The sequence below is a fragment of the Pipistrellus hanaki genome (assembly GCF_964339955.1).
Source record: "Pipistrellus hanaki genome assembly, chromosome: 4".
NCBI classification, from domain to species: Eukaryota; Metazoa; Chordata; class Mammalia; order Chiroptera; family Vespertilionidae; genus Pipistrellus; species Pipistrellus hanaki.
The window spans coordinates 3,485,001-3,539,493 of NC_140506.1; the positions used below are offsets into that span (position 1 = coordinate 3,485,001).

The following is a 54,493-nucleotide window of genomic DNA, read 5'->3' on the forward strand; positions in this document are numbered from 1 at the left end:
TATGTCAGATGGCCATTTCTGCTACATCCATTCAACTAACAACCACCAGAACATTTGCTGCCAGCTTTTTATGTGCCAGGCACTGAGGTAAATGTCAAGAATGAGAAAATAGCTGAAACCGGTTTGGCTTGGTGGATAGAGCGTCGGCCTGCGGACTGAAGGGTCCCGGGTTCGATTCTGGTCAAGGGCATATACCTTGGTTGTGGGCATATCCCCAGTGGGGTGTGTGCAAGAGGCAGCTGATCGATGATTCTCTCTCATCGATGTTTCTAACTATCTCTCTCCCTTCTTCTCTGTAAAAAAATCAATAAAATATATATATTTTTAAAAAAGATAAATTTAAAAGAAAAAGGATGGGGAATGTGCCGAGGCCACCCTGCCCTCAGGGAGTTCCCTCACCACACTGTAAGGAAAATACAGGCGAGTCAGCAAACAAGACAGACGTGAAATAACTTCACACGAAGACTCCACATCACATACAGGGGACCAATGAGGAAGCTCTGGACTCAAGGGGTTGTGGAATGTGCTGTAGAGCCACCAGAAATGAGCAGGGATTCTCAGAGGGCAAGACAAGGGAAGGCATAAGGACAATAAAACTGCATGCATTTGAACATATCAATTCACCTTTTCATTCTTTTTAGTTATTAAAATATGGCCCCCAAATTCTGTCTGCTCCAACATCCCAAACTTGCCTGTTTTTCATTCTGAGTTTGTGATGCTTTAGAAAAGAGAAACCAGCATATAACGCTCCCCTATGTGTAAAGCGCTGAGCCAGGCATTCTTGACTTTATTTAACCCTTAGAAATCCTCTGCAAGGAGGAGCCATTCTCTTCACTTCACAGATGGAAACGATGAGCGGGGCCAGGTTAGGTTCCCCGGGGCAGGCAGCTGCTGGGAGTAGGAGCCAGTGAGCGCAGAGACTAACAGGTGGCAATACCTGTTCCGTTTCTTGGGAGAAACGGAAGTTTCAGTTAAGCGTATGGCTCCCACGTCATGGCTACAGTCTCCATGCTGTGGCCACTGACTAGGTTCTGGTCAACAGCACGTCAGCAGAAGTGATGACTGCACCTTTTGAGTTGTGTCCCTTTCTCCCTCCCTGCTGGCAGCAATGTGGACGTAATGATAACAGAAGCCATCTTGGACCTCGAGATGAAAGCTCCATGTTCAAAATGCAAGCAACAAAACAGAAGGGTCCATGTCGAAACCGGTTTGGCTCAGTGGATAGAGCGTCGGCCTGCGGACTGAAGGGTCCCAGGTTCGATCCCGGTCAAGGGCATGTACTTTGGTTGCGGGCACATTCCCCATTGGGGGGTGTGCAAGAGGCAGCTGATCGATGATTCTCTCATCAATGTTTCTAGCTCTCTATCCCTCTCTTTTTCTCTCTGTAAAAAAATCAATAAAATATTTTTTAAAAAAACACAAGAAAAAATAAAAACCAAGCAGAAGGGTTCAGGTCCCTGGTGGAATCAGTGGGGCAGCCCAATGCATCCAGCTGGGCCTTTATAAGAGAGAGAAGCGAACTTACCTATTGGACAACTTAACCAGGGTCTCCCATACCCTGACTCACTCCGGAGCCCAAACGGACACCCTAACCTGATGGTCCCAGAGCTCCAGCCCCAGCAGGAGAAGGTGAGCTCCTGGAGGAGAGGAGACTCACGGAGCGTGCTTGGAAATTCTGTGCGAGGGCAGATCTAGTCTGTTCCCTACTTGTGCTGAGGGCACTCAGCATCCTACCAGGCTCATAATGTTATTATACAGCAGCGATACCTAACACCTCACTCTGTGGCAGGAACCATTCCCAGTAACTGGGCATGGGTAAGCTCATGCTATCTGCACAAAACCTTTGTATAAGGTGACCAGACGTCCTGCTTTTGGCGGGACAGGTCTGATTTTTAACAATTTGTCCCGTGTCCTGCAGCATTTTAAAAAAAAGTCCAAAAGATTTAAAAGAATCTTTCCAAAAATTGGGACTTTTTAAAAATGCCGCAGGAGGCAGGACAAATGGTTAAAATTTTGGACTGTCCCCCCAAAAGCGGGACGTCTGGTCACCTTACCCCTGTAGGTAGGTGAAAGTCCTCTCTCACTTCACCTACATGTAAGTGCCCACGGTCAGACCTTCCAGAGATGGAAGAGGCAGGCTTTGAACACACATGCTCCCCATCATTAGGCACCCACAGCAAGAGCTGGCATTCTTTTCTGAATGGAGGGCACCCATCAGCCGCTGCAGGAGCCAGGTTTATAGTGAGGTCTTCCACAGCCTCTTTGCCAGTAAGGAGCCCTTTGTGCTCTGTCCCGGAGGCGTTGTGTGGGGAGCAGCTACATGTTTGGACAGGTTCGAGCCTCAGACTGGTGAGAGGGCACAGTCCTCTCATGGCCACGTGCAAATCCAGCGTGGAGGGCAGGGCCTTCCAGCACCGTGATAGCCAGCAACTTAGTTGTGAGCTTGAACCTGTGGTCTGAACACATGGCACCACGTGCCTGAGTGATGTGGGCTTGATAGAGGTCAGGTGCATGTAGGTGAGTAGGATTGAAACCCAGGAGAATGTTGTAAACATCTTGATCACGCCCTTACTTTGCCTCGTGGCATCTGCTATAAAATAAAGACACGGCATGTGGGCGTTGTCGCCTTCTCTCAGGAAGCAGCATCCCACCAAGACCCAGCTTTCCTTCTCTTGTCTGTTTTTTCTAAGCCTTTTAGCCGCCCCTACTCAGGGTCACCCTTGGCTGTGCTGGCGCGGCAGTGTTGGTATTCGAACTCAGCTTGCGGGAGGATACAGAGCTTGGGAAGTGATGGACATGTTCTATATCAGCAGTATTCTCTACAGTAGCTGCTAGCTCCATGGGCCTACTGAGCGTTCGAAATGTGGCTAATGCAACTAACGAATGGAAGCTTTCACTTTATCATCTCATTGTAATGAATTTTAACGTAAATAGCCTCATGGACCACCAGCTACTCTAGTTGGTCAGCATAGGTCTGGTCTCTTCATTAGTCAACAGAGCAAAATATTGACAGTACAACGAATGAAATTTCTTTGGAGAGCCACATTTTTTAAACTTAAACTTCTTCTAATTTCACTTCTTCCAAATAAACTTGCCCAGGCTGTGGTATTTTGTGGAAGAGCCACACTCAAGGGGCCAAAGAGCCACATGTGGCTCATGAGCCACAGTTTGCCGACCACTGCCCTTGACCATTTTTTCTGTCTTAACCTGGTTCCATTTTTCTGGAATTTTATAGTTTTCTTTGGAAATATTAAGCTAATTAATTCATTGAGCCGTTCACTGGGAGTGGACTAACAGGAATACCTAATCAGCTCATGAAATACAAATTTAACAGTTACCAACCCTGGACACTGTAATTGCAGAAACATATTGACAACCCTAATGTACGAACTGAAGATGCTTCTGTGGCCTCATATGCACGGCCTGGCACTTTGCACCTGGCTTCGTCTTCCCTGGTTAGGTGTTCTGCGGAGAGAAAAACGCGCACACTTTGCTTTGCAGTCCCAAGTTTCAGTTCTGAGGGATAATAGCTACGGAGGGCTTGGGGATCCAATTACACTTCACAAAACCCTTCACTTCAGACAAAACAAAGACAAAGCATAATCAAAAAATAAAAATAAAAACAATGAGACTGGTGGGAATGACAATATGTTTCCTCAGGTAAAGAAAGAAGAATTTGCATGGTTACCTGGTCAGCAGGGCTTTTGGGTTTTTCTCCCTGCACCGTCAGCGCTGAGTGCACATCACCGTTTCCAACCTTCTCAATAGAGCCGTACTCATACGTTTTGTCCGATGGCGGTGGAGGGCCCTGGGGGGCTGGCTTCGGGAGGACCTCCTTTTCAGCATCTCTCAGGGGGGCCTCGGGGATGCTGCACAGGTGGATGGTGAAGCACAGCGTGAGGACCAAGGCGGAGAAGAAGAACATGACCTGGAACTCTGAGCCCAGCAGTCTGCCCAGTTTCAGGTGGGCCCAGTCGATGGCACCCAGGAGGTAACCCAGGGCACCTCCAAAACCTGGAAAGCAAGGGAGAGCTGTGTTAGTGTATTTAGCAGACCCGCTTCCCTTTCTCTGGTGCCTGGGCCCTGCCCTTGGGGGAGGGGAGGGGAGAGCTCCCTGAGGCCAGCACAGGCGCCTGGTTATGACTGCAGAGGTCACAGGGAGAGGCCAAGCCACCTGCGACCGGGAAGGGTGGGTGGGCTCCGGGCTCTGCTCTGGCATGTACATGCTGTGACCTTGGGCTTCTTCACTCAGAATACAGGGATAAGAATGAAAGAATAACCTACCAGTAGAATCATTACTAGGAAACGGTGCAGATTTCGCCAAGTGCATAGTAAATATTGGCACTATCAGAATCCTTGTGGCCTTTCCAAACTATATTCTTACCCTAAAAATGGAAATACCTGGCCTGAAAGAGCCCCCAAAAAACTGCTTTCTGACAGCAATAAACACAATTATTTCCATTATCATCTACCTGCTAAGTAGTTTTCTAAGGTGATGGAAGTTTGCAGAGATCAAAGAATGGTGGGAGAGTGGACAAGTCTGGCCACTTCACATTCTGGTTAGTTGCAATTTGCCATAGGGGATATTTACAGATGACCAACTGCTTAACCACCGAATTACAGACATAAAGTATCATTGCCATGCCCTGAGTACCAAAGTGTATGAATGTGGAATTATGGAAAACTGTGGCCAATGGTGGGCAATGCAGTAAAACATACATTCTCTGCTAACGGGAGCATATGATACAGTTATTGCTGATGGGCATATACATAACACATAAATGACACATATGGCTGTTGTGGGTGGTTGGTGCCCAGGATCTGAGAGGAAGGGGAGGTCCTTGAGATAGCCTGATTCAGAGGGCAGTTCTGAGATTTGTGGTGCCTCTAGGTCATCATGAAACAATAGCTCTCTTTACCCAACTGTGGGTATGCCAGAGTGTCAGAGGTCATATGATAAGCCAAGCAGTCAACCAAAAATGCATTAAGTGCAAAGCAGTATTCAAGAGTCTATCTAATTGGGGTTTCATAGTCTCGGCACTCCTGACGTTTGCTGCTGGATCATTCTGCTGGACGGGGCTGCGGTGTGCGTTCTAAGATGTTAGCAGCCTCCTGGCCTCTCCCCACCATCTGTCAGCAACAACCTCTCCAACCCTCCCCACCAGTTATGACAATCACAAATGTCTTCAGACATGATCTGGTGTCCCCTACGGGCAAAATAACCCCCAGGTGAGAACCTCTGTCCTTAATCAACGCTACAAAAAATGTACACATCCCTTTTTTCAAACTATTTCTCATGTGCAACCATTGATCAGTGGTTGTTATAATGTCACTTAATCCCTTGATTCTTCTTTTCTCCTTAAAATGTATTGTTCCACTGGGCAGAATAGAAGACACCTGCCCATTTGAAAGAATTGATATGTAAAACAAATCATCCACTGTTCAATGGAATGGTGATTAGTTCATGAGTATAAATATGCAGATATAAATATAATGATGGATTTGTATTAGGCCAGTTGAGTTCTTTAATTGGAGGATTCACTAGTCCAGTTTTGTGTCCACTGGTTGTGTATGGTTCAGTTAACATTTACAAAAACAAAAACAAACAAAAAAGCCATTTACTGAGCACTAAAATATATGTAAGGGATTCTAATAGTTTCTGAGGATATGACCATAAATAAGAAGGCAATTCTAAGTAAGAGAAGCAGATAAGTAAACAACTATTTTTAAAAAAAACCTATGATAAATTAGAACTTAGAACTGTTAGCTGGGGACTTAAATAGTATAGAGAAGTTCTGAAAAGTTTATTTTTGGTGCTTAATTCATAGTAACAAGATGATGTTGACTATTAATAATTTGATTTTTATTATTGACTTTTTTACAGAGAGGAAGGGAGAAGGAGAGGGAGAGGGATAGAGAGTTAGAAACATTGATCAGCTGCCTCCCCACACACTCCCCATTGGGGATATGCCCACAACCAAGGTACATGCGCTTGACCAGAATTGAACCCAGGACCCTTCAGTCCACAGGCCGACACTCTAACCACTGAGCCAAACCAGTCAGGGTGCAAGATTTCTCTTAATTAGCAATGAAGTTCATAAAAGTTCAACATATCAATGAGTCCAAAAGCTCTAGTGGTAGAAGGCTGTCTGGAGCTCAGGAAGTTGAATTAGATGAAAAAGCCACAGGCCACAGTGGTTAAGTGATGGGTGACAGCTGAAAAGAAGGGGTTTGGAATTTTGCCTGGTTTCCATTCCCACCTGTGTGCTTTCTCATCATGTGATGACGGCATCCTGCTGGGAGGAAGAGGGTGGTGGTCCTGCTTGTCTGAGTTTCCTGACAGTTAGCATGATAATACCATAAAACACCAGCACATACAGTGGCAGAATCAATACCAAAACCCGGTGAGCAGCTGACTTCCTACAGAAACCCTAACTCTGAGCCTCACCCAGAAGCAAAAGAGAATGAAGATGTTCCTTGACTTACAATGAAGTTATCTCCCAGTAATCCATCATGGATCGGAAATGTAGTAAGTTGATATTATATTGATCATAGCCTAGCCTCACCTAATTAAAATGTGCTCAGAACACTTTCTTTCATCTACAGTTGGGCAAAATCACCTAACACACACACACACACACACACACACACACACACACACACACACACAGTGCAGGAACTTGGGAAAAGTGTTCTTTCTGTCTTCCCTATTGGTTCACTCATTAAGCAGTTAAATAAAACCTGGCACATGCTACAGATAACTCAGAATTCCCATCCTCGGTTCTCTTTGGGGCCGGAGTGGGTAAGTGGGGGTGGGGTGGGAAGACAAAAGAGGCAACCCCGTGTTTGTTTGTCCCAAAGCTACTGCGGGATATAGCTCAGAGTTCCAACAGAACATCCCCTGAAGGACTAGTGGATGATTGGGGAAATTACCCAAATACTTAAGCTTTATTCACACTGCCAGACATGATAAAAGCCGGTAGGGGGCTTTGGGGATTAATTGGAGGCTTTCCTGTTTGCTTCCGCTCCTTAAACTGAGGATTTTATCTTCAAAGATAGTCTTTATAAAAATCCCAGCCATTTTAGCCCCAACAAAGGCTAACACCAACTCTCACATCTCTGTCCCAGAGTTTATCTCTATTGACAACATCAGCCTCCGAGGGGCCCTGGAACCGATCACCAGGCCATCAGCTGGAGCAGCCACGTTAGATAACGGCCTTTACAAAGGAGGGGCCACAGGGGTCCAGCCGTGAAACCCAGACCAGAGCCAACCTCATGCCTGCACTAAAGTACTGAGAAACAGAAAAGTCCAAAGAGGCCGAGCCTCACCAATCACCCATCCTACTTCCAAAGGTGTTTATGGGGCCAGTTCCTCACCGAATCACACACACACACACACACACACACACACACTGGAAACTACCAGTAATACTGCTGCAAGCCTGGTGGGCTGGAGGGAACGAAATACTTAGGAACATTTGGCATTGAATCCTTTTAAATGCTTCCTTGCTCCAGGCCTAAGATCCTTTGCCAGAATATTAACAACTACCATTGTGTGGCATTCTATTATGACAGCCGAACAGACCACATGGGCCCCAAGAGGAGGTGAATCGGGCATGTCTGAGCGGAATTGTTAGAACCGTCACCTCCACCTTCTTTTCCTGTGAGCCATCTGCCTTGTGTACCTTTGTGTTCATCCACTTGATAAACCTCCATCCTTTGTTATTTGGTGGGTGAAGTCCCTGACCAAGTTAGAAATTGAGTTTGCCCCAAATTTAGGAGAGGGGGGGGCCTTCTCCCAGTAGGGGGTGAAAGTGTCCAAGCGGCTTTCATGGCCATTGGCAGGACAGGGGGAAGGGAGTTTCCGTGTGAGTGAAAACCCAGGAGCGGAAAGGGAAAGGGCAGACTGCGCTTTATTTTGAGCGCCAGTGCTCTGCCGGGCGGTGCTGGGGGCGGTGCTGGGAGCGGGAGGGACACGGCAGGTAAAGCAGACGTGGCCTGCGCCCCAGGAGCAGGTCGGGGAACTGTCTAGAGCACAGAGTGTGGACGGAGTGGTGGGGAGCAAAGCGTGAAGAGCAGGGTGGCAACAGGCCGGGGAGCTTTGAACCTGCCTAGGAACTGGGTGGTTATGCAGGAGGTGAGTGATATTATGCAGGAGCGACCCCTGGGCAGGTCGTTGAGCCGTCAGGTATGTCTTTTAGGAAGATGAATCTGGAAGCTATGTATGGGTTCAACCAAAGTAGGAGGGAGTGAGAGGCTGGAAAACAGTTAAGGGATAAATACAAAGCTCAGATAAGATGTAGTAAGATCCCAAACCAAGGTAGTATATCAAAATTATACGTATTTGCCGAGACTACACCTTATGCTAATAGCAGAAAACCTCCAAATATTGTCTCAAACTCATAGGAACGCTATCATGTGTTAGCCTTGAAAAAGTAATAAAAATATAAAGGCTCAATCTTTGAATATCAGAGGCAGCAAAGCATTGGTTGTTTGGCTTAGACCCGTGGTCGGCAAACTGAGGCTCGCAATCTCTTTGGCCCCTTGAGTGTGGCTCTTCCACAAAATGTCACGGCCTGGGAGAGTCTGTTTTGAAGAAGTGGCATTGGAAGAAGTTTAAGTTTAAAAAATGTGGCTCTCCAAAGAAATTTCAATCGTTGTGCTGTTGATATTTGGCTCTGTGGGCTAATGAGTTTGCCGACCACTGGCCTAGGCTAACACTGTCCTAACCTGGGAAGTGGTAGTCACATTGCCAAATATTAGAGCAATGTCATTCTCACTGTGTCCTGTTCAAAAGCCAGAAAGTCCCCCATGGCTGTGCTGTAATTGACTCCAGTGCGTTAAGATAGAGCCGAAGGGATTATAGGATTTAAGCCAGGAGTAGGCAGTTGAATCTCTATGCTGCAGAGAGGATGGTCAGGGCCGGGCCAGACAGGACTGGACCCCTGCTCCCCCTCCTCCCTGAAGTGAGAGGAACTGCACTCTATCCTGGGCAGCCCCAGTCCTGCCGTGTCTGCCATTCAAACACGTGCCCCGACCACAAATAGTGACCCAGTGGCTTCCATCTGCGGGCACTGCTCTTGGCAATGGAGACGTAATCAACAGAACACGAGGTCCTGCTTCTCACTGGGATCTACCTGCCCATAGAGGAGAGGGAATGCAGCAACATGAGAAAGAAATGGATTGGCCGGGCTAGGACGCTGATCAAATAAGGTAGACTGGCAGAGTGTCCCCGCCCCTCGGTATAAAAATGCTCCTGGGCCAGGAGGGCGCTGTGGCCTCAGGAGAACCCCAGCCCTCGAGCAGCCCTACAGGTGCCTGCTGAATGCAAGCAGCACAGCTCTGCGTGCGTGGCCAACAGCAGCCGCAGAGGCCCGCCACAGCCCGAGAACAGCCCCACGTCCTCCTGCCATGGCTTCTCTCAGACCAGGAGGCCGAGGAAATGCCAGTCTTTATAGGACTAAGCAATCTCCTAGGCCAGTGGTCGGCAAACTCATCAGCCCACAGAGCCAAATATCAACAGCACAACGAGTGAAATTTCTTTGGAGAGCCACATTTTTAAACTTAAACTTCTTCTAATGCCACTTCTTCAAAGTAGACTCACCCAGGCAGTGGTATTTTGTGGAAGAGCCACACTCAAGGGGCCAAAGAGCCGCATGTGGCTTGGCGAGCCGCAGTTTGCCGACCACGGTGCTAGGGTGTTTTGTTTTTATTTGCTTGGTTTGTTTCTATTTCTGTTTTTTAAACGTGGTTCTTGGGATACTTGCCACAGAATCATCTGGGGGACTCATAAAAAAATGCACCTTTTGGGTGCACCTACCCCAAAACCTACCCCAAAAAATGCACCTTTTGGATGCACCTACCCCCAAAAAAATGCACCTACCCCAAACCCATGGAATCAAAGTAAAGGAGGGTGGGGGTGGGGGGGGGAGAGGGCAGGAAGCTGCATTTTAACAAGCTTCTAAAGTAATGCTGATGCTACATTACTGATTTTTTTTTTTTTTTAAGCAACCAAAACGTAAGGTGCACAAGGCCTCTTTTCATTTCGGTTGTAAAGCCTCCACAGATGGCTCTTCAGAAAGCTCTTATGTAAACTTCCTTTGCCAAACTCCGCAGCCTGGTCACAAGCTGACTTTGTTTAGAGAAATGCACTGGGAGCAGAGCCCCGCGTGATGGGGGCATTCCATCAAGTGATCCATTCATTCATTCAAAAAAAAAAAAACTCAACGGGATGGCTTCAGTGGAAGGGGCTCTCTGTCTGGGAGCTGGAGAAGAGGCTTTCCGGAATATTCTACCTGTGAAGAGGGCGTGGTAGTGGAGGCCCCTCTCCTTGTCCTGGTGGGAGCAGACATCGAACAAGTAGGCTTTGATGGGCCCGTCGATGAAGTCCGCGGCGAAGTCAAAGAGAACCACGCCCATCATGGTGACGGTGATGGCCCAGACCAGCTTCCTCCGCGGCTCAGCGATCAGCGCTACAAGAGCAATGAACGGGGGCACCTCAGTCCGGGTGTGAAATGACCCGCATTGGTATTCCCGCCCAACCTTCTTGTGATCTCCCTTTGTTTTCATTTCATTTTGTTTTCCACATAAAAACGTTTCTATTTCGTTTAGATTTTAACAATTATTCTGGGAGAGGCAAATGGATAGAGACAGGAAGCTGATGAGTGGTTGCCTTTACCTGTGGGGAGGAGAGAATGGAGTGTGACTGCTAATGCTTACCGGGTTTCCTTGTGGGGGACGATGAAAATGTTGTGGGATTAGCTGAAACCGGTTTGGCTCAGTAGATAGAGCGTCGGTCTGTGGACTGAAGGGTCCCAAGTTTGATTCCGGTCAAGGGTATGTACCTTGATTGCGGGCACATCCCCAGTAGGGGGTGTGCAAGAGGCAGCTGATTGATGATTCTCTCTCATTGATGTTTCTAACTCTCTATCACTCTCTCTTCCTCTCTGTGAAAAATCAATAAAATATATATTTTTTTAAATGTGGGATTAGATAGAGTGATGGTTGCACAGCCTGGCCAATATACTAAAAAGCACTTCATTGTACACTTTAAAATGGTGACTTCTACGGTATGTGAATCATAGCTCTTTAGACCGGTTTTAAAAACTGTGCATGCTTATTATAAACCATTTCAACAATATAGAAAATCTGGGGAAATATTTCAGGTCCTAGCACCAGTGATGGCCCTCCTTCACACGTCCCTTTATGCACTTACAGGCACACAGAGAAAGGTGTACATTTGTGCCTTAATGCAGTGCTTTTCAAGCTTTAGCACACTTGACCAGTGCTTGGATGACCTGTTAACGGATTGGAAGGTTGGACTCCATCTCCCATGATTCTCCATGGTTCTATGATTCCTCAGAAGGTTTGAGGTAGAGCCTGGGGATTTGCATCTCAAGAGCCCCAGTGATGCTGCAGCTGGAGGACCGGGCTTTGAAAAGCACTGGCTCACAGGACCATGTGCACATGCCCGTTTATAACCAACTCTCTCCCGGTCTTTGCATTCCAATTAATGAAGATCAATTTCACAATTTTTAACAGCCAAATAATATTCATTCTATGGATATGCCACACTTCATCCATCCAATCTTAGTTTGTCTTGCTTTTAGTTAGTTTTTTGAGACTAATACGTAATATCTGCACATGTTTTTTAAATGATGGCGTGAAAGTAAGCCCATCCTCCACCTCTCACCGCCAGTCCTTCCATACCCCTCCTGGAGGCAGCAGTCTTACCGGGTTTTCTTGAGATTCTTCCAGAAATACCCTACAATTATGTACTTACGCTCTCTTTTAACTATCTATGAAAGATAACTAATTATCCTGCCTCATTATCAGACATTCTGCTTGCCTGGGAGTTAAAGGCCTAAACATGTGTGCTATTTTTTACATTTAAGATCCTCTTTTCAGTGCAACGTTTTATCCACTTCCACCAATTACTGATTAATTACTGATTAATTGGTGGTTGATTAATGTCTAGAAAAAGTGCTCACCGTCACGTCCGTTTTGTCCAGAATTTGCCAAAATGTCCCCTGGAGCTGCAGACAGATGCCCTGCACCCACTAAGCAGCTCCGCACAAAGCTCTGTCCAGGGTTAACCCTTATTTGGACACACGGGTAATTTATTGCAAATACTTACAGCTGGTTAATTTGACAACGTACTAAACAACATGGAATGCGCTCAAAAGACATGGCAATTAATAAATTGTGAAATTACTAAGCTTGATAAAGTAGACAAAAATTTAATTCTATTTTAAAACACACACACACACACCACACACACACACACACAAACCCCAAGCCAACAACAATGCACCCTCATGTTTCTGAAAGTAAAATCGCCCAAACACAGACCTTGGGTCATTCCAAGTTGGAAGTTCCTGGAAACCTAGGAGAGATGAACCACTGTTAAGTGTCCCATGGAGAAATCCAAACACTCCTGGGAGTGGCCCAGTAGGACCCTTTTCCGCCCGCCCGCCTGCGCGGCGCACTCACCTGACACCACGGTGTCCCCGTTGAGGTACAGGGCCATGCCCAGCAGCATCATGACGCCCAGGGCCAGGATGTAGGGCCTGCGGCGGCCCCAGCCGGCCCGGCAGTAGTCGCTGGCCGAGCCCACCACGGGCTGCAGCAGGAAGCCCAGCACGGGGCTCAGCAGCCACACCACGCTGTACAGGCTCTTGGGCAGGCCCACGCTGAGCAGCACGGGGGTCACGTAGGCCGCCTCCACCGCGTAGCAGAACTCCCGGCCGAACATGGCCATGCTGTGCATGACCAGCCGGCCCGTGGGTCTTCTGGGCGGCTCCCCAGCGGCCCGGGGGCCATCCTCGGCCAGCGATGTGTAAGCGTGCACGCCCGGCTGTCCATTGTTACCGCCCATGGCCACCGGGTGAGGAACCTGCCTGCACGCCCGCCACCTCCTGCGTGGCCCCTCCGATTCCTGAGCTGGTTTTCACTGGGAGCCTGGCCGAGCGGCCCAGAGAGAGGGTTAGGCGGGGGGAAGGGCTCAGATTCTTTCATGCCTCTCAGATCACAAGTTATGATGAGAGGGCAGGGAGGTGGGGCCTAGGAGGCCTGCCAGAGCTTAGCTGCCCTGAGCCCTCTGGCTCCTTAGGATGTTTTCCTGAAGGAATCTTCCTTTGCACTGTTCCCTCTCCCCCTGTTTCTCTCTCCCGCTGTCTCTGTCTCCCTCCCTCTCTGTTTCTCTCTCTTTCTTCTCTCTCTCTCCTCCTAACATGCACCCATTCTGTTACAATCTCACACACACAGGTTTGAGACAATAAAGACCTAAAAGCATATGTTAAGTCACAATATCCTTTTAAAACTTTTTCTAGATATGCATATGCTTTCCTGAGCACAGGTTTTCTGCACGCACACCTGAAGAGTCACTAAACCGACTTAAAACGCTAGAAGGCCGTACCTCTCCTCTCAATCACTAGCTGTCAGCACTGTGATGGCTTCCTGCATTGCACTCAGCGCACTTTATAATCCAATGGCCGTGTGTTTATTCTCCTTACCCTGTGTTTCTCAGGCTCTGATGAGGACCATGCTGCTCATGATGGGATCCCCAGCTGCTAGCAAGACCCCTGACGCCCACTGTGAGTTCTCGGTAAATAGCTGCTAACGGAAGTATTGAATGAAGCATAGACACTACACTTTCTGGTGCCAGGCACACTGCCTGTTTGCTCAGGTCCATTTCCTGCCCTGCCCTCCATGCTCTGTACCATAAGGAACTACATCCCCAGGTCCCATTGCGCCCTGGCTCTGAGGCAGACGTGGCCCATGGAGGCGCTGATGAAAAGACAGCGGCAGGAGAAGGGAAGAAATCCCACCCTCTTCCCCTTTCTCCTCTCTGGGAGGTCTCTGGCCGCGGCTGCATCTCCACTCGGGTCCAGTTCCCACCGGATAACACCACCTTCGTGCCTGCGGACACAGGAGGGGTCCTGGCTTTTCCCGGTTGCTCATGTCGGGGCTGACTCATTGTCCTCTTGGCTTCTCAGCTCTTCCATCACCAGGGCAATTCTCTATCTCAAATGTCCTCTGTTTTAAAGACCCGAGTGGGCCTTATTTTCTTTGTTGGAACCTGAGTTCAAATGAAGAGTCTGAGTGGAGGTGAAACATGACCCCATAGGAAGGGCTCTAAAAATGGGTTAAGAGGAAGAGTTGGAGCCAGGAGTCAGAATATTCAAGTTTCAATTTTGGTTCTGCCTCTTCCTAGCTGTATTTCCCTGGGAAAATCACTTAAAATGGTGTTTCCCACACTGTATACCAAAGTGACCCAGGCCACTATGATGAATGTACAGGGGTGTCTCAGGATATTTAAACAATTGAAGACAGTAAACGGAATGAAATTCAGTATCTGTGAGATACCACGTAAACTCCTTGTGTGGTAGTTCACACTTTCAACATAAGATCACACTGCAGAGAATGAGTAGCAGTGTCCAATTTGATCCTATGAACATGACTCTGTGTCGTGTCACACAGGTGCATATATGATCCATTAGTAGCTAATTGTAATTAAGAATGAAACAAAAATTAAAATGTGACTTCCTTCTACTTAGGTATATTATTTTTTTCAAACAATTAATTACTTGTTAGGATATACATATTTAAATTTGGGAGACTTAATATAAATGGAATGGTTAGATCTTTCTTCTGACCTAGGGGCACTGTGAAAAAAACAACTGAGACACTAAGGGAAATGTGAACTAAGAAAGGTAGGAGTGCCCTAACCGGTTTGGCTCAGTGGAGAGAGTGCCAGCCTGTGGACTCAAGGGTCACAGGTTCGATTCCAGTCAAGGGCATGTACTTTGGTTGCGGGCACATCCTCAACAGGAGGTGTGCAGGAGGCAGCTGATCGATGTTTCTCTCTCATTAATGTTTCTAACTCTCTTTCCCTCTTCCTTCCTTTCTGTAAGAAAATCAATAACATATATTTTTTAAAATAAAGAAAGGAGGGAGTGGGGGTGGGAAGAGATCAACCAAAAAACTTGTATGCATATATGCATAACCCATGGACACAGACAGTAGGGTGCTGAAGGCCTGGGGCAGGGGGCCGGGGCAGGCTAGAAGGGTCAAACTTTGTCCCATGTGACTTGTTCTTTTTATTAACACCATACAGTTTGTAGCACTTCATCACTTCCTACATTGTAGGATCAGAAGAGAGTGGAAATAAATGTATACTGAACTATGCATTTAAGAATATACTAGTAATTCCTATGTATGCAGGTATACAATTCACCTTATGGGGATATAAATTAGTACAGCCACATAGAAAATAGTATAAAGGCCTCTTAAAAATTAGTAATAGAACTATCATATGACCCAATAATTCCTCTTCTAGTATTTATCCCAAAATGTGAAAACACTTATTTGTAAAGATATATATATATATATACCCCTGTGTTCACTGCAGCATTATTTACAACTAGAGGCCCGGTGCATGAAAATTCATGCACTGGAGGGGGGGTCCCTCAGCCTGGCCTGCCCCCTCTCACAGTCCAGGAGCCCTCAGGGGTGGGAGGCGACCCAGCGATCAGGGGAAGGTGATGCCCCCAACACACCTCTGCTGCTGCCATTGCCAGCATCACAAGCCTCGGCTGGCCCTGGATACCTGAGCCTCAGGCAGCCCTGGGCAGCTGGGCAGCTGGGTAGCTGACATCCGAGGCTTGTCTGTGCCTTGGGCTGGCCCTGGGCAGCTGGGGGGCTGAAAGGACTGGGGGACTCTGGAGGCAGGTGCGTGGAGCAGCCAGACCCGCCTAGGGGTGGGCCCGGCCGTGCGACGTGCCTGCCGCCCCAGCAGGGCTGAGGGAACTGGGCGCCACCATCTTGTGACTGTGGGTGCCACCATCTTTGAGAGTGTGGTAGTCAATTAGCATATTTCCTCCTTATTGGCTATGGGCACTGCTGTATTTGTGAGGGTGTGATGGTCAATTAGCATATTCTCTCTTTATTTGATAGGATAGCCAAGACAGGGAAACAACCTAAGTGTCAATTGAGAGATGATTAGAGAGAGAAGACTACTCAGCCATAAAAAAGGTGGAAAATACTGCCATTTGCAACAACATGGTTGGATCTTGAGAGAATTATGCTAAGTAAAATAAGACAGATGGAAAAGGACAAAAACCATATGATTTCACTCATATATGACATATAAAGCAAAACGTAACAAACTAATAAAACAAAAACAAACTCAGATTCAGACAACAGAATGATGGTTACTCCAGGGGGAAGTGAGAAGGAAAGGTGAAGAGGTAAGGGGGTCAAATAAATGGCAATGGAAGGAAACTACACTTCGGGTGGAGAGTACACAGATGTCAAATTATGATCTTTACACCTGAATTTATGTAATATTAACCAATGCACCCAATAAATTTAATTTTTCAAATTTAGTAAAACAAAATGAATATAATTCCTCTTTCACTGGAATTTCCATCCTCTTACCTGCCCCCTTGCCTATTTCTAACTCAACATTTTGTCAAAAGATAACTAGAAAAAAGAGAAAGTATAGCATTTTCTGCACAAGGTCTTATACGCTTCAGAAGAAAAGTATGGGTCACTAACGAAAGCTAGTGACTTTATTTATAAACAATTATTCATTAAAAGTTCACACCCCACAAAAAACTTTTCATTCAACATTTTATACAAAGCTAATCAATCACCGAAATCAATATTCTAAGTCAGCCCATCTGTTTATTTACAAGTTTTTGCCAACTTATTTTTATCCTTTTCCTCACTAACCTATTCAACAGATTTTTTTTAGCACCTATGACAGTAAAAAGGTAAAATTACTGGATTAATATCCATTAGAATGGTGCTACTCCAAGTGTGGCCTTTGAATTGGGAGTAGTATAAGCAAGTTCGGTAAAAATGCAAATTCTTGGGTCCCACCCTGGACCCACTGCATTCACATCTCTAGGGTTGGGATGCAGATATCTGTGTTGTAACAGTATCTCCATCTGACTCCTTTGTGCGCTAGGAGTTCGGGAGCTAGTGAAGAGCTCTGTAAAGGACACTAAAAACAATGACTATCTTTGGAAATAAGTACAAAGTGTAATGGGAGCGTAGAAAGAGCTAAGGTTAGGAGCTAACACCTAGCACCTAGGATGTTCCAGGCATGGCAAAGTCATGGTCTCAGACATCACAACGATAGAGACTCAAACCCAAGGCCTTTCTGCTCCAAAGTTCACAAACACTGTACAAAACCACCCTCGGGCAGAGAAATGAAGGAAGCTGCACTAGGAAGACTGTGTCTGAGCCAGGTCTGAGTTTGCTAGGCCATCGGGCTGGAGCAAAAGGGAGCAGGAGTATTGCTAGTCCTGGGACACGGTGCAGCCATGGAAAGGAACGAAGCACAGTTAGAAACATTAGCCAGTCTGATATAAAGTGCTGGGGAGGGGAATGGGTGGGACTGGACAACGAGGTGGAAGTCTTATGACAAGTAAAGGGTTGGTATACTATATACATGAGGTAGTATTTTATCCCATAAGAACAAAGAGGAACACTGAAGACTTTTACAGGCCTGAGGAGACCAGTCTAGCGTTAAAATCATGATGGAAATAAATGAAGGCAGACACTGGAAGTCAAAGTGAACAGGGAAGCTGAGCAGCAGTCCAGGGAGGAGGTGATGGGGCGTGGATGAGTAAGAAATGGGCAGGAGGACCGGCTCGAGGGCCGTGGACTGGGACTGACTGCACATCACTCTTTCATTAATAAGTGTTCCCTGTGTTCACCACGGGCTGGGCACTGTGCTAGGAACGGGGGATTTGGTGTGACTAAAACCTACAGATCCTATATAAAGCTTCCCGTCTAGGATGGAGTGGTTCAGAGGGAGTGCAGGCTGGGGTCAGCAGTGATGCTGGCGAAGGCCGGCGAGGTAACTTGGCTAGGACTTTAGACAGGGTCAGAAAGTTCGCCTGCACAGTGGCATCTGGGCAGTGGCTACGTGAAGTGAGGACCTACAGGGGCAGAGGGAGGAGTGATGGGACTGGAAACCGGAAACTGGGAAAAGGAGGAAGTCTGGGAGGCCTATCACATGGATGTCAGTGGCTGATGCTAACAGGCAGCCACACGGGTGTGTGTGTGTGTGTGTGTGTGTGTGTGTGTAAGGCTCTCTGTAGGTGGTCCCAAGGCAGGGTGGGCGTGATCTGAAGGAAGTTCCAAGACTGGCTGAATAATTTCCTTATCAAATTAAAAGGATCAGACTTTTCTATCTAAGGACATTCGTTTTGGTAAACAGTAGAACCAAAAATATTTCAACGAGTCACAATATGCTATTTAAGTGCTACTTCATAGGACTTTCTTGAAAGTTTTTCAGATGTAAAAGCTCACAAGTCAAGTTTAGGGCAAAAAAGCTTTATTTAATAAAAATTATATTAATTCATTTAAAGTCTATTATAAATATTTAAGTGTTTTAATATCAACAAATATAATTTATCAAGGCAGAAAGTTGCCACAATTTAGTATAGATAAATTAAAAACATTCCTCAATCAAAAGCCACTTAATGTTAACCATTTTCAGAAGGGATCATTGCTGCTTCTTGATCAGAATGGCTGGAATGCTGCCCTCCTGCCCCTCACGTTCCCATGCACACATCTGTGTGTACCGTTCTGTACGTGCGATATTCAGACTCACTGCGCGGAGGGGCGTCAGAGACTCGCTCTCAGCCTATTTCCTACAATAACTTTGTCTGAGTACAGCTGGTCGATCTCCTCCTGGCTGAACCCAAACTCTCTCAGGACCTCCTCAGTGTGCTCTCCTATCAGCGGGTCCCTTTCCAAAGAGGGGAGCGCGGGGGTGTCTGACAGCAGAGGCGCCGGGCGGGGACTCACGCCCTGCTCCCCGTCGGTGACAAAGGAGCCCCGCTCTTTGTTATGAGGGTGATCGGCAACCTCTTCGAAAGTCAGCACCGGAGTCACGCACGCATCCGTGCAGTCAAAGACCCGGCACCACTCTGCCTTCGTCTTCCTGGCAAATGCAGCCGCGAACTTCTTCTTCATCTCCGGCCACTCAGCCATGCTCATCTGGTGGGGCAGGTTCTCGGATTCTAGCCCAAGACCTGAGCGGAGAAACACAGTTTCATGTTATTATGTTTTGGGTGGAACGATGATAAAAAAACAAAACAGAGTTTTAAGCTTGCTGTCCCAAACAGGATGCTCTGTAAGGGCTTCTCACATGGGCCAAGAGAGGAAATTCAAACTCCACCTGCAGCTGGAACCCAAGGCTGGAGGGCACAGCAGGAGGGGTGGCAGGATTCAAAACAGACTTTCCAAGCCAGGCTTTATTATTTACACTTCATCTAAAGCAGTCTAGGGAGGGAAGGGGGGAAGTGCATCTCAACAAAAAAAAATAGTTTTTAAAAAAACAGTCTAGTTTTAAAAATCTATTTTTCCCTCTGAATGGGTTTTCAAGGAATTTCCTCATGATATTACTATCTGTCAGATTGAACTGAAGTAACCTCATAATGTACATAATGCTCCCAACTCCACGAAGATAAAATTTAAACAATTTGCTCCTGGCTATCTCAGTTTTCAAGGAAGAGGCCTAATAGTAAAAGATTAAATTCAAGATTACAATTTGATGAACAGTATTCATTTCTCTGTATTTGATCAAATGAAAGCATCCTGGAGGACAGTGCTATTTGACTCATCACCCCCTTAAAGACACTGAGAGCGAGGAGGCAAAAAGCTATAAAGTATCCAAGACTCACTGCACTGTTCCTGCGCAAACAGGACAGAAAGTGATCTATCGGCCGTCCAGTCACCAGCGGGGCACGCAGACTTTGCTCCTGAGCATAAAGGGCCTCGGAGGGCCCACCCCCGCACAGACACACAGGATGGGGGGATTACAGAAAAGATGGGGGGTTACAGGAAGGACAGCTCCTCTGGCTCCTGCTTCCTTCACGGACAAGCTCCTACCCTGCAGACTCCAGTGCTGATTAAATTTTACCCAAATGGACCACCTGACTAGGGTTTGGTATAAATGTCATTTATTCCCTCACAAAAGAGGGGTTTTTAGTGTGGAAATTTGAGGGGGAAATAATAATAAAAGCCCCTTCTTCTTATGCATATTTTGTGTAAATTTAGCCAAGTTAATAAAGTAATTCTCATTTTCATAACTCTTTCCTTCGCTCCCATGCTGAAGAACAACTAACTGTAAGCTGCTCTGAAAATGCAGAATGAAGATCTTTCATATTGACAAGAAATGATGCCTCTGTTGTATCTATAATAATAAAAGCATAATATGCTAATTAGGCCAGATGTCCTTCCGGACGACCTTCCAGATGAAGCCGAGGCTGTGAGGGCAGCCGGTGCCAGAGGGAAGCCGGGGGAAGGAAGGCCTACTCTTGCATGAATTTTGTGCATTGGGCCTCTAGTTGTTGAATAAAAGGAAACAGCTATTAATTATAATTTTATATAATTGCATATATTAATGTAAATTATAAATTGAAAATAAAATAGTTTTGTTTGTATGTACACCCAAAAAAAGGACTGGAAGGCCACATCCCAAACTAACCCCAAGTGGAAAGACAAGAAAGAGTCCTTTTACTTCTTACTTTATAAATTCTGTAATGCTTAAAAACTGTTCCACAGTTTTTAAACTATATTTAAGTTGGTGAAGTTAATGCAGTTGATCATAAATTGCTCTCTGATGCTGGCAAAAACAGTCATTGCAGCGATATACACATAACTCTGAGTAGCACATTGCATCTGCTAAGCCACCTTATCTAACAGTGAAACTCTACAGTTGAGAGAGAAATGCCCTGTGACCAGCTTGTCACACTACTTCAGAGTATACTCTTCTCAGCAGAAGCATCAGTGACATAACATGTTCCAACAAAACCTGTCACCAAAGTCTCCGTGCTCTGTGACCCTCACTGAGGTGTCAGGAGGACATCTATCAGGGGACAGGATGCCTAGCAGGTCATTTCTAGGGAAGAATAAGATAACAGCACACAAGGGCAAGATAAATCTCTAACTGAGCACAAAATGTAATAAAAACACTGAACTCCCACAATGAGGTCATTATTTTTTAAAATCTGAGCTATTCTGTAGAATTATTAGAGTCCTGGTGCACAAAATTCATGCACAGGGGTATGTGTGTCCTCAGCCCAGCATGCACCCTCTCCAATTTGGGACACCTCGAGGGATGTCCGACAGCCCAGGATTGAGCCTAAACAGGCAGTCAGACATCCCTCTCACAATCCTGGACTGCTGGTTCCAACCGCTTGCCTGCCTGATTGCCCCTAACCGCTTCTGCCTGCCAGCCTGATCACCCCCCTACCTACTCCCCTGCCAGCCTGATTGACACCTAACTGCTCCCCTGCTGGCCTGATTGCCCCTACCTGCCCTCCCTTGCAGGCCTGGTCACCCCCAACTTCCCTCCCCTGCAGGCCTAGTCCTCACCAACTGCCCTCCCCTGCAGGCCTAATAGTCCCAACTGCCCTCCATCTTGTGGTGGCCATCTTCTGTCCATATGGGGGTGGCCATCTTTGACCACATGGGGTGGCCATCTTATGTGTTGGGAGTGATGGTCAATTTGCATATTACTCTTTATTATATAGGATAAAATTACCTGTCAATTTAAAAGATGGGGGTAATACCCACAGGAGAATGATGGCTGTCACTGGGTTAATTATACAGTGGGTATGTAGAGAAAGACATCATGAATTTCAGAAGGCCCTGAAAGAGCGGCTGAAGCACAGCCACAGGCGAGTGCGGGAGGCACAGGAGAGTTACCCACCTTTGACCAGCAGCTTATAGAACTGGGGTTCTAACGCGCCGACAGCCATGAACTCCCCGTCGGCTGTCCTGTACGTGGTGTAGAAAGGTGCGCCACCGTCTAATAGGTTCTTCCCTCGAGGCTGGTCCCACAGCCCCAGGTTTTGAGTTTTCCACAGAAAAGAACTTAGGTATGCTGCGCCTTCCACCTTTAAAGAAACAGAATACAGATAAGTAAACTGTAAAGCACCACTACTTTCTACTCAGGCTTTTCTTTAATAGTTGTGCAAAAATGTTTATCTTAAGAGTATAACAAGGTTATATCTAATTATACAACTTCCTTGGTATTTAAGTTATGGTAGAGTTGGTTTCTATATTATTCAATTTAGAAAATACTGTTCAGAAAATTAGAAGGTATTACTTTGTTCTCCCTTTCAAATAAGACCGGCAAAATATAGATAATTTTTGAAGTTAGGTGAGGATACATAGAAGTTCATTTATAGTATATTCTCTCTACTTTTCTTATATGTTAAAACTATCAGGATAGAAAGCTAAAAAGAAAGCACAAAGGCTTTTTAAACTCCATTTTCTGATCTCAGTATTTATAAACACATACACACAGATATATAAAACATATCTCATTCTAAAGGTAAGTCACATTAAGTAAAATTTAACTTATTCTAGTTTGACTCCAAGCCCAAGAAAACTGTACTTATGTTTTTACAATATTTTACCTTCAATGATCACTAGAAAGTCTCAAAATACAGGCACACCTCACTGTATTGTATCTTGCAGTATTGCAGTATTTATTTATTTTATTAAGGTAATATATATGTGTCCTTATCCTCCCATTATCTCTCCCATCCACCCCACTCATGCCCCCACCCCCCTCTTGTGTGTCTCCCTTTGTTAGGCTTATATGCATGCATACAAGTCCTTTGGTTGATCTCTCCCCCTTATCCCCACCCTCCCTACCTTCCCTCTGAGGTTTGACCATCTGATCGATGCTTCTGTCTCTGGATCTGTTTTTGTTAATCAGTTTATGTTGCTCATTATATTCCACAAAGGAGTGTGATCATGTGATATTTATCTTTCCCTAACTGGCTTATTTCACTTAGCATAAAGCTCTCCAGTTCCACCCATGCCATTGCAAATGGTAAGAATTCCTTATTTTCTACAGCAGCGTAGCATTCAATTGTGTAGATGTACCAGTTATTTTAACTACTCATCTGCTGATGGGCACTTAGGCTGTTTCCAAGTCTTAGCTATTGTAAATTGTGCTGCTATGAACACAGGGGTGCATATATTCTTTCTGATTGGTATTTCAGGTTTCTTAGGATATATTCTGACATCCCGCTAGGGATCACTGGGTCAAATGAGAGCAGTCCTGTATTGTGAGAGGGATGTCCAACTGTCAGTTTAGGCCCAATTCCACAGCCAGACATTCTCTGAGGGGTCTCTGATTGGAGAGGGTGCAGGCTGGGCTGAGAGACACCTCCCCACTAGTGCATGAATTTTGTGCACTGGGCCTCTAGTATATATGTGTGTGTATACACATTTATATACTAGTAAATAAGCAATTAAATGTCATTAATAAATTATTTAAATTATTATGAAATAAGTGCTTAGCCTAAAATTCTCCTTAAAACTCCCAAGGCCTGTTTACCCTTAGTTCAGTCCTTTTGGTCACATGGACCAGTAGAGGGCAGCAGAGGGCAATAACGGAAAACAAGCGCTTCTGTGTCAAAGGGCCTGAGCAGCGCTTCTGACCCTTGAGCTTCTTTCTAGCCATGCTCCCCTGGTCTGAAAGTCTTCCAATGCCAGATGAGAGGAGCACACCTCCTCCGGGGGGCTGTGGCCATCTGAGGAGGCAGACACACAGAGAGCGCCCAGCCTTGGGCTGGCCTTGTAGAAAGTGAGCCTGGCACCACTGCAGCTCCTAGTGCATGCTGGGACTGTGCTAGGAGCTGGGACAGATCGATGGGCACAGAGGCCAATGTGAGCTGCACCCTGGGGGCAGGATCACAAGGCACAGAAGCAGTGACAGAGCTGCAAGCGCTGAGCCTGAGAGGAGAAAGTATGGCAAAGGCTCCAGAGATGAGGGATTCTGGCAGGAGACAGCTTTCACAAGGTCACCGGTGACAAATCCAGCTTACTGTATAAGATTCTTCTGTTTTAAGCACTGAGATTACCACCATATATGGCCCCTGACCATTCCTTTATCTTGGAGCTTTCTCTTTCCTTTGTTTCCATGACAACACTCCCTCTGGTCCCCCCACTTAGCACTGGCTGTTGCTCTGCCCCCTTCCCTAGCAGAACAGTCTCGCACGCTCCCGGATGGCTGAAACCTGTTTCTAACTTCAGGTATGCATCTGGGTATCTCTAGGCACTTCAAACCCGGAATCACCGAAGACAAATTCCCTTTCTTTTTTTTAGTAACAACAACGAATTCTTCCAAAGTGCAGATGCCATTATTACAAAGAGCGGAGGCAGTGGGAGGTTAAGTCACTTGTCCAAGATCACAGAGCTAGGAAATGGCAGCACCAGGATGGAGGAAGTCAGCCATCAGGGTCTGTGCCCTCGACCACTGCCCACACTGCCTCTTCCTTCAGTAACCCTCCCCCAGGGGCCAGTGACACATTCACCAGGTCACCCACACCGGAAACAAGGGAGCCATCCTCGATCCTTCCTCTCCCTCGCTGTCTGTGCACTGCCGAATCCCAGCAATCCACATCTCAGATAGCCCTTCAACCCACACCCGTTCTATCACTAACTACACGGTACTTGCTCTCATCTCTTGGCAATAACCCAGGAATGTCTCTCGGCCTCCAGCCTCATCTCCCTCCAGTCCGACCCCCATCCTCCCTCTAGAGGTTGGTCCCGACCCAAACATGTAGTGGCATTGATTGGGCCCTTACCAACCAGCTGTGAGACCTTGGCACATTCCCATGCTTCAGTGTTCCGCTCGTTAAATAACCATGTGTTCCAAACGAAGCTGCATTAGGAGAAATCACGCAGGGACAGTGCCTCGCTTACCCCCCGCACAAGGCACATGGCCAAGGTCAGACAGTGTCAAAGCCGAAGCATTATGATGCCGAGGTCTCCCCTACAAAGGGCAGCGAGAAGGTCCGGCTGGCTCCATTTTACCTTCACATCCGTAAGAATATTCTCTGCTAGGGAAGACTTCCTGAGTCCAGTTCTGAATGAGGGTTTCTTGAAAACTATATTCTAATCACAAGAAACGGCTTGGGGGAAATTAATAAAACACAAGAACCAGGTGAGTCATGAAAATTATATAAGATGGACTCGGACTCCATAGCCACACGATTAAGATAGGACATTCTGACTCGTGTAAAAGCTATGAGGCTATTTTTTTCTATAGATGTCCCTGGTAACCTGGACTCAATCTCCAAATCTCACTGATCTCTTGTCTTGTTCAGAAAAACATCTGAGGCGGCCTCTATCACACGCAGGGGGGACCGCAGGGCCATCGTTTCCCAGGGACACTCACCATGCTGGCGTCGATGACCTGGCCCTTGCCGGAGCGCGTGCGCTCGAAGAGAGCCATCACGATGCCCAGCGCGCACATGAGGCCGCCGCCGCCGAAGTCAGCCAGGAGGTTCAGGGGAGCAGACGGGTTCTCACCGCTTCTGCCCAGCCTGGACAGGACACCTACCGAAACAGCCGGAGACCAGTACTGTGAGGTTACCGTCTCCTTTAAATAAATACATGAGCACACAGGAACCACAGACTCTCTGGATGCTGACATAAATGGGAACTAGTTCCTAATGCTTTTCCAATCCTAAACATATCCAGCCTACTAATAACCAGGCTTTCCCTCCAACCAGGTTCCTCCTTTAGTTTTTTCTCCTCTAAAATTTTATTCCACCAAACATTTTCAGAATTTTATTTGTAAGTTTTTTACCTATTGAGTAAAATGATTCCAGAAGGGAAAAAAAAAAAAGATTGTTATCAATTTAGTTTATGACTTCACAATAGTATAATGCACTTCCATTCTTATTAGAAAAAGATGCAATAATCAAACATAAGAAAAAGAGAAGGGATGAACTAGATTTGAAAAACCAATTCTGTACTCACTCTTTCCTCAACCTTTAAAGGTGTACTCACAAACTTTGAGACAATTTACTCAACAACCCACAATCCTTAAATTCTAGAATCAGGCCATTCTAAGCCATGCTCTCACAGGTAACATTTCAAATAAAGTGATATTACTACCTGAAAAACAAGTTGTCTAGTATCTATAAAAGTCAAAAATGGTGACTCAGGCAATGGTTCTCAGTGGAGGTGGAGGAAGCGGGGTGTCAGACTCACACCGCACCAGCATTTTCTAACAACAGAGCAACCACCCCTATCGCCACGCAGGCCCTGACTCCCTGGCAGGGAGTCACTCCCTCAAAGTGACTCCACATGCAGCAAGAATGCTCCCGCTGAGAGCATGTCACCCATCAGATGTGTGAAGACCGAGGACGGGGTCGAGAGGGACTGCTCCAAGACAAGCCAGCCCTTTTGAACCACCGTTCTGTCCTGATCGACTTAGACGTTCACTGTGAAAGACTCCTTTTCATGAATCCGTGTGACGTTAGGACCTGACTGGAAACAAGATGGGAAGTGTGGGGACATCATGTTCCCAGCACACCTGACAGAGCCAAGTAGTTGATGTCGTGGCCTGCTACCGTGGCGAATCTTCCCGACTGGCCGAACCCGCTCAGCCTGGCGTAGATGAGCCTGGGGTTCTCCTTCTGCAGGGTCTCGGGGCCCAGCTGGAGTTTTTCCATGACACCTTGAGAGAGAAAAATTTTTTTTTTTCTTAAGGGCGCATGGATCGAGGATGGGGCAAACATAAGACAGCACCCTTGCAAGTAATACTAACATGTGTTGTTAAGCCTAGCACGGCATGACTTGCAAGTGTCCATGCAAGTCCAAAGTGGTGACTCAGGCAGCGATTCCCAGTGAGGGTGGAGGAGGAGGGGAGTCAGAATCAAACACATCAGCATGTCCCAGCTACACAGCCAGCGGGCGTTCGGAAGCCACCACTTCTGGAAGGTGTGGCTTCTGCCCCAGAACGCTGTCTCCTTCCAGCCCTTCCTTATTTCCCTCCCGGCCTCTCAGTCCTTGCAGCGAGCACTTCAAGCCCTCTCCCTGGCCATTCATGAGAAACGGTGTGTCCTCTTGGGACCGTCACCCTGGGTCTGTGTGTGGCCCCACGCTCACGTTTGAGCACTGCTCTTCCTCTCAGGACCTCTCCTTGTTCCATGCCAGCATCGGCGCCGCCACCTGCGGCCTCGGCGTGTACATATGCCACTTTCCCTCTCAGCTCAGCTCTGGGGCAGGATTCCTGCCTGACCCCACGCCAGGCCTCCAAAGCGCCTACACCCGTACCTTCACAGACAGGCTCAGGGAATGCCCACGGAAAGCAAGGCGAGCTACAACAGCACCCAAGCGCTCATGCAATCAGCAAGTACAACATCTGCTGCGCAAGGTTCAGGTAACTGGCACCCAAAGCCTCCAGGAATTAAAAGTGATTAAAAGTTGCATAACACACTCCTGTAACAGTTTTCCTAAGACTATAACTCACGCAAGAGCGCTGTCCCCCTCAGACATAAACACCTCACCTGGCGCAGGCCCTCACCCTGCAGCTACGTCTGTGTTCACAGCTCTATCTCCCACCTGGTTGCCAGGCCCTGGACAGATTAACCAATCTGAGCTTCCCTCATCTTCAGACGGGGATTATAAATTGTGATAAACGCCAATTATACTCTCCTCCAAGCTGGCTGTGAGGGGAGATGGGTCGAACCGGAGGTCGGCAAACTGCAGCTTTCAAGCCACATGCGGCTCTTTGGTCCCTTGAGCGTGGCTCTTCCACAAAATGCCACGGCCTGGGCGAGTCTATGTTGAAGAAGTGGCGTTAGAAGAAGTTTTAAGTTCAAAAAATGCGGCTCTCTAAAGAAATTTCAATCATTGTGCTGTTGATATTTGGCTCCGTGGACTCATGAGTTTGCCGACCAGTGCCATCTGAACAACGCCTGGCGCCTCACAGACATCCAATCCATTCACTAAACATTGACCCACTTCCTGCTCTACCCTGGCGAAGCTTTGGGTCTGTCCTGGAGCGGGACTGCTCTGAGCGGGTCCCAGTGCTGCAGACCCAACAAGAAGCACCTGCCAAGGTTGTGACCCCAGCGCCCCAAGTAGGCTGCGGCAGGTGCGGACAGAAAGCGGGATCCCCGGGGAGAAGGGCTGGCTTCCTTTCACTGAGAGTGGGGGAGTGAAGGGAGAGCGGAGTCCCGGATGAAGACAGGTTTCTGGCGAAGGCAGCTGCGCGGACCTGGTTCCACGCACTGAGATAAAGAACGCAGGAGATGCCAGGGCAGAAGGGAGGACGATGGGCTGGGTTTGGGGTTTGTGGGGGCGGCGGTTCCTCTGTACACCCCTGTGTATTCACCCCCGAAATCCACGGCTCGGAAGGAGGGGTGTGCCTGAGAGACCAGGGCATCACCTGCCTGCGAACCCTGAAACTAACGGGATGGATGGAGGTGGCACCAGGGAGCAGTGTGCATGAGCTTGAGCTGATGCTGGCCCTTGGGATCACCTGCCCTGGAGGCAGGGGTGTCAGCCTGGGTCAGGGGGTGGCTTTGGGGGGGGTGCATCACCCCACCCCCTCTCCCCGAAATGCAGGCCGTTGGCTCTGTGCCGTGCCTTCAGGCCGCTTTCCGGGTAGAGGCCTGTGCCTTCCCTTAGATTCTCAGAGGACTCCGACCCCGAGGACCTTGGAGAGGCAGAAAGACACACACGCGGACTGGGCAGGGAAACGGGGGAGGACCTCGGAGAGCTGGGGAGAACGCGGGCCCAGCAGGCCCCGGATGCACAGCGGGAAGAGGTCCCGGGCCAGGGTCGGGGCCTCCACCACAGGGTGCAGGGCTGGGCCAGGTCCCGGGCCAGGGTCGGGGCCTCCACCACGGGGTGCAGGGCTGGGCCAGGTCCCGGGCCAGGGTCGGGGCCTCCACCACGGGGTGCAGGGCCGGCCGCCGGCGCTCACCGTGGCGGAAGGGCTCCAGCAGCACGTCGGCGCGGGCGCACAGGCGCCGCACCAGGGCCGCCCCGCGCGGCCGCTTCAGGTCCACGGCCAGCGAGCGCTTGCCCCGCGACAGGCGGCTCACGTCGCCCGCGGCGCCCGGCCGGTCCACGCGCACCACCCGCGCCCCGAAGTCCGCCAGGACCATCCCGCAGAACGGGCCGGGCGCCAGGCCCGCCAGCTCCACCACCGACACCCCGCGCAGCGCCATGAGCGCGCGTCCCTGCGGAGGGCGGAGAGCACGGGCCGCGCCCTTAAGGCCGGCGGCGCGCTGCCCCGAGGGCGCCGCCGCCTCCTGCGCACGCGCGCGGCGCGGACTCCGCCCAATGAGCGCGCCGGCCCCGCCCCCCGGGCGATGGGCGTGGCGTCCGCGGAGCCACGTCTGGAATGACCACGGGTTTGACCTTGAGAGGTTTCAGGCCTGTCCCTGTCCCCTTAGGACGCTTTTCCTCCCATCTTCCTGACCCAGCCGCTGTGCCCCTATATCTGCCCGTTCCTGGAGAAATAAAAAGTGAATAACTGTTTAAGAATGATGCTATAAATTAAAAAAATAAAATAAAAGCTCTAGCAGGTTTTGCTCAGTGGTTGTAGCTCTGCCCGCTGACTAGGTTCAGTTCTGATCAAGGGCGGTGCCTAGTTTGTAGGCTCAATCCCACCCCCCACCCCCTTTGGTCAGCGTGTGCAGAAGGCAACCAATCCACGTGTCTCTCACCTCCATGTTCCTCTCTCTGTGTGTCTCCCCCCTCCCTAAAAACCAATGGGAAAATATCCTTGGGTGAGGATAATCTTCCACAAAAACAAAAAGGATGCTATTCCCACCTGTGGCCTGCACATTGTCTCCTTCACCGCCCGTGCTTCTAAGCATGGATGACTGAATCCACACACGGCTTGAGATCCCTTCTAGATGCGCTCGATTTTGAGTTACAAACTGTGGGTGACATGCCTTTCGGGGCGGGGGTGGGGGGGGGGTGGGGGGTGGGGGGGGTGGGGTGGGGAATTCAAACTACACTACGGAATATGTATAAAGTGTATTATCAGAAGGACGTCAGAAGGTCAAATGAGAGAGGTCTAAAAATATTTTGAATTTGTCACCTGCCATTTCTATGAATAATGACAACCGAGTTTTTCATTTTAATGCACAACAGTTTTTTCTTTTTTTTTTTCTTTTTAAAGTACAATAAAATAAGTGATTGCAAACAGCCCTACGGCTTTTACAGACTGTCTTCTCTCAGCTCTGTGTGGCCTATGTGTAGGGAGCATGGTCATTGGACTGTTCTGGAATTTTAATGGAGCCAGAAGTGGGTACCAGCACAATCAACCTGCCCTTGTCCTTTCATAAATAGGGTTTGTGTATGCTGAGGCAGGTGACTAAAATGGAGGCCACGCTTGGCACCATGGTGATCACCGTCTTTCAGGCAAGCTTGAAGTAGTCTTCATCCGTTTTAGAATTATTTGGGGGCTCTTGTGGCTTCCCCTTTGTGGCCTTGTTACGCCCAGACTTCGTGATCCCCAAGGACCACCAGGGAGCCGAGTCCGATGCAATAAACAAAAGAGCCTCTTCCATGCTAGCATGGGCTCTGTCCCACTCACGCCGGCAGCATGGCAGAGAAGAGAGCGAATTTTGCCAAGCCCTGGGGTTTTACTCCGGTGGTGATGTCACTGCTTTGGCTGACCCTGATTGGTTGGGTGAGGGCTAGGGTCCAGTTAATGGAGGATAACTCGGCTCTGTCCCACAGTGGAGTCAGGAGTTTATCCTGGCCCCGCCCTGCCCTCTCAACCTCTCCTTGACCCAGACACCTTCTCTTGGCCTTCGTCTCTGAGCAGCCTCGTTAAAAGACATACGGGGGCATATTAAGAGCTTGAAGAATTTAGAAGAGCAAAAGTCTATTCCAATCTGAGTGTCCAACTGGAAGTGGTCAGGCGTGCTCTACCAGCATGAACTGAGGAGAGACTTTCACAGAAAAAAACAAAAAAAAAAGGTGGAAGCCAAACAAGGAAATGGTGGATGGGCTGTGGCATAAAGCACAGCTGGCTGTTTGTGTTGGCTGTTCTCAGGTTTTGATGGCACAATCTTGAGGCTTTTCAGGCTTAGGTTTTTGTTTGCTTCTCAAGATGCCAGAGCGTTAGAGCCACCTTGGTCTCATGGCTTCCTTGTTTGATTAATTTAACACAGGAAGTTTCTCAATGGCATTTGAGAGTGTCCTTAATATGTTAGGGCAAACCCTAGGAAGACACAAAAATATATAAAAAGTATAATGTCAAATGATTTGGTTTATTACTGTGTTCCCAAAAAGAAAAAACATAAAGATGTGCAGGAAAAAATAGACATAAATACTTCAAAATACTAGTATTATGTTTGGTGCAATGATGTTTATACTAAATGGTTTTATGTATTTTACAAAATTTCTACAGTATGCTTTATAATCAGGGAGAAAAAAAAAAGTAACATTCCAAACATAATAAAGCATGAAATTGTCTCTGGTCATAAAATACCACCTTTTCTACAGCTGTGTCATTCTGTGAGCTGGGTGTGATTTCTCTCTCCTATCAATCCCTAGCCCCTTGCCTTCTGTGGCTTTTAAAATATGCTTTACATTACGTCATCCATGCACTGACTCTCATTTATTTGCCTCTCTTCCTCCATTAGGCTTAATAATAAACTTGGAGACAGGAAGTTTTCCTAAAAGAAAAGAATATTGAGCTACTTACCAGCCAGAAAAGGGCCAGGTTCTGGGACAAACCATCTAGCCCAGTGGTCAGCAAACTCATTAGTCAACAGAGCCAAATATCAACAATATAACAATTGAAATTTCTTTTGAGAGCCAAGTTTTTTAAATTTAAACTTCTTCTAACGCCACTTCTTCAAAACAGACTCACCCAGGCCGAGGTATTTTGTGGAAGAGCCACACTCAAGGGGTCAAAGAGCCGGATGTGGCTCATGAGCTGCAGTTTGCTGACCACGGGTCTAGACCAGCAGCTGGGCTGGATGGAGAAGGCAAGCATACCCATCATCCTGGGATGGCCAGGAACATGCGTTTGAGGAAGAAAGATGTAAGTTGCTTTGAAAGGACTTACATTGTCTCTAGATAAGGGGGCAGGGAAAAGGTAAATCAAAGAAAGTTCTAGAACATCCTGGGATAGGTGAGTCGTCTGTAAGGAAGAAGTATTTGATGCTTCTGTGTCGGTTGTGGGAAACAGGCCAGAAAGTCCGCATGTAAGTAGGACACTGTGGCATCGGGGGGCAGCTTTTCTTTCCAGGTGGCTGCCGGGAAGCCCATTCAAGTTTTCAGTCCATTCATGAAGGCTAGTGGTCTTCTGTTGGTTTCAGCCCCGACTGTTCCCCAATGAACTTCCCTCGCCTCTTCCTCACGCTCACCCTCCAGCCCGTTGTCATTTCAGTTAGGGCATCTCAGAATGTTGCTCTTCTCAGTTTAAAAACTCACAGGTGGTGAAAATTGCATTTGAAATGCTGAGTAACTCCTAGAATAGCCCAGTATTTTTGCACAAAGTAGATGTTTATCCATTCCAGCCATGCCCTTTGCAGTTTATTATATATTTAACTAGAGGCCTAGTGTATGAATATATGCACCAGTGGTGTCCCTTGTCCTGGTTTGTGGGATAGGGCCGAAAAAGGGTCTCTAACATCCCTTGAGGGGTCCCAGATTGCAAGAGGGTGCAAGCCAGGTTGAAGGACCCCACCAGTGCATGATCAGGTCCAGGGAGGGAGAGTGAGGGCTGCAGGGAGTATCATGCTCATCTTGCTCAGTCCTGATCACAGGATCCCAGCAGCAAGCTAACCTACCGGTTGGAGTGTCTGCCCCCTGGTGATCAGTGTAGGTCATAGTGAGCAGTTGAATGGCCTTAACATATCATTAGCATGTTATGCTTTGATGGGTTGAATAGAAGACAGGACAACCAGACACTTAGCATATTAGGCTTTTATTATATAGGATTATTCTATCCTTTGCTTGAATATTTTTTACTTTAGCTTTTGTTGCAATTTGCTGAATAATATTTCTTCAATATAATCTACTTGTTTAAAGTTCAAATGCAGCCCTTCACCCGGCCTGACCACTTTGTGGAGCAGCTAGACTGAGCTGATTGCATTTCTGCAACAAGCAGAATCCCACATGCTTCATTTATGGACTTTACTTTCCCTTGGGGTTTAGAATTTAAGTTGGTTTCTTAGCCCAGCCAACATGGCTCAGTGGTTGATTGTCAACCTACAAACCGGGAGGTCATGGTTCTATTTCCTTAATCCCCAATGTGGGGCATACAGGAGGCAGCCAATCAATGATTTTCTGTCATCAATGAAGTTTCTATCTCTCTCTCCCTCTCCCTTCCTCTCTGAAATCAATAAAAAAAATAATATTTTTAAAAGTTGGTTGTTTAGATGATACCTTTACATTTCCCATGGCACCTGCCTCCTATATCTCCTCTACAGAGCCTCAGTTTTAGGAAGATTTGTAAAATCAGTTTTTCAAATTCTGGGAGGCGGTAAAATTGGGAACCATTGATATTTATCTTCGTTTCCTCCTACCTTCCTTACTAATCACTCTTTTTCACACCTGGGACTTATTAGAAAGTCCCAAGTGCTTTCTGCCTGCCACAACCAGACCTTAGGTGTCTGTCTCTACTAAGGTGAAGACTGGAATTTCAGGTTCAACATAGAAAGACTTTGCGTTGTGATGAAGTTCCCTTCCCCTGCAAGACACTCGGGTTTCATTAAAGGGTCCCCTACAGCAACCTCTTAAAGAGGTTGAAGCTGTAACAATGGACTAACTGAAAGAGGAGTTTGGAGGAGACAAGTGACCCACGTCTGTGCCCACAGAAGTGACTGTGTGACCCTTCCCATCGCCTGTATTAAAATATGTTAACTTTGTGTTAACAAATCATGGTGACTTACAATGGTATGGCAATTCAACTTTATTAAGGACATCATAAAACAGTACATTGAACAAAGGTGTGTTTATTATTTACATAATGCTTATTACATTTTCCTTGCCTCAATTTGATGGAAAGCCAGGCCAGTATCTTCTTCTAGGTGCTTAGCTTGTACTGTGTGTTCTTTATTTTTATTTATTTTGTGTGTGTGTGTGTGTGTGTGTGTGTGTGTGTTTGTGTTTGTTCTTTGGATATGGAGTTCCTTTGGCATGCAACATCCAACTATTTGTCGCCAACACAATGTTACAGGATATTTATGTCATTTGGTCATAGTCAATATCAACCTAATTCTGTGGGAAAGAGTGAGGTGTTGGGGACACATACAAAATCACAAAAACACTTTCCAGGGAAGCAAGCACCCTTTAGCTACTATCCATTCCATTTTAAGTGGCATGACATGTGCATTCAGGAAGAGTTTTAAAATATTTGCAAACGGGAAGGAAAGGATCAAAGGCTGAACTGAGCGTGGAACACGTTGTCAGCCAATAGAGCGGCCCGAATTAATTTTCTCTGCCTCCAGCTGCAAAGGGATCATCAACAGGAAGTAAACCCATCGTGTAAGCCTCTGTGGAAATCCAATGTGTAACAGAAAATAAATGAAGGGCTCATTACTCATAAGGGAATTCATTGTATGGTATCTGTCAGATAGCATCTCTCTAGTGCCCCTTAAATATGATTCAACATTAGGGTAAACACATATTCCACTGATATTTTCTTTGCATCAAATAGACCAATTTTAGGTCCTATGTTTAAGTGTTATCTTCAGATGTGTCTATGGTGCATCCTCATGAATATTGGCCTGGTGACCCATTTAATCCTCGGAGAAGAGATTTTTAGGGACGGGGTAGGCAAAAGTCAAGTGACACAGCTGCTCTGTGAATATTGGCTAAACGCGGCAATCAAAAAAGTCATAGCATTTTTATTTTAAAAAGGCTAAGAGGTTTTATTGTAAATCTCCTATTTTGTATCCACTAGTTTGACTATATATAACTAAGTCTACAGCGCCTTTGACATGACTTGTCAAGTGTGTGTAAATTTCATGAGGGTAATCTCTAGAGCACATGTGTCAAACACAAGGCCCGCGGGCCAAATCCGGCCGGCCAGGCCTTGCAATGTGGCCCGCACCGCGCTGTCATCACTGCACTCCGCTGTCAGTTTATGACATTGTCAGTTTATGACTGTTCAGTAAACCATTTGGCCCGCGATTTAGGCTGGATTTTAGATTTTGGCCCCTTCTCTGATTGAGTTCGACACCCCTACTCTAGAGAAAAGGTGGGCCTACACTGCCCTGCAGGTCAGCGCCAACCCAGACTTACTGTAATCTAAGAAACCTGGTGGGAAACGGGCAACCTGGTAAACCAGATGTTGTCAATCGACTCTGGATCAAGACACCAATGATGTTTCTATTTTGAAAAATACAAACTACTATCATAGAAGTTAGGATTTGATTAAAGTAACATCCTTGTTTAAAAACAAACAACAAACAAAAAAAACCCCCAGTCAATCATGTGTGGGCATGGTGACTACTTTTGCTACCTAAAAGCTAAATGACTAAAAAATATCTGTGCTTCATTTATGAATGTGGACCCACTGGATCAGAGTGCTACTTCCCAGTCTAGGTTTTGTACACATGTTTCTGGTACCTGGATCCTAGCAAGTGCCCCTGGTCTTGCCTCAGCCCCATCTTAATCACGGCCTCCTATTTGCTGAAAAGTCTTAAGTGATGAACTCAAAACCGCAGGGGTTCCTGAAAGTGGCTATTGAACTAAAAACACAGCTGCCAGAACTCTTTGCAAATGACTGCTCTATCAGCACCAGTATTCCCACCTGTACCCAGTGGGGAACTCTCTTTTAGGTGCTTAGGGAAGAGGGATGAAGGTGGTGAATTTCTTAGTCAAGGTCACTTGGGGAAAACTGTTTTGTGTTTGATTCTCCTGAACCCCTGAGTCATCCCACACATGGTTGCTGAATCTGTAGCCTCGTTAACAGTGTAACCGATATATTTTTTACAAAATACAACAGGTAGAACCCTTAACCCTAATGTTCCTCGGATGATAACAGTACCAGGTGAGCTATAAGTCTTCCCAGAGGGGAGCTGGTGGTCACACATTCACTTAGTTTCAAAGAGCAGGAAGCCCGCGAAGGTGGAGAAGCGCTGGTGGTCCCCATGAAGAGCGCCGTTGCCCATCCTCAGCCACACCTCGTCGCCTTTGGCCAGCTTCAGCACCGCGTGGTTGCTGGACGTGTCTGACTTCCCCTTGGTCTCATAGCTGGAAAGAGAAAAAGGCACCGTCTACTTAGGCTCTGCAATGGACCGCCTGCTCTTTTTTTACAAAATATATTTTATTGATTTTTTTACAGAGAGGAAGGGAGAGGGATAGAGAGTCAGAAAAATCACTGAGAGAGAAACATAGATCAGCTACCTCCTGCACACCCCCTATTGGGTATGTGCCTGCAACCAAGGTACATGCCCTTGACTGGAATCGAACCTGGGACTCTTGAGTCTGCAGGCCGACGCTCTGTCCACTGAGCCAAACCATTTAGGGGGACAGCCTGCTCTTTACCAAATTCTGTCCTCCCCTTCTCTCTCAGCTCCCCTGCATTTAGGGATAGTCCTGTGGTTGAGTCCTTTCGAGGACACGTGAACAGAAAGGGCATGTGCCACTGCTAGAATTGGCCAGTGCAACTCCCAGGAAGACCCCTCTTTGACCCTTCCTCGTTGTGATTGTGTGGAATGCTAACAACAGTGACCAGAAGGACCTTGGCAGTTGTGTGCTGAGGCCTGAGCTCTTGAAGAATGTGTAGAGGAAAGATCTCTATCGTCCGCCACACCTAGAGCTACCACTCTGGACTGTCCCATGAGGAGAAAAGGGGTTTCTACGGGGGCCAAGCCTTTACATGGGGCCAGTATTAGTTTGGTCCACCCTAGCTGATTTAGAACTTGGCATTAGAGGGAGGGCCGCCAAACTAAAATACAGATGCTTGCCGAAACCGGTTTGGCTCAGTGGTAGAGCGTTTGTCTGCGTACTGAAAGGTCCCAGGTTCGATTCCGGTCAAGGGCATGTACGTTGGTTGCAGGCACATCCCCGGTGGGGGGTGTGCAGGAGGTGGCTGGTCAATGTTTCTCTCTCATCATCGTTTCTGGCTCTCTATCTCTCTCCCTTCCTCTCTATAAAAAATCAATAAAATATATTTAAAAAAAATAAAAGGCTCTCTTTGAAAAATAAATAAATAAATAAATAAATAAAATAAAATACAGATGCTCCTTGATTTACGATGAGATTGTGTCCAAATAAACCCATTGTAAGTTTAATACTGTACGTTGAATCATTATGCTGTACATCGGAAATGAATATAATTTGTATGTCAATTATACCTTAATAGGAAAAGTTTAACCTATGAACCTGGAGATTACAGCTTGATATCTAGTCAGGGAACATGCCCAGGTTGTGGGTTTGATCCCCTGTGTGGAGCATGCAGGAGGCAAACAATCAATGATTCTCTCTCACTGATGTTTCTATCTCTCTCTAACGCTCTCTTCCCTCTCTGAAATCAATAAAAAAAAATATATATATATATTTTTAAATAACAGAGAATTGATAACAGCCCTAAAATTTTCCAAAGATAACTAATCACCTATTTAATTGTGGGGAAGATGTTAGCTCTCTGCCTCTTTCCCACATCTTATGCTTACATCACTCTAAGTTGAAATATTTCTTTTAAAAATAATTTCCTCCTCAAGGAGCCCTAGTGCCAGAGATAGATATCAGAGCAATAGCTCGGCCAGGAGAGAAGAACCCACTCCAAGCTCTCAATCCATCAGCCCACAGGGATGGTAGACAAGGCCATCAATGGGGCTAACCTCTGAGCAAAAGGGGAGGGAGAGTAGGAATGCGGAAGGAAAGAATGAGAGAAAGGAAAGATGATGAGTTTTAAAAAAGTATACAAATGATTGGTTAAGGGGAGCATTGCTAGTAATTAATCCATGGCCTTTTCACCTGTTTATGCCCAAGTTTATCAGGTTTATTGACCACAATTAGTAGTTATAATCTGGCCATATCCTGGTATGTGGGAGTTCTCAGGGATGACAGGGTCCATGTCATGGTCTATTGATTCCTATCTAGTCCTTGGCATTGGCCATCCTGTGAGCAGACAATGGTGGCGTGGACATTACCTTCGATTGAGAAGGCCACCCACCTGTACATGCTGAAGACCGTGTTGCCGTTGTGCATGAGGTACACATACACTTCCTCAACGTCTTCGTGCTTCATCATGCTGAAGGTGAAGAAATACACACCTGGAAAAGGCAGGCATTCAGTCATGCTTAGGTTCATACATGGTACATTGAGGACCATGGACAGCAGGCAGATACAACCCAGGACTTCTCACTTGGTCGGCAAACTCATTAGTCAACAGGGCCAAATATCAACAGTACAATGATTGAAATTTCTTTTGAGAGCCAAATTTTTTAAACTTAAACTTCTAACGCCACTTCTTCAAAATAGACTCGCCCAGGCCTGGTATGTTGTGGAAGAGCCACACTCAAAGGGCCAAAGAACTGCGTGTGGCTCGCGAGCCACGGTTTGCTGACCACTGGACTATATAGTCTGCAGGTTCCTCGGGGCCCTTATTTGCACAAGGACTTCTCTATCTGCTCTCACCTTCAAACTGCTTTACCCCACCCCCCACCCCACCCCCAGACTTTCTTAATGTGCATAGTGGGTGTTAAAGGAAAGAGTCGACCTCATTTTGGCCATATGTCACTGCCTCCTCTTATCCCCGACGAAGTGCTTAAGACAAAGTAATAGAGTACAGAGCACACTCGCCACAGATTATGCCAAAGATAAGAATATTGTAACACAGGTAAGTGTGTATTGGCACTAGAGAAATAGTCCCAATAATTTCTCCCAATAGAGATTGTAAGTAGATGAAATTATGTACAATAAACAGAAAGATGCAACGTTGACTCAGCAGCATAACCTTGCTCCTATCAATATGAATCTTTCTCATCTGGAAAAGGCAAACATGTTTTAAAATATACGAATTTCTTTGTAAGATTTCAGGGCTCCTCATGGAATGCACCTTAGTATAACCTGACACATTCGAAATGCCAGTGTAGACTGATAGTACCTTTACTGGGTGATTAAGAAGGATCCAATCATAGGAGGAGGAGATGAAATGAAAATCTCCTCAACTCCCAAGAGTCCTAGATTTGAGAGTGCACTCTGGAAAGATGACGGAACATAAGACAGGCTCTAATTGATGTCCATGCTGCGTTTTTAAACTAATGGCCACATGTGAGTTTATTCGAACTGCTGTAATAGAACACCACAGACTGAGCAGCTTAGAAACCATAGACATTTATTTCCATAGTTCCAGAGGTCGGAAGACTGAAACCACAGTGCCCACTTGGCCAGATGAGAGCCCTTCTCCAAGTCATGGGCTTGTGCTTGTACCATCTTTCAGCAGAGGGGCTGCTTTCACACAGGCACTAATCCCACTCCTGAGGGCGCCACCCTCATAATCTAATCGCTCCCCAAAGGCCCTGCCTCCGAAAGTGATCATTTTGAACATTGGATTTTCAATGGAGGGATGTTGAAGGGATGCGAGCATTTAGCCCACAGCAGGCTCTGTGAGAGTAAACCCCAGAGACATCTAAAACCAGCTGTGCATTGTTTGGTCTCTTTTCCAGAGGTGCAATCAAGTAAGCTAGATGTGGGAAGGGTACTTGCTGATGCACCTGCTCCTGAGTCAAGTGGAGCCAAATAAAGAAGTCTGATTATGCTTCACTAGTGCCGGCTCGCATACGCAATGTGCTGGGATGAAAGGAAATAGCGTTCACATTAGCCATGTCCATTCATACTCCCAGCTGGTCCTCAGGTGAACAGTAGAAAACTCAAAGAAAGTAGTGTATATGTGTTCAGTTTTTTACATTTTACAAAACTTCCTATTACACACACACATACACACACACACACACACACACATCAATTTTCAATGCCTCAAAAGAATAAAGCTGGAATCAAAGGACAGGAAAATATCTTTGTTTTTATGAAGAAAAATGATGACTACTATAATAAATGAATTGCAAAAGCATTTCAGAAAGAGCAGATGGGGAACCCGAATGGTGAATAATAAAATCCCCAGAGTTGGAAATCCAAAAATGAATATATATCACACCCTCACATGGTGTTTCCTCAGAGAACACACTTGAACTATGGTTTTCAGATGTTACTGTAACTGCAAAAATCAACCTTTGTCTCGTCGCTCCCAAAGATGAAAATCATAAAACAATCATTTGCAATCTACTGGATGAGGCTTAAACAGTCAAGTCGGAGTCAAAATGATAGTTGCTATTATCAGACTCATATCCAGCCCAAAGGAGTTCTAAAAAACGACTACATCCTTGAGCTTCCATTACAGAGCCACTGAAACATTGACTGGGCTTATCGAGGTGTTTATATAAACTGTGGCACAGGTAGCGCTTAATATAACAGTTTTTGGAAAATTATAAACTAAATCTTCAGAGCAGAAAAATCACAAAAGAAGTTTTAAAGCGGCCGGGACCGGTTTGGCTCAGTGGATAGAGCGTCGGCTTGGGGACTGAAAGGTCCTGGATTCGATTCCGGTCAAGGGCATGTACCTTGGTTGCGGGCATATCTCCAGTAGGGGGTGTGCAAGAGGCAGCTGATCGATGACTCTCTCTCATCGATGTTTCTAACTATCTCTCTCCCTTCCTCTCTATACAAAATCAATAAAATATATTTAAAAAAAAAAAGAAGTTTTAAAGCGGATTGAAGTGTGATGAAAGGTTGTTCCTATCACTTCATATGACATTCACGCCTGGCTTTAGCTGGGTAGAAAGATAAATCGAGGCGCACATTAATAGCATATGCAACAAGTCTAACATGGTCACTGCACCCATCAGAATTTTCATCTTTTCCTTCTGGGTACATCTAGAGAAACAAAAGGGATTGAAAAGAAACACCTAGAAGTATCCATTTCCTGCAAAGCCAAGAGACAAAAACAAATAAATAAAAGCAACAAAACAATAAACTTTAAAAGTCCCATGGAGGTGACAAGAGGGTGGGGCAGCGGGGTTTGAGGAGGCCATATAGCAGCAGATCTCCATCCTTGCCAAGAAAAACACACTCCCTGATGGAGAAAGGCCCCTCTGAAGGACAGATGCCGAGCTAAGATGAAGCAAAAGTAATGAATTGGGGGAAGGTTGCTAAATAAAGTGCAGAAGGTGTGGGAAGCAGCCCTGCAGTGGCAGATCCTAGAACCCGCCAGCAAAAATAAGATACAAGAGAAGTGCCAGGCTGGGGTCAGAAGTCTTGCTGGACCCAGAGCAGTCTAGAGAGGCAGAGGAAGTGTGACCACACAGGGAGGCACATAGAGGGACTGAAACAAGAAAAGCTGTGCATCCCCTGACAGCAGGGCGGGGAGCCACTGAGTTCCCAAGCCCGCAGGGCTGCTGGGCCCATCCTCACCCAGAAACGACTGCCTGTGGTGAGTGGGTCTAGGAAAACCCAACCCATTCGACCATCAGTTCACTTTAAAAACTAGAAAAGTGCAGCAAAGATTACCAACAGGTGAAGAATACTCACCAAGAGGAGATGGTGTTATGCAGTAGATGAAAAATGCAGCCAAGTATTCCATCGTGAGTTTAAAATATAGCAACGAAGCGAATAGGAAAAGATTATGAAGCAATGCAGGAATTCATGGTAGAAATGGCCAGACAGAAGGGGGAACTAGAAATCGCGACATCATGATTAACATTAAGACATTTAAAAAAATCATAGAAACAAGACAGAAGAAATTGGAAGAAGTGAAAAGAAGACACAATTAAGAACATGCAGGATAGAGAGAGAAGAAGCAAACAGCAGGAAATGGAAATGAAGAGCACTAAAAGATTACAGAAAACGACAGTCACAGAAGACAAAGAAAAGTTAAAAACACAAGCAAGGTGTAATTGGAGTCCTTTAAAGAAGTTAGCCTGTGGTGGGCTAAGGTGCCCTGGGAGGGGACAGGGAGGAGAATGCCTGTAAGTGGTCCACCCTACAAGGGAATGTTTTATCACAGACATTGTTTAGAATGGCTGGCCTGTGAAGATAAAAACTCTGACTGACTTTTTATTGGTTTCATTACAGTTTTAAAATATTCTCTAGACCAAGTACCTCTTGTTATCAGGTTTCTTAACAAGTCAGACTGCTCCCACTGCCACCCCACCTTAGCACAACAGTGAGAAGATAAAACAGTATTCATGTTTTAAAAAGTAACTCAAAGAAACTTTTCTGGACAAAAAGAAGGCTTAAACCCACCATATCAAAAGGGTACAATGCAGAGTAGGAAAAGTTAACTCAGAATGACTAACAGTAATTCTAAAAAAATCATTGGACTTTGAAATGAAAGCAAGAATTCTTTGGTAAGTTAAAAAAAATGATTAAGTTACTTATAAGAGAAAAACTTCAGACTTGTTTCAGAGTTCTTTGGGCCAAATGCTAGGAGACAGGGGGAAAGAGCTGTAAGCCCAGGTTTTTACATGCAGTTCAAGTTCCTGCAGAGTACAGAACGTGTGAAGTCCCGGGAATGCTGATGCCATAAGCCTTAAGAAAAGAATTGGAGGCTGAAGTTTAGCTGGTAAAGAGATGCCAGGGAAACTCTGGTGGAATAACTAATAGTGAACATTGACTATTTAAATTACATGAATAAGTCTAAACCAATAACCTCAGATTGAGAGGCACTGATCTAAAATATAACCCTCCCAGCCTCCCTGCCTCCCTTCCTTCCTCCCTCTCTCCCTTCCTTCTCTCTTAATTGCTGAATGGGTTAATTCAATCGTTCACTTATTTTTACATCTCACCTGACACTGGGGCCCCGAATCTACCAGTCATGACATCGAAGAAGTTTCCAATGTTGGTCTCAACGCTGCTGAAGATGATGCCGCTGTTCTGGTTGCTGAAGTGAGTTGCCAGGGAAGCCATGAAGGCGATCTAAGGAGAAGGGTGGGTGGTTACTTAATAGACAGCTCGTTTTAAAGGAGTAGGCTTTTATACAGGTCAGTTTAGTTCAGCGGTGTTTGTAACAGCAAGATGGGAAATCACACAAACATTCATCTATGGCAAGTGAACTAAATAAATTATGGTCATTTCCAACATTTTTATGCTATGTGGCCGCTAAAATGATTGTACATAGCAACAGTCTGATCATGCATTTAAAGGAACGTTAGACTTCAAAATGTTGTTTGAAATGTGAAAATTCTATTATCAAACCATATTGGGGAAATTTGGATGAAAGCTTCTACGTATACCTATTAAGGGCACCTCGGTATGGTAAAGATTTGAGAAGCCCTTAGCCAGGGTGTAGCCACTCACAGCTTTGGGGTTAGAGTTGGCTTTGAGAATGAGTATCAGCCATCTTACTAGTGAACTTTAACCTGGCCAAGTGGCATTGACTCCTTCTGTTTGTAAATATACACTGGCACGTGGCTCCCAGGTTGCTAAAATTATTAAGCAGCATTCATTAAAATCTCACAAAAGCAGTTAGAGGAACATACAGGACATCTTAGTTTTACGAGGCCCAGAAAAATGATGGCATTTATCCAGAGTCAAACAACCATTATCTATGCCCAAAATAAAAGGCAAAATTTTCCTCCATTGGTCTTTCAGACAGTTTATATATTCAAGTTGTGAAAACCCTTTTTATTCAGCCTGGCTTCAAATTTGGAAAACGAGAGATGGGCCGACGTTCAGGGTCGCCTTGAGTTTGGTCTATTGAGGGAGTTGGGTTTCACTCTTCCAGCATTTCTCTACTCCCTAAGGATGACTCTGAACAGCACAGAGCTTGTGCAGACCTCCTACACTAGAGATGAGCACACTGAGCCTCGGTTGTCCTCAATGCTGGTGCCTGAGCCTTCCTTCCTGGACCGTGAGGCCCAGGCCGATGGGGAAGTCACCTGGGGACGCAGGCACCTGGGATGCAGTCACCTGGGGATGCAGGCACCTGGGGACGCAGGCACCTGGGGATGCAGGCACCTGGGGATGCAGTCACCTGGGATGCAGTCACCTGGGGACGCAGGCACCTGGGGGTGCCCGGCACGTACCTGCAGTTCCGGCGGGATCCCGGGGTAGCCCTTTTCTCCTTTGGGGCCGTGCTGCCCGCGCTCCCCTCGGGGCCCCAGGTCTCCTTTGTCTCCTTTCTCACCTTTGGCCCCTTCGTGGCCAGTGGCTCCGTTATTGCCGTTGTTTCCGTGGTTTCCTTAAATGACCAGACACCTCACATGAGAAAGCGCCCCTCTCATACTCACCATCTATTCTCTTCAAACACAGCCCCCAAATGCACAAGCTCAGCTGTAAAGGGGGGCCATATGAAACAACCCCAGACACAGCCATGGGGGCACATCAAACGGGATCTCCTTTAAGCGGGACACTCTTAAGGCTCCAACGCCTGTTTTTCTGATAAAACGGGACTTAGATGAAAAAAATGTGTAGGAGATGGATGACCAAAGCATCATTTATGGTAGTTAAGATTAGAATCCACCTAAAGGACTCCCAATACTGGAAGGGCTAAACTAAAAAAAGAAAAGAAAAAAAAGAAAAGAAAATAGAAAAAAAAAAAAAAAAGGTACAACAGGGAGATGATGTTCTATAGTTATAAAAAAGAATGCTGAACAAAAGTAATAACATTAAAATATTCATTGTATTTTTCCATAGAAGGGTTATCCATCAATAGAGATAGCATGATACTATGTGTGTGTATGAATATATATATATATATATATATATATATATATATATATATATATATATTGTGTGTGTGTGTGTGTGTGTGTGTGTGTGTGTGTGTGTGTTATACCTGAAGGGGGAAAGACTAGAACAAATTACATAAAAATATTTACAGTGATTTTTTTTTTCTAAATGGACAAAACATGAGTGATTTTTGTGTCATTTTTACATACTTTCCTATTTTCTTTCTGTGTGTTTTTAAAAGTTTTCTTCAAAGGACCCTTTTACAACTGGGGAAAAATAAACTCTTTGATAAAAAATTAGAATAATTTTGAAAGCAAGACTTGGCTAACAACAACTCTTCGCTTTATTTTGCCACAGTGTCTGCAGCTCTTTTCTTTTTATATTTGTTGCATTTCGGGCCCTTTCGCTGTTGACTCTGGTTTGTCACCCTTCCCGATGGGTGAACTTTGAGTGTTTATAGGTCCGCGAGTTAATGACTAAACTGCTCCTGATGGGGAGCACTTGGCCAAGGCCAGCCTGTCCTGTCACCTGGGGAGAGTTTATCCAAGAAGATTTTGGAAGAGTCTGAATATGTCACCTCGAACCACTTACCTGCTGCCTGATGTCATTGATGGTCAATGACATTGATTCAATGCCAGGAATCACAGTTTAAATTCTAACGGGGCATTTTTTCATTTCATTTTATTTTTTAAATATATTTTTTATTGATTTCAGAGAAGAAGGAAGAGGAAGAGAGAGATAGAAACATCAATGGTGAGAGAGAGCAATCCATCAGCTACCTCCTACATGCCCCACACTGGAGGTCGAGCCAACAACTTGGGCATGTGACCTCCTAGTTCATAGGGGTTGATGCTCAACAACTGAGCCATGCAGGCCAGGCAAATATTTCCTCACTTTAAATTTGGTTACATTCAAGAAGCCATTCAATCGTATTTAAAAAATTAAACCTAATTTGTTAGACATTAGCATCAATGGGATAAATCAGGGAAGAGCAAGAGGACATTTGCCAAACCCTGAGAAAAGGTCCAACCCCAGGAATTAACCTGGAGAGAAGGAAGACGACTAAACCCCCAGACAGAGTTGGAAGTTCTGACCTTTCCCTGTCTGACCGAGGATACAGCAAGTTATCCAAACCCCACCTGCCGGGGACACCACTCAGTAGAGTAGGAGTGGGTGAATGGTGGGTCTGGAGAGGCATGGTGGAGCTCTACAGCACCCCCTCCCCGCCCTGATCTCCGTCTCCCCCCCCCCCCCCCACCGTGCCTCCATGTATGCAAAAATGTTCCCATGAGACTAAGAGAGCCATAAAAGGCAACCGAGGGTCACTGAACGTGAAAGGTGCCAAGGCTGGGGAAGAGAAATTGAACTGAATGAAGAATCTGACAGGAGGATGGGCAGCTCAGTGAATGGCATCATGGAGATACCTGTAGCCTAGACCAGAAACTCTCCTCCCCTTCACACCCTCACTTCACAAATTCCTTGAACGTTCGATACAGGGCATCACACGAACCGCCCTGTGGTACAAACCTGAAGCAGGGGTATGTTCCCGTTAAGCTCAGGTAGTTCCCCACTCCATGCTTCAAATGGAATTACAAATAATATCGAGGTGGTACTGCTCCAGAAAAACTGTCTACACACCCGGTCTACCCAACTCTCCTTTGGATTTTCCATGATACCCTTTGGCTCACACCCAAGCATCTCAGGTGATTTGGGTTCACCCCCTGGCTCCCATGTTGGCACAGTCTGCAATTAGGCCTGCACAGTGCAGCTCTCCCATCCTTACCTGGAATGCCAGGGGGGCCAGGAGGTCCAGGCGGCCCTTGGTAGCCCCTGAAGCTATAATCTCCATGGCAACACTTACTGCAGTCTGGGGGCAGTCCTCCTGGTGATGGAGACTTTTAAAAAAAAACAAAGAGGAACTTCAGAGCAAGGTAATTTTTCTGAATTTCTCTGGCCTTGATCCCTAGGCAAGTTTAACTCCAAACAACCCACAACAACATAAGAAAAGACTGGGTGGGGTGGGGATGTCAATGGCAAAGGAGTCAGAGGTAGCTAAGATGAACCAAAGATCAAAAGGTAAAGGAACCAAGAGAATCAATGGGAGAACACACCCTTTGGAAAGGAGTGTGAGTGGGGCTGAGGGTGGGGTGTTGGGCAGTATCCCTAGAAGTACTTTTTCGCTGCAACTCATGACAGCAAGTGAGGAAACTTCAGAAACACCCCCTTTTCCCCCAAGAGCCTCAGATGCAGCTAGATTTGAGTACATGACCCCCAAAGGAGAATTATCAACTTTTTACAGAATATGCATAAGGTAACTGCTAATACTCCTTTTTTTTTTTTCATGGTTTGTGTAAATATTATACAAGATGACAAATACAGAAGAATGAGGCAGAAGGCAAAGCTCAGATCATGATCGTTCACAGGATAGAAATGATCCAGAGTAGCCTTTTTCCCGCTAATAAAAACCATCACACTTGCCTCCCATTTACCTGCCCTTCCCTTTTTTGAAAAAAAGAAAAAAGAAAAAAAGAATCAGCCTCAACTCAGATCCCGTGGCTATGGCATTGGCCCTTCCCCAGTGGTCAACAAGACAACATTGATACCGAGACTACCTAGGAATTAGCCTTCCTCGCTTTGTGAGACCACATTGTCTGACCAAAACGTTGTCATCAAAGCATACTTCAGATTAATTATGTCCAAAAGAGGAACTGTGCACAAAAAAAGGGGGTGCTTTAGAAAGTAACTTCACGGGGTGATCAGATCATAAATTCTAAATTTCTAACTGGGCAGGTCATGGTGAGTAGTCACATCCCAGGCCTATAACTTCTTTAGTGAAATGTTTTAAGGGACCCCTCTTGATTGTTCTTGTGCATCTGGGTTAACATACCTTCGAAATATTGATACCAAGGGGATATTAACCCTCAAGAGAGCCCATAATCTTGTTCACTCTCCTGAAGTCCAATCCTCACCTTGCCTTTTCCAATCTGCCTTATGTCCTGTGCTTAATTTCATAAAAGAAGCTGCAAATCTGTTATTCCCAGGACCGTTTGGATCTTGCTCCCTGGTGTTGTCATCAGTTTGCCTCAGATAAATTCATTGTTAAAAAAAGAATGATCAACTTTCCATAGTTATTAAGACTATGTTCGTAATATTGGCTTAAGAGTTCTTAAAAATTCTCAGTTGTAACTCTAGCTTTTCAAACAGCCAGAGCAAACTTACATTACCTTAGGGAATCAAGGAAATGAAGTATTCATATGTTTATGGGTTATCTCATTTTAAATTTAGTTTCATTTGAGAAACCACTCAAAGTTTTATTTCAAAAAATTAAACTTTGGTCAATAAATATTGTCATCAATGGAGAGAAGTCCTCTGTCTTGAAACAACTTCAACTTCCTCTTAATAAGATTTAACCTGATGTTCCGTTTTGTATTCCACTTCAAACTTTAAAATGATTATCACATCGTTTGAACAAATATTTAATGAGTACTTAATGAATATTAAATGTGTTCAAATGTGACACTGAGTTAAACGCTTATTTATTTAAAGATAAACTTCTAAAATGTGTGTTTTCACTTCAAGGAGCTAGAGATCGAGGGGAAGTTGATCGGCAAAGGAGTTGGAGTTGCTTATAAAGCTGGAGTCTCATCTGAACTGGAAACTTGCCGTTTAATTATGTCATACAAATACTTGCGGAAACTTTCCTAGACACCAACTGTAATTCAGTGGTTTCTTGAAAACAGCATATTGTTGCTAAGGGAGTCATAAAAAAATAAAATAAGAGGAATTTCAAAAGAAGAGAGAGGGAGAAACAGGAGGGGAAAAACGTAAAATTCACATTTTATAATTAGAAATCCAAGCAGAAAAGTAGATAAAGGCTTCATACTGCTGTACATTTAGACTTCACTTTTCTTTTTGTTTTAATAAAAAATGGACTTGGATGCTGGGCCAGTATGGCTCAGTGGTTGAGCATTGACCTATGAACCAGGAGGTCACAGTCAGGGCACATGTTGGATTGTGGGTTCCATCCCCAGTGCAGGAGGCAACCAATCGATGATTCCCTCTCATCATTGATGTTTCTTTTTCTTTTAAAAAAATATATTTCATTGATTTTTTTACAGAGAGGAAGGGAGAGGAATAGAGAGTTAGAAACATTGATGAGAGAGAAACATTAATAAGCTGCCTCCTGCACACCCCCCATCAGGGATGTGCCCGCAACCAAGATACATGCCCTTGACGGGAATCGAACCAGGGATCCTTCAGTCTGCAGGCTGACACTCTATCCATTGAGCCAAACCGACTAGGGCTCATCATTGATGTTTCTATCTCTTTCTCTCTTTCCTTTCCTTTCTGAAATCAATTTAAAAAACATATTTTTTAAATCGGCTTGGACTTTTCCCTTATTTTCTCATTTCATTTCCTAAAGGTTTTCACCAAGCCACTCCTGGCCAATGCAGAATGGTGTGTGTAGCCCAGAAATTCTCCCACAACAGCTCAGAGCCCACGTCTTGAGTGATCAGGCACTTCCATTTGGAACTAACTCTCCGTCTACTTTTCAGCTGACAAGACCCAACTATGGACAGGTATGAGAATTCATGAAAACCTGTTGTCAAACTGGTGGCGAAAAAGAGAATCAGCAAAGGTAATTGGTCTGAGACCAAGGCTTTCAGACACTTGGAAAGTCAGACACATCAGCACCGCCCCCCTTCCAACCCAAAGATGCACTCTGAGGAGAAAGCATTCCATCATTTCCTGGTATGATCTTGCTAATGTGAAAATACTGCTCTTTTAGCTCCAAGAAATCTGGTGCCAATAATGGGTTTTAGAGAAGAAGGGAGTGGAAGGAGGTAAAATCCTCATGTGGAACAATTTGTCTATGAACAGGATTAAAATACAGAGATGGTAAGCAGGCGACTGGACTGGAGCCTGGAAGTCCCGTCTCAGTGCTGTGTGACTTAGGAAAGTCATGTCCCCCAGACATCACTTTATCTTCTCTACTAAATTAGAAGATTGAGTAAGATGGTCATGAGTTTGTTTTTTCTAGCTCTGAGATGCAAACAAAGATACTAAAATATTTTTCAAAACCTGAAATAATGACTTAGATTTTGTTTTTAAAGTCTGCTCTCTAGGCAAGAGAAATGAAGTCCAGGAGATGGGGTTGTTCAGGACCAGAGCTAATTAGAACTGGGGTGCATGCCCAAGCTTTGAGAGCATATAGCTGCCACCAAAACAGGGAGGGACTTCCGGTCACTACCTTTTGGGCGCCTCCGGAGAGAATCCTCCTGCAACGTATCATGTGCTCCTCCCTCTGCCTGGCTTTCAAAGCTCAGCCAAGTGGAGCAATGTTAGTGAGTCTTTTGATGGAATTTCAGAATAAGGTGACAGCACATGTGAATTAAGATGTCTCCTTCTAGGTAAGAGTGAATTAGGCCGTTACTGTCTGTCAATTTCTTAAGTTTATCAATCCTTTCCCCAAAATTAGGTCAAATGTGAACACCATGGACATGCAGATGGGCAGTAGGGGAGGAAGGTGTCCCTAAGACAAGTTCTGTCCATTTTGAAGATGGAGGCCCCACCGCAGCTCTCAGAAGTCAACTCTAGGCCTGACTGGTTTGGCTCAGGGGATAGAGCATTGGCCTGAGGACTCAGGAGTCCTGGGTTTGGTCCCGGGCGGGGACATGTGCCTTGGTCGCAGGCACATCTCCAGTAAGGGGTGTGCAGGAGGCAGCTGATTGATGTTTCTCTCTCATCAGTGTTTCTAATTCTCCCATCCTCTCTGTAAAAAATCAATAAAATATATATTTTTTTTAAAAGTCAACTCTACCAATAGTAAGTAACTTCTAGGAGAGGGACTCCATAGCTTCCTCTTTAACCCAAGTCAAAGGGACGAGAAAGAAGGAGAGGTGAAGTAGGAAGAGAGAGAGAGGGAGAGAGAGGTCTAGAATGAGGAGGGAAGACTGATACAAGTGAATGGTGAAGAGCTGCAGAGAACAAAATGCCAGGAAAAGAGTCCAGGTCTGCTCACCCCCCACCTCTGCACACGCCCATCCATGGAACCTATGGGCACAGGCATTTTCTAGAGCCCAAACCTGACGCCTTACTGCCCTGCTATGAACAAACAAGCCAACCTTTGCTGGCAAAGTATGGTCTAAGCTCCTCCACCAGCCAACAGCACCCTCCAGCCTGGTTCTGAAACCATCCCAGGTCCTCCTCCCACTTTGCCCATGGACAGTCACCCTTTTGTTTCATCTTTGAGATCCAACTCAGTGCCCACCTCTCTGACACTTTCCCCCCCAACTGTCTCTTGTGCATTGAGTTGGTCGCGTGGTATTTAATTATCTATTCATTTATGCACACTAGAATGCTTCAGAAGTGATCAGAAGTAGGACCTCGGGCGTGTTTATGCCCATCCTAAAGCTTGGCACACCGTAGAGGCATGGGAAATGACTGGTGAACGAATGAATGAGGAGATAGAAAAATTAAAACAAAAGAAGTACACAGTACAACCCTAAATTCAGGTGGGTCTCCATATCCATTGGCGGGAGAGTTGCTTTGAAAATGTCTAGAATATCAATGACTAAACCTCCTCAGTATCTCCTGTTGGTGGTTTGTTTGGAAATATGTTAGAGAAGCAGGGGAGTTTGAAAGCTCCCTGACTTCAAAACCAGACAGAAGTGACTTCTTGGGCACGCCAACCCCTCTTTCCCCCGCAACGATCATCTGATTTCAGCATGCTAAATGCCCAGGGGGATAGAAGGTGGGGTGGAGTAGAAATTAATTTGGATTTTGGTGGCCTGCTGGGTATCAGCAGCCAAGAAATAATGACTGATGACAGTCTACGTCTGCTTTCTGCTGCTGTAGGAGCTCACCCTGCCAGAGCCAGGAAGGATCCAGCAAAGATCCCATCGACTGAAATAGAAAGTCCAGATCAAGGCTTGGACCAAGGGAAAATGTCTTCCCCACAGTGGAAAACACAGCTTAGCATCGCTCACCCTGCAGCCAAACGCCTGTCAGATGAGAGGAAAAGCTCTAAAATAGAGGTTGCATTTAAAGGTCATCATGTCTTCTGCGGCTCCTTAAGATGCAATTTTTCCTTGACACAGCCCCACGGACCAGAGTGGTTAGACGTCCCAGGTTAGTCCTAGAGCTTCAGGTGGTTCTGTGTGTGAACTTGGCCTGATCAGATAAGAAGTCTCAACCCAAACGTCCCCACCTGTAGTAGGAGGGATTCGGATTTCAACTGCATGTATCTTTTGGGGGCCTATTTAAATGCATCAAAACAGTCCATTCTTGTAAGGAAACCTATTTGTTCAAAGATCACATAATTCAAAGTAACTTTGCTTGCCCCCTCATCTGATTTCAGCATGCTTGGTGCCTAGAAAGCAAATCAAAATCTCTTTCTCCCTATGTTGTTCACCTAAAACCAACTCAATGTTATATATCAACTAGTGACCCAGTGCACAAAATTCGTGCACATTAAAGGGGGATTAATTAGAGGAAATAATTTAATATTACTATTGGCCCTTTCTCTATAATAGAAGTGTCAGAGATGAAAGAAAATTAGTAAAAAGTATATGAAAACCTTCCTCCTGTCCGAGTCTGGGGCTCACCATGGGACCCAGAGTCAAGTCCCCATCCATCCACATGCACCTCAAAATCGTGTGAGACCCAGACCTGGCCAGCTCCCCCCGCCCCAATGGGCTAGATCCAGACCCAGCCACTCCCACACTTGTCAAGACTTGCCGGGGGAGGGGGGATGGGAGGTGGCCTCAGGTCCCCTGGCCAGGTGCTGGGGCAGGGGGCACAGCCTGAGGTCCCCCATCAAGCCCTGCCAGGCGGGAGGTGCAGTCTGAGATCCCCTGTCAAGCCCTGCGGGGTGGGGGAGGGCGTAGCCTCAGGTCCCTGCTGAGTGCCCGTTAAGGCTCCTTATGGGAACTTGGCCTCAGCTGTGGGTGCAGCCATCTTTGGATGGAGTGATGGTCAATCCCTCTTTATCAGATAGGATTATACTCCAATTAAAAATACGTTCAATAGTTATGAAAAGACATTTTTAAATCTGTTTCTTCCTGTTCTTAATGTTTAAAATAAATTGAGTCCCACCAATTTGCCATTCACTACCCTGAACCTTTAGCTCACTCCCATACTACTTTAAAAGGGTTAAAGGTGAATCCAATGAACAAAATAAACTGATGGATAAAGTAGAATCAGAGGTATGGAAACATGGGACAGACGGATGAATCTCAGAGGAAAGAAGGCGGGCAGACAGGGGATGGGAAGAGATTAACAAAGAACTTACATGCATGTAGGCATTCATACCCATGGACACAGATAATAGGGTGGTGAAGGCCTGGGGCGGGAAGAGAACCCAGTGGGGGAGGGCATTGGAGGGAGAAAGGGGGGTGTCTGCAATACTCTCAGCAACAAAGATTAAATTAAAGAAGAGTTAAAGATGTTCTCTTCTTGCTGAGCCCTTAGTCTGAGAAATTAATGCCATCCTCTGTGATTATCAGGCATTCACTCATACAATAAGGTCTACATTTTAAATAGATAGTCTTTTTGTTGATTTAACACTTTTGTTTATTTTAACTCTTTGGTCCTTTTCAAAAAATATATATATTTCTTTATTGATTTCACAGAAGACGGAAGAAGGAGAGAGAGATAGAAACATCAGTGATGAGAGAGAATTATTGATCAGCTGCCTCCTGCACGCCCCCCACTGGGGAACAAGCCCAAAACTCAGGCATGTGCCCTTGATGGGAATCAAACGCGGGACCCCTCAGTCCGCAGGCTGACGCTCTATCCACGGAGCCAGGGCTCTTTGGTCCTTTTTTAAACGGACTGAACATAGAAACTTAGCAACCTAGAACCCTATAAATCAGATCAGCAGGCCTGGCATAGAAGGCCACAATAAACTCTCCAATCAAAGCGAAAACCTCCAGGGCAGCTTCCCCCAGCTGGACACTGATTCCCAGAGCCCGACTGCCTAAGGATCTGCAAAGGAGCCTTCTCCTGGACAGCCGCCTCTCCCACGCCAATGGCAGGGGACACCCGGCCGGCAGAGCAGGAGCTGGCGGCCCCCAGGGTCCTAATTGGTGGGGCTCCGGCAGCCTCCGTGTCCCCGCACACCGATGCGACCTCTGCTGGCTTCCTGAGACCCACCGCCCCCTCGTGCACGGAGCCCCCCAGAGAGAGACCCCCAAGCAGCTCAGCAGACGGCTCCGAAGCATCCCCCCTCGGCATCCCAGCTGCAGCCAAAGCAGGGGCGGCCCCTCCCGGGGAAAGCCTGAGAAGAGAATGCCGAGTACCTGGCCCCAGAACGGGGTGCTCTGGGCTAGGCCATCTACCTCGGGGGGCGGTAGCTCATCGGGCCTCGGGGGCTTGGGGTGTGCAGACGCGTTACTAGCCACCGTGCCCGGTCTAGGATGGCTGCGCTCTCTCACTGTCTCCCTCCGGGAGCCACCGCGGGCGCTCTGCTGGTGGCTCTGCACTATCCTGGCCACCACGCTATGCGCTCTCCCGCTCACCTCCATGTACTCGTCTTGGCACAGGCAAAGAGGGAGGGCGAGCAGAGCCAGCAGGTGCCAGCGGCCCAGCCGGCCCGGCATGGTTCTGGGCGCCCGGAGCCTCCTGGGGAAGACGGCCGGCCGGCCAGGCGCTGCTCTCCTCGGACGCCGGGCTGGAGGGGCTGCAGGAGGCGGCCGGCGGCCGGCGGTTTTATACTTGGCCGGGGACTAAATGAGGCTGCAGGCCTGCCAGCGGGGGAGCAGACATGCCAGAGGGGGAGCAGAACAGCCCATTCATCACTCCCCACACCGCAGGCGGCGGCCTGCGCGCACAGCTCCCAGTTGCCGGGGTTCATAAATGTCACACCTTGGCCCGTTCTCCTGGTTCAGTGTGAAAAGAAGCATGTGCGGCCAGCTGGGAACAGGGGGCGTGTGTCCGGGGCTCGCTGTGGGGATGAGACGGGGGGGGGGGGGGGGGGGGGGGGGGG

At 46.4% G+C, this 54,493-nt stretch overlaps 3 protein-coding genes and 1 long non-coding RNA gene across 7 annotated transcripts in view; 1 reads left to right on the forward strand and 3 right to left on the reverse strand.

The window, feature by feature from the left end:
• SLC45A2 (solute carrier family 45 member 2) overlaps nt 1–12,877 on the reverse strand; it is a gene marked incomplete at both ends in the record, with an annotated part of 26,389 nt that extends 13,512 nt beyond the window's left edge. The window contains 3 exons of one of the 2 annotated variants that reach the window (XM_084881908.1): nt 3,689–4,014; nt 10,296–10,472; nt 12,493–12,877. In XM_084881908.1, coding sequence (XP_084738034.1) covers nt 3,689–4,014; nt 10,296–10,472; nt 12,493–12,877 — 888 coding nt within the window. The remainder of the gene's footprint in view (nt 1–3,688; nt 4,015–10,295; nt 10,473–12,492) is intronic. The other variant, XM_084881909.1, reaches the window with a different exon arrangement.
• Nucleotides 12,878–18,335: 5,458 nt separating this feature from the next.
• On the reverse strand, nt 18,336–29,106 carry AMACR (alpha-methylacyl-CoA racemase). Its single transcript, XM_084880548.1, has 5 exons — nt 28,775–29,106; nt 26,375–26,518; nt 25,229–25,389; nt 21,740–21,926; nt 18,336–19,055 (listed from the first exon to the last, which is right to left on the reverse strand). The coding sequence occupies exons 1-5, from the start codon at nt 29,019–29,021 to the stop codon at nt 18,646–18,648; spliced, it is 1,149 nt and encodes a 382-aa protein (XP_084736674.1). The 5' UTR covers nt 29,022–29,106; the 3' UTR covers nt 18,336–18,645.
• A 3,707-nt stretch (nt 29,107–32,813) lies between these two features.
• On the forward strand, nt 32,814–35,759 carry LOC311621640. Its single transcript, XR_014794855.1, has 2 exons — nt 32,814–34,817; nt 35,027–35,759. It is a non-coding gene; the product is annotated as an uncharacterized lncRNA (long non-coding RNA).
• On the reverse strand, nt 35,229–54,263 carry C1QTNF3 (C1q and TNF related 3). Of its 3 annotated transcripts, none has more exons than XM_084881918.1 (6): nt 53,847–54,263; nt 46,289–46,400; nt 43,860–44,014; nt 42,621–42,750; nt 37,952–38,051; nt 35,229–36,024 (listed from the first exon to the last, which is right to left on the reverse strand). In XM_084881918.1, exons 1-6 carry the CDS (start codon nt 54,105–54,107, stop codon nt 35,865–35,867), a joined length of 918 nt encoding a protein of 305 aa, XP_084738044.1. In that variant the 5' UTR covers nt 54,108–54,263; the 3' UTR covers nt 35,229–35,864. The 3 variants fall into 3 exon arrangements, with proteins under 3 accessions (XP_084738044.1, XP_084738043.1, XP_084738045.1); XM_084881917.1 differs by having other exon boundaries at nt 53,808–54,263; XM_084881919.1 differs by having other exon boundaries at nt 54,027–54,257.
• Between the last annotated feature and the right edge of the window lie 230 nt (nt 54,264–54,493).

Excerpts from the sequence above, each read along its gene's own strand:
- AMACR (XM_084880548.1), bottom strand. The coding sequence starts at position 29,021 with ATGGCGCTGCGCGGGGTGTCGGTGGTGGAGCTGGCGGGCCTGGCGCCC. Across the intron at positions 21,927-25,228 it reads AGGTCATCGACGCCAGCATG|GTGGAAGGCGCAGCATACCT; the intron begins GTGAGTGTCCCT and ends GTTTCTTTAAAG. Across the intron at positions 19,056-21,739 it reads CTATAAGCTGCTGGTCAAAG|GTCTTGGGCTAGAATCCGAG; the intron begins GTGGGTAACTCT and ends TTCTCCGCTCAG.
- C1QTNF3 (XM_084881917.1), bottom strand. The coding sequence starts at position 54,107 with ATGCCGGGCCGGCTGGGCCGCTGGCACCTGCTGGCTCTGCTCGCCCTC. Across the intron at positions 46,401-53,807 it reads GCACCCCGTTCTGGGGCCAG|TCTCCATCACCAGGAGGACT; the intron begins GTACTCGGCATT and ends TTTTTTTAAAAG. Across the intron at positions 38,052-42,620 it reads ATTCGGGGCCCCAGTGTCAG|GTGTGTATTTCTTCACCTTC; the intron begins GTGAGATGTAAA and ends TGCCTTTTCCAG.